Here is a 72,089-nt window from a genome sequence, read left to right on the forward strand (position 1 = left end):
GACCAGGGGTTCAACTTGGATTGGTGGAACTATCTCCAGATAAATTCCAGATTTCAAAAAGATAGAGATAAATTTGGTATTGAAGCGAAACACGGACATTTTGATAAAATTATTTGGGGAACAGACAAGAAAATGCTATCGAAAATCTACAATTTCCTATTAGATGAGGACAGAGCAGAGACCATAGCAAAAAATCAGTTAAGTATCTGGGAAAAAAACTTAGGATATAGACTTAATTTCAATGACTGGGAGATGGCTTGGAATAGGAACTACAAAATAACGAAATCGGCAACATTCAGAGAAAACCACTATAAAATGTTACACAGGTGGTACCTAGCCCCAGCTAGGTTAGCGAAAATATTCCCAAATCTCCCAGTCACATGTTGGAAATGTGGAAAAACGGTCGGCACCTTCTATCATCTATGGTGGACCTGTCCTGAGACCAAAAAGTTCTGGTTAAAGATCCGACTCTGGCTCTCTGAAATAACGGGACAGGAGATAGTCCTAGCCCCAGAATCTTTCCTCTTGGGTATGACTGAAGATGGCCTCAACAATAACAAAACGCAACTCATAATTCAGATTACAACCGCGGCTAGACTAGCCTTTGCAAAACTCTGGAAAAATAAATCTACGCCCTCAGAAGAAATATTAATAAATAAAATTCTAGAGTGCGCAGAAATGGTAAAATTGACGAGCGAGTTAAAAAATGAGGAGAATTCTAAATATTATGAAGTATGGGGAAATTGGTATAACTGGTTGAAGAACAAAATAAAAGTATGATCATAGGATATGACTTGTTATGCACTTGAATTGGACTTAATTGCGTAGAACATTGTATAGTTAAGGATGGAACTTATCCAACGTATGATTCACCAAATTGTATAAACACTGTACCTCTGATCAAGATAGAGATTGTATACTATCTTTTTATTTTGGAAAAATTCAATAAAGTATTTATATATATATAAAAAAAAAAGGGTTGAGTCGAAGCCTGTTTCTCCCCATCCAGACCCGCACGGCCTCAAGGCACCGGGACATCACTTCAAGGGCATCCTTGGGGTGGTTTGTGGTGGAGATGTACAGCTGAGTGTCATCAGTGTACAGATGACATCGCACCCCAAAACCATGGATGATCTCCCCCAATGGCTTCACATAAATGTTGAACAGGAGAGGCGAGAGGACCGACCCCTGTGGCACCCCACAAGTAAGGGGCCGCGAGGTCAATCTCTGTACACCTGTCAACACTGACTGTGACCTGTCAGAGAGGTAGGACGAGAACCACTGTAATACGGTGCCTCCCACTCCCAGCCCCTCCAACTGGTGCAGCATGATACCATGATCAATGGTATCAAAAGCCGCTGAGAGATCTAATAGGACCAGGATAGAGGAACATCCCTTATCCCGAGCCCTCCAGAGATCATCTACCAACGCGACCAATGCTGTTTCTGTGCTGTATCCAGTCCTGAAGCTGGACTGGAACGAGTCTAGATAGACAGCTTCATCCAGGTACTGTGGGAGCTGTCGTGCCACCACACTTTTGAAAACCCTCGCTAAAAAGCGAAGGTTGGAGACTGGACAGTAGTTTGCTAAAATAGCCGGGTCCAGAGAGGGCTTCTTAAGGAGGGGTCTCACCACCTCCTCTTTCAAGGCGGGAGGTAAGAATCCCTCGCTCAGAGAAGCATTAATAATTCTCTGGAGCCAGCTATGTGTAACCTCCTGGGTAGCCAGCACTAGCCAGGAAGGGCACGGGTCCAATCAACATGTGGTCACATTCAGCTTCCCCAGTAACCTGTCTACGTCCTCAGAAGTCACAGTATCAAACTCATCCCAGATAATCCTCAAGATCTGCCCTTGTCATTTCATCCGAATTAACCCAGTTAGAGTCCAAGCCTTCCCGAATCTGAGCGATTTTATCATGCAGATATTGTGCAAAATCCTCAGCTCGTCCTTGCAGAGGGTCTTCCCGGGCTCTCAGCTGGAGAAGAGAGTGGGTAACCCTAAACAAGGCGGCTGGGCGATTATCTGCCGATGCAATAAGAGCGGAAAAATAGTTACATTTTGCTGCTTTTATCCCCACTAAGTAGGTCTTAATATAAGATCTCACTAGTGTTCGGTCGGATTCGGAACGGCTGGTCCTCCAACTGCTCTCTAGGCATCTTTTCTGACGTTTCATCCCCCTCAGCTCATCAGAGAACCAAGGAGCTGGGTAGATTCGAGACTGGGTCAGAGGCTGCAAAGGCACGACCTGGTCTAAAGCACCAGCGGCCATCCTATCCCAGGACACCACTAGGTCTTCAGCCGAGTCATGAGCCAGAGTCTCAGGAAATGGCCCAAGCTCCATCCGGAACCTATCAGGACCCATCAGGCGCCTGGGGTGGAACAATTTAATTGATTCTGCCTCCCTGCGGTGGGTTGTAGTGGTCAGAAGGTCAAGCTTAAGGAGAGAATGGTCTGACCATGACAAGCGTTCGATGACTATATCCCCTATATCTAGAACATTCAGCCGCTGGTCAGAGATAAATATCAAATCCAGAGTGTGTCCCCCCGTGTGAGTAGGACCATGAACTAATTGGGTCAGGTCCATGGCCGTCATGGAAGCCATAAACTCCTGAGCCCCTTCAGATGTTTCACCAATGGATGGCAGGTTGAAATCTCCCATAACCAGTAGCTTAGGAGTTTCAACTGCCACCTCAGCTATTACATTGAGGAGCTCAGGCAGGGCTGCTGATACATGGCAGGGAGCCAGGTACGCAATCCACAGGCCCATCTGTAACCCATAACCCCACTTCACAAGGAGGGACTCACATCCGGTTGTCTGTGGGACAGTGACTTCCCACAGACAACTTCAGTGAAGTCCCACAGTGACTTCCCTAGGGAACCTTCCTTTATAATGACCACCACACCTCCACCCCTGCCCCAAGTCCTTGGCTGATGGAATGCGCGGAAACCTGGTGGGCACATTTCTACTTCATTGCCCAATCAGGTCTCTGTAATACCTGCCAGGTCTGCTTTCCCCTCCTGAATTAGGTCACAAATGAGGGGGGCTTTGTTAGCCGCGGACCTGGCGTTGCATAACATCAGCCTAAGACTCGGGCTCTGAGACCTTGAGCAACCCAAGGAACGAGAAGAGCTTTGGAGGTCGGAGCACGCCACCGCTTGAAGATAGTGGGTGCATACCCCCCTGACATGATGTGGCCTCCTGCTCCCACCATATCTGCCCCTCCCAACCATAACCTTGATAGAACAGCCCATTTCCATTCAGTATTAAGTCTGTCTATTCCCAGTTCCGAGTTTCCTATGATGTAATTTTGTGTTGACTTTGGCTTCACTTTTGGAAAATTATTTGCTAATCCCTCCCTCTGTGGATTGCCCCCCAAATCCACATGATCCACCCTGTTTATACCCACCCCCCTTTCAGAAGCCTTTAAATTTTTGGTTAGAAAATTAGATAAGAAAGCCCTTAATCCCCTCTTAGCACCGTGCCACCTCTCGGGATTCCAAAATCCGTCATCAAGGTAGGCCCTCGATAATGTGGAGGGCCAAATTTGTGAGAGGGGGGAATCTCGCAATGCCAAGAGTTCGGTCGCCAAATACATCTAGTAAGTCAGATGGGTATAGCATTTGGGTCTGGTCCAACAGTTTGATGTAAGAGTCTTGAGGCAGACAAGTAATAAATTCAGTGTGGGTAAGAAACTGGTCTCCCTTGCCCTCTCATGGCAGGGGGAAGGAGTTTAGTGCTATCTCAGGATGGACAGAGGATAAAAATCTAGTCATCCTCTCACAGCGGCTCATTCTGAATGAGATGGTCATAATAAATTTGTTGTTCTGTCTGCTCAATTGATGTCAGTAATTCGAAACTCCCTCAGCATCCACATTAGTAGCTGCCCAGTCAACGTATGACAAGAGGGTGGATCAGTTGGAAATAAAGCCAAACAGTGAAGGTAGAATGATAATAGCTCCATGGGGGGCGGGGGAGATGTATATAAAGAGGGAAGGTAGTCTAGGTGGTGAAAGTATAGTCTGGAGGCAGCTAGGTCAGTGTCAAATCAAGGTGGTAATGTATAAGCTGGAGGCGGCTGGGTTAGGGACTGGCCGAGGCAGAGAATTGAGAAAGGTGGGGGAGGCCTCCAAGGTGACCAGGTAGATAGTCTTTTGTCAACCTCTGGCCTCTCCTACTCTTGGCATATTGAATAATCCTCTGCATATATTGCCAGGCTCCAGACTTTAGATTATAATGATGTCTCCCAATTCCAGCAAGGGTCTAAACACCTTGCGTGATTCAGGGCAAGGCACTCCAGGGGTTAATAATTTTTAGATTCCCTCTGATGACGTTGCAAGCTGTCACAGGTCTTAGCTAAGGCCTCTCGAAGAGGTAGTCATTACCGCCCCAACAGCTATCGTCGGTGAGGGCAGCTTTAGGTTTCCCGGCAAGTCCCCAAACCAATTCAGAGCCCCCAGGGTGTCTAGGGCTTGACAGGGACTGCCATGGTGCCGTTCGTCGTCACCGCCCGCCGCCATTGTTGTTCCAACCGCCGTTGCTTTAAGAATGGAGGAACTGATGTAACTCCCATTAACGGAACTGCTAGAGTTAGCCTCCCATGGTGCCTTCACATGCCAATATCTGCCCAGCTCCAATGATCCAGACGGTGAGAGAACCTCGTTGAGCTGGGAAAAGGCTCCCCTAGTTGGTGCTGGGGCTGAAGGGAGTTAAATCAGCCCGGGTGGACCTCCAAACGACCCAAAGCCGCCCCATCATCAGACGGAGATTAGGTGAGAGGTGCCATATTGGGGCATGCGTATGCATGATTTACAGTACTAAATGTCGCTACCTCACAAAAATGTCTACGCCTTCCACCTATGGAATTGCTTCCGAACTCAAGATGGCAGGAGCAATATTCCCTGATGAGTTTGAGTCACCAACCACCACTGAGCCAATGGATTGTGAACCAAATTTCCCCTACATAGTGTCCCATAGAGTCCCAAATCACTTCTTAAACTGACCTCCTCTGTTCAGACAAATCTGTTCCTTCTACTGTAATACCAGTTAGAAGGAAAAGGCTGTCTTTTTGCTGCCTGGAAGTACAACGGATGCTTCAAAATGATGTCTTTTGGAGCCAGAGAGGTGAAGGAGGGAAATTTTATGCCAACATTCAAAGTTCAGGGGCAGGTCTACCACAGGACAGGGAGTTTCATGGCAGGGCTTCAGCAGCAGCCTTCATTTCTCCAGATATACTTTGTTGGTGATGATTACAATGAGAGTCTGTCAAGACCATGGGGATGCTACAATGGTCATAAGTGTGAAAAATGGTCATAAGTAGTGAAGCACAGGTATCCAGCTGGTATACACACACACACATACACACACACACACACACACACACACATATATATATATATATATTTGTTTTCTCAGGTTTTCGCGGGTGTTTGTATGTAGGTCTTTGGTTATTTGGGTCTTCTCCCACGTAAAATTGGAAGTGTCTTGGCGACGTTTCGACGAAGTCTCATTCGTCATCTTCAGGCTGGTGTTCTCGGCTTCGTGCTTCCAGGAGCAATGTGCTCCTGGAAGCACGAAGCCGAGAACACCAGCCTGAAGATGACGAATGAGACTTCGTCGAAACGTCGCCAAGACACTTCCAATTTTACGTGGGAGAAGACCCAAATAACCAAAGACCTACATATATATATATATATATATATATATATATATATATATATATATATATATATATATATATATATATATATATGTACACATACACACACATATGTATGTATATGCATTGTATATATGTGTGTATACATATACATATACACATACACACACATAATGCACATACTGTACAACTCACCCTCAAGTTACCACTATAATAGAGCCTGTCAATTATATTCGTAACTAAAGGATCCGTTTGATTGAATCACATTAAATAAACATGATCCCTCCCTGATTTGCCCAATGCATTTGCTAATCAAATACACAGGTCGTTAAATGCACATGAGGTATCTCAGGGTGGGGAAGACCATGCAGAGCCTAGTGTTGGAAGAGGCCACCCAAAGTCTCCCCCGATACCTCATGCTCAATCCCTTGGGGTCCCCATAGTTCCTTTCCCCACACATCCTGCCCTGGGTCTCCACAGGCACTGGGTCGTCTTTGCTAGCCTCCTAGATCCACTTCCTTCCTACATCCCATTTCCCAAGGATTGCTTATTTTTTGAAGATCTCCAGAGCTACAGAAGAGGCTGGTCCGCTGGCAGAGAGGCTAAAGTGTTTTATTCAAATAATGGCAAAGCTGTAAGAATGTGAAATCTAAGGAAAACATTTTCACCAGCTTCTGGGTAAAAGACTTTGGCTTTGGGGCATGTAGCCAACAGGCCTCTGGTAGTAGAAAAGGCCTGGGCATGACCATTGGGAATTTTGAAAATTATGACTTTTGAAAAGTAAGACTTTGTCATAGAATGTGTGAGGGTTGAATCAGTGACTTTTAAACATTTTGAAAATTTAGTGACCAATACAAGAGATTTTTCCCCACAGAATCATAGAATAAAAAGTACAACTCCTTACACAGAGGAGGAATGGTGAGACCACTACAGACAAATTGCTGTCCAAGTTTTCCTTGAAAATATCCAGCAATGGAGCTCCAGGAGGCAGGCTGTTCCAACTCTTAATAACTCTCACAGTGAGGAATTCCTCGTTTATTTATAATCTTGAGATTGAAGTAAAAAAATTCAAAAGAAAGATATGAAGAAAACAATGAATAGGTCAAGATTCTGAGGTCACCTCAGAAAGCAGCTTTTACATGCTTTCTCTAGTGTACAAGACAGAAGAAAGAATGTTATAATATTCTTTCCTATTTTGAACTAGAGCTTGCAACTGGCAAATTGTCTTGGGTTTTTGTTTTTTTTTTAAAGGGAGGTTATTAAACTGACTTCTGCATTTCAAATGTATGAAAGAAATTCAGCCAATTAAAGAGTTTATATAGAAATATTTGAAATCAATTATATGAATGAAGACAATGAAATAATATACCAATGTTAAATAATTGCTGGGGGGGGAATATAACAAACAATATTTCAAGCCCAACATATAAAACAATCAAATAAGGAGTAATAATCTATGAGAAATTAATACCTTTGTCAGTTTAAAAAGGGCAACTTTGTAGGTTGTGTTTTGAGTCCAAGTTTGGTTGAGCCCTGCTGGATGGTGATGTAATGAAAGGGCTTAGGGATTGCTATTATGGTTCTGCCTGAAGCAGGTAGAGCTTTGTTATGTAGAATAGACTGGCTCAGGCCTTAATGGCCCATTGACAAAGGTGGGAGGGGGGGTTGAATTTCTGCCTCCCTTTTATGGGAAATATTCTTCCCTTTTAATATATCCTAAAATACCTCATGTTCCTAGGGGAGGGGTGGATGCTAACTTCCTACACTACCAATAGCTTCTCTTTTATCTTAGATCAACTATAATGTCATCAACCAGACAGCTGAGCAAAATCATCATTTTCCTTCTTCATATCGGATGACCCCAAATAAAGAACCACCTTACTCAGCAATTGTCCAACTGATCCTGCAGTTCCAATGGACGTGGATCGGCCTCCTTTCTCAGGACAATGAAAAAGGAGAAAAATTCAAAAGACGCTTGGAAGTTCTTGCTCTAAAAAATGGGATTTGCATTGTCCACTCAGGAACCGTCCCAGAAGCAAATATGCAGACAAGTGCTGGAGAAACTCACATGCAAGAAAAAAAGAAAATGTTCTACTCTCTTATGAAGAGTCAAATAAAAATTATAGTATGCCAACTGGATTTTCAGGCCTCAGTAATGTTAGCAGCAATAATACAAACGATTGATACAACTAATACATCCCTTGTGGGAAGGGTGTGGATTGCAACAACTTTGACAGCTTTAAGTGTAGGAATTTTTGACCTCTGGGTTGATCTCCAAAATAAATATGCTTTGTTTTCCTTCCTCATCCAAACAAAGAGAAGGACTCAGTATTATGACTTTAATTCTTATGCATCCATGGTCATATTGTATGGAAAGGAAGCGTTCCAATGTTCTTATTCAAGTCCTGTGTTATCTAAGAAAGTTTGGAAAAAATGCAGAGAAAAAGAGAATTGGGAATTCCCACCCCATGATGTGATTGCAAGAATCCTGTCTCAGGACTCCTCTAGTATTTCCCAAATAATTCAAATTGTGGCCTGGGTCCTCAGTGCTGCCTCTTCCTCCCAACGGAGTAAGAGGAGAATGCAAGTTGGAGACCATCAACCACCCCAGATTGTACAGCCATGGCAGGTAAGTCTTCTCCTTTGAGGTTCCATTGATTCTCCCAAGAGGTGAGCTTCTACCGCTGTGATTGGTTTTGGCAAACCGGTGTCTCCGACAATCAGCTGGGAGCAAACCAGTTCTCTCCAATGAGCAGGTCAGCCCATCCACCCGTCCCTGCGCTTTACTTACCTTTATCTTCTCAGCTGATTGGCGCAGAAGAGTGGATTGCCACACCTCAGCTGCATTACTCCCTAGTGGTAACACAAAACATTAGTATTTCTAAATCTCCACCCGCGCAGGATGAGCATGTGCATACACGAAGCACGCAATCACAGAATTGCTCGTTAAACTGGCAGGATCCCACCACTGATTCTCCCCTTCCAATTCCTCAATATTAAATTAAACGTAGAAAGGGGTGAGATATTCCAAAGAGCCTTTGCCCAGTTTGTGGTATTTCACAGTGAGTGTCAACCCTGAAACTGACCTGACCGAGGCCATTTTAATGCTTCAATGTTGCCACACTGGAGCTGAGGGATATGGATGGGGAAAATAGAGATAGCTGGGGTTTTATAGACAAGACAACATATTTTCTCCTGGGAACCAAGGACATTCCCACTGATGGCCGGAGGGAGGATGAGTGAAGTCACCAGGCAACCGAATGATTGGACCATGTGACTGATTGTTTGGAAAGAAGAGGAAAACTTTTACTTTTAATTAGGTGAAAACTGTAGGAACATTTAGAGTCAGTTTTCACCAACCTATGCCTATATGACATGTCCAGTAAAACTGATATTTGAGGAACCTGCTTGCCTCAGAGTCTTGTTTGCTATGGGTGTATTAATTGGAACCCTGATATTAAACCGACTCTAATTGGTTTTTTTTGTTTTTTTTCAAGTTTTTTATTTTTTATTTAATTTTTTACAAATATATCAATGCGTGAACAGTGTGGCATCTGAGTGACTTACATTTTGGTAGAAATAAAATAATATTCATCATATTTACTATAGTTGACAAGTTTATATAGTTCTTGTAATAGTACACATATTTTGTTGAATTATAATCTTACATTATTTGTTATTCAATATTTCAATATGTTATTTTTATGCCACTCACCATATTATTCAAACATTCTTAATACTACCATCGTTCACATTCTGATTTCCCCTCTTATTATTACTTCGCCTAATTTTGCCACTATTATATTGAAAAATATTCCCTTTTATCCACATTTTAATGAAGATTTAGAGTCAGTTTTCAGCAGCCTATGCCTAATAGATATGTCCAATAAAACTGATATTTGAGGAACCTGCTTGCCTCAGAGTCTTGTTTGCTATGGGCGTATTACTTGGAACCCTGACGGTGAGTTAGAGAGAGATGATAGAGAAAAATCTTCCAAAGTTAAACAACCTGTGCTAGTTTGGGATGCTTTTGTGACAGAAATAGCTCTATGGTGACAACATAATTTTCAAAACTAAACAAGCATCAGAATATTCCATCAATCCTCAACCCTTTATTGTGATCACAGAGTGATCTCCAAGCTAAGGAGTTCAGCTGGATTGTTTGTTCTGGATTAAGATTGAATTTTGCTGGCTAAAAGTTTTTAACATAGCAACAAGATATTAATCAAAGCATCTTCTGGGGGCAACAAAAGGTTCATCCACACATCTTCTGAACTAATGGATATGCATCTTGATCAGGATTGATGGCAAAATTGTATTCTCCATCTTCTGCCATTACAAGTTTTGTCATATCTGCAAATGGTCTTGCCTCAGATGGGGCTGTGATGGTGAAGCAGCAAAACATAAAACATAGAATAATAAGAGTTTGAAGGGATCTCAGAGGTTTTCTAGTCCAACCCACTACTTGAGCAGGAGACCCTATACCAGAGATGGTTAATCTTTTTGGTGTCGAGTGCCCAAAGCGCGCATGTGCAGGCATGAATTCATGTGCATGTGCCAGAACCCCCAAAATGCAATGCGAGTGCCCCCCACACATGTGACCCATTTTGGGCTTGGAAAGCCTCCTGCACCAATCCGGAAGCCAAAACAGGGCATGGGGGCACCGTTCGAGGCACCCCCGCATCCTATTTTGAGCATAGAAAGCCTCCTGCACCAACCTGCACCCCTTCATGCATGCACCCCACCCACCCTGCACACGCATCCCCCGCATGCACCCTACCCCCCCACATGCACGGCAGACACCCAAAGACCCAAGCGGGAGGTGTACGTGTATTCACAGTGGAGCTGGGCTGGGGCGACAGTTGGCCTGCCCACAGAGAGGACTCTGCATGCCACCTGTGGCACATGTGCCAAAGGTTTGCCATCACTGCCCTATACAAAATCAGACAAATGATTGCCCAGGTCTCTTTTTGAAAGCCTCCAGTGATGGAGCACTCACAACTTTTGAAGGCAAGCTATTCCATTGGTTGATTTCTTTCACCGTTAGGAAATATCTCCTTAGTTTTAAGTTGCTTCTCTCCTTCATTAATTCCCAACCATTATTTCTTGTCTTGCCTATCGGTGCCGAGTCTTAATGGTAGAACTAAAATTGGAAATAAAAACAATATTGTTAGTACTTATTTACGCTCCAAATGGAAACCAATTAGATTTTTACAAAAAATTACATGACAAACTAAAGGAGTTGGACTACGAAAATGTATGCATTGTCGGCGACTTTAACGCGATAGTAAATTTACGAGAAGATTACCACAGCACTAGGAAGAATAAAATTAAAAGGAAGACATTGCCACAAACATTCAAAGATTTAGTACAAGAAATGAGCCTACACGACACCTGGCGAGAACTAAATACCAAAACAAAACAATATACATATTTCTCGGGCCCTCATCAATCGTGGTCCAGGCTGGATATGGCTTGGATGACACCTCAACTAAGTAAAGAAACACACGAAGTAGAAATTATGTCTAGTATATGGGCCGATCACAATCCTATCAAAATAGTCTGGAAAGGTTTCCGAAAACAGAAGAGATGGAAAATGGACACAAGTATAATAAAGGAAAAAGAATATCAGCAAATGATAGAAAAGGAAATCAAGATATTTCTACAAATAAATACAAAAGATACAACATCGTTACAAAACCTATGGGATACCACGAAAGCCTATATTAGAGGCCTAACTATTGCATATGTGGCAAGAAAGAAAAAGGAGAAACAAAGAATTAGAAATGAATTATTGGAAGAAATTAAGACAGAGGAAATTAAATTACAACAACAGCCCAACAACACGATTGTGCTACAAAAGCTAAATTTGGCCAAACACAAACTGAATCTAACCACAAAAACCGAATTGGCACAGAAAATAAGAATGGTAAAACAAAATAATTTTGAACATGCTAACAAAACTGGATGCTGGTTAGCATATAAGCTAAAAAAGCAAACAGAAAAAAGAATTATACACCAACTCCAAGACGAATCAGGAACTCTTTACCACACACATCTGGAGAAGAAAAACATAGCTAAATTTTTTTTTCAAAAACTTTATCGCCAGGAAGAGGTCCCGGAAGACCAAATCAAAAAATACCTCCAAAAAACCGATCTCACGCACTTCACAGAAGATCACAGAGAGATGTTAAACCGACCCATAACAATGCTGGAACTAATGGAAGCCCGCAAAAAACAAAAGAACAATAAGACTCCAGGACTGGATGGAATTCCTACTGAATTCTATAAACTTTGTCAACAATCGATAGATACTGTTACAAGTTTCTAACGAAGCACTATTGATAGCAGAAATTCCAAAATCTTGGACAAAAACTATTATTACATTAATACACAAAGAAGACTCAGATCCGACGCAAATTAAAAATTACAGACCAATTTCATTACTCAACGTGGACTATAAGCTATTCATGTCAATACTAGCTCAGAGACTCAAAGCAATAATACATAACTATATACACCCAGACCAAAACGGTTTCATACCTAAAAGACAAATTAAGAATAATTTGAGAATGATTATAAATATTCTGGAATACTATGATCAGAAGATAGACAGAGAAATGGCCATAATCTCCCTTGATGCCCAGAAGGCCTTCGACAATTTAAATTGGTCTTTTTTCATAAAACAACTTGAACTAATGAACTGTGGAGAGAAATTTCATAACCTGATTAAAAACATTTATTCCCAACAAACAGCAAAAATCTCAATAAACGGTGACATGACACAAATTTTTGATATTCAGAAAGGAGTACGACAAGGATGTCCCATGTCACCACTAATATTTATAATAGCATTGGAGGTATTATTAAATGAAATGAGGAATGAAGAAGAAATCAAAGGACTCAAGATCGGGGAGAGGAGTACAAATTGCTCGCCTTTGCAGACGACGTAATTTTCAATTTGGAAAATCCAAGACGATCTGGACCCAGACTGATGTCGATGATAGAACAATGCGGGGAAGTCGCGGGCCTCAAAATAAACAAACAAAAAACAAAAATAATGATGAAAAATATGACCCAGACTCAGAGATCAGAATTAGAAGAAGAATTAGGAATCCAATTAGTAAAGAAGATAAAATATTTAGGTATTTGGCTGACGGCAAAAGCAACCACGATCAAAGAAGACAATTACACGAAATTACTAAAAGAAATTTAAAAAGACCTGGAAATCTGGAACAGGCTACAATTGTCATTGATGGGCAGAATCAGTTCAATTAAAATGAATATATTACCGAGAGTACTATATCTATACCAGGTAATACCATTACATCCAGGAAGGGACTTCTTCAAAAATCTCAACAAAATTACAATGACCTACATATGGCAGGGAAAGAAGGCTAGAATTAAGATTAAAGCGCTACAAGACACACGAGACAGAGGAGGCCTCGTAGTACCAGACTGGGAGCTATATTATAAAGCAGCTGGATTGACCTGGATCAAAGAATGGATGAGATTAGAAGACAAAAGAACTTTATATCTAGAAGGCTTTGATCTCATACGAGGATGGCACACGTTCCTATGGGATGGACCAGACAAACAACACATGTACTTCCAAAGACACATAATTCGGGCCTCACTCTTCAAGATTTGGCAGGGAATTAAGAAAACTTATTATACTAAAATACCAAAATGGTGGTCCCCGATGGAGGCATTGATATTTCCAAATACTCTTGAAATCGGAAAGATGATGAGATACCAAGATTTACTGAATCATGAAGGAGAACTTACTCCAAGACATCAACTCCAAAATGGCGATATAAATATTGATTGGTGGCACTACACTCAAATATACTCAAGATACAATGCGGATAAAATCAAATATGGAATTGCAAAAGATCTGAATGAACTGGACAGAATTTTATTAGGAGCAGACCAGAAAATGATTACTAAAACATATAACTACCTTTTGAGAGACAAATTAATAGAAGAAACAGTTAAACATAACATGACAATGTGGGCCAGGGACATAGGACATAATATTCAATTGGCAGATTGGGAGAAATTATGGAAGCAGAACATTAAAATGACAAGAGCCACATCTTACAAGGAGAACCTCATTAAAATGTTTTATAGATGGCACTTACCAGCAGTCCGACTTGCCAAAATATACCCAAACACTTCGGCATTGTGTTGGAAATGTAAATCAAAAAAGGGGACATATTACCACACTTGGTGGAAATGTAGGAAAGCCCAACACTATTGGCAAAATATAAAAATATTATTGAAGAAATAACGAACATTCAAATAGAAAATAGTCCAGAATTCTTTTTATTTGGCATGATAATGGCACAACATCTTAAGGAAACGAAATATCTTATCATACATATCTTGACAGCAGCAAGACTACTGTTCGCTCAAAACTGGAAATTAGACCATCTCCCATCCAAAGACAAAATCGTTGCAAAGATAACAGAGTGTGCTGAAATGGACAGATTGACGCTGGAACTCCAGGAAAAGGAAGAAAGCGAATACTATCTTGTATGGCATCAATGGTATCAATGGCTGGAAAGGAAAATCAGCGAAAATATAGAGGACAGAAATTAGGGTAAAGACTTGCATAAGGAGATGAACTCATAAGAAATGTAAATTTGTAGTTAAGGTTATAACATTGGAATTAGACATTTAATAATTACTCTTTATTAAACTATATACGCTCAATGACATATATTCTGTTGATGACAAAAACGTATATGTAAAATGTTAGGTGGGTTTGTAGGTGGTGGGTTTTTTGTTTGTCTTTGTATTGTATTGTATTGTATTGTCTTTATATCTGTGTTTATATTTTAATAATAAAAAAAATTAAAAAAAAAAAAAGAGAAATGTTTTGACCCTCTCATCTTTTTAGGAGCCTGTCAAATATTATAAAAGTGATATCATTTTTCCCCAGTCCTTCTTTTACTTTAGACCAGACATATCAAATTCCTGTAACTATTCTTGGTATGTTTTAGCCTCCAACCCCCTAAACAATTTTTGCTCATCTCTACAGTCTTTCCAAAATTTCAATACATTTCATATCATTTTGTTAGGTAGGGGCCCATGTTCAATTTGTCAAGATCTTTTTGGATCTTGAGCTTGTCTTCTGGGGTGTTGGCTATTCATGCCAGCCTAGTGTCATCTGCAAATTTGATGAGTTCCCCTTCAATTCCCTTGCCTAGATCTTTTTTGAACATATTGAAGAGTGCTGGGCCTAAAATGGAAGCTTGAGGTTCCCCATTGCTTCCTTCCCTCCATGTGGATGAGGTTCCCCAGAGGATTACACGTTGAATATAATTTGTCAGCCAGTTACAAAGCCACCTGATGGTGGTGTTATCTATAACATGTTTCCAAGAATGTGAGATAAATATCATATTTTTCCCACTATAAGATACACCTGACTATAAGACACAACTAAATTTAGAAGGGGAAAACAATAAAAAAAAGTTGTTGGCCTCTGCGCACTCCATTTTTGGCCCTTTTCTAGCCCTTTTTTGGCCCATTATTGAGGCTTCTTTTTGGCCTGGTTTTGGGGCTTTTCTTGGCCCATTTTTTAGGCGTTTTGAGCCCAAAAAAATCCTTGAAAACACGACAAGAAAAGCCTCAAAAACAGGTTGAAAAAAGCTCCAAAAATGGGCCAAAAAAGGACTGAAAAAAGCCAAAAAAGGCCTGAAAATGGGGTGTCCAGAGACCAAAAAACGGCCGGTGGATGGCCAAGGCTTCAACAATATTCAGTCTATAAGACGCAGAGACATTTCACCCCTTTTGGGAGACAAAAAAGTGTGTTTTATAATCCGAAAAATTCAATATTTGAAAAAGAGCTGTAAATTCCTGGAGAATAATTGAAAGAAGCTTCCCATGAAATGCTGACTCAATCTGCTTCAGACTGCAGTGGTGATTTGAAGAGGTTGAATTATTCAGAGAACCTCCAATCCAGAATAATAGCAAGAAAAAAAACATTGAATAAAGGCTCAAATTGGAATGTCTTTTTTCCTATGTTTCTGCAGCTTCATAGGTTCCTGAGAAACTTCCAACATCACAATATTTCCAGAGATGGGATTTCTTTTGATGAAAATGGAGTTCCTGTTGATGACTTTGATATCATGCAGTGGACATCAGTTTTGAACAAATCACATGTGGGGGTGAAAATTGGGACTGTAGAAAGACAAGCCTCCTCGGAAGTCAAGATTTCTGTCAATTAAAGTGCTGTCCAATGGCCAACTTTATTTAACAAAGTAGTTGAGGCTGCTTGAATTTTGCTCATCTTTTTATCACCATATGTGGAAATTTTTCTGCTCAGAAATAATTCTTATTGAGGCCAGTTGAGATAACTTCCAAATAAGAGAACTTAAAGCCTCATTAATTCATTAGATATCATTTTACTTTAGAAGTTTTACAATAATCTATCACACAATGGAACCTGCTGCATTGTATTGAGAGATTTGCAATCTACATTATTAAATTTGGATATGTTGCCATAATTTATAGTACATCAAATTATCTTGTTTTCAGTAAGAGAAAATCCAGAATGTCTATGGAGAATCTCAGTCATCCAGGTCACGGTTGTGCCAAAGGTGCTTTTTCAAAAGGCACCTGGACTTTGTTTTCCCTTGAAGATGTTTCACTTCTCATCCAAGAAGTTTCTTCAGTTCTGACTGAATGTTGGAGGATGGAAAGATTTGGAACTGCTGAAAAGACTGTGTTGTAAACAGGATATAGATTCAGCAATTGCAGGAAGATTCCACACCCATTTGCACTATTCAGGTGACCCTGAGGGCACAGATAAATTCCGAGTGGCCTCAACAACTTTCAGAAAGACTGCTAATGACCATATGACTGTAAGAAATATAAATCCTTCCATACTTCACCATTCAGTCAGAACTGAAGAAGCTTCTAGAATGAGAAGAGAAACATCTTCAAGGGAAAACAAAGAGGTGTTGTCTTTTGAAAAAGCACCTTTGGGAGAAAATCTAGAATATGTGGTGAAGGAAATGTGGGCAGCTAAAAAAGTCATTTACATATGATGATACAATGATCAGTTGTAGGAGAAAAAGATAGGGACTCTAGAGAAATCTAGATGTTGGAGGTTTCCTGAGAAAGTAAAGATGGAGAAAAAATATATACCGTATTTTCCAGAGTATAAAACGCTCCTGAGTATAAGACACACCTTAGTTTTGGGGGAGGAAAATAAGAAAAAAAAATCTGCCTCTGCCTACCAGCATCCATCAGTATTCATCTGGCTAGCGTCCTGTCAGTGTGTGAGAGAGTTGAGGGCTTTTTGGAAACTGAAACAGTATTTGCTGTGTGAGCAACAAGGAAGGAGACAGCAAGGAGCCTGGGCGTGGTTTAAGTCAATTGTTGTAAAGCTGCATGCTGTGCTAATCTCTGAAACTAAAACTGAAACTAAAACTCCTCTCCTCTGCTTGTTTTTTCCTTGCTGCTCTGTGCCTCACGTTTCTGGCTACATTCGGTTATAAGACACATTCAAATTTTCACCCTCTTTTGGGTGAGGGGGGGGAGTGCGTCTTATACTCTGAAAAATATGGTAAGTTATAGCATTCTTATACATGCCCTAAGGAGAAACACCTTTTGCAATGGAACTACTTTCCTTTGGAAAAAAGAATGAGGCAATGAGTCTGTTTTGGGATCTACAATGTAGACTGATAGAGAAAGAGAATGACCTTTCATTTGCCCCTTGCAAGTAGAGTAATTAAAGTTCATGCCACTATTTCTTGACTGATTTTGCTCAATGTGCTCCTGAGCTTCTGGAAGCCACTTGATTTCAGTAAATCCTTGTAATTCATATATCAAACTGATTAATCTTTCTGTTTATGTTTAGATGGTGCCTTATTCAAGATGTACAGAAAGTTGCTCCCCAGGTTATGCCAAGCTTGAGAGAGAGGGAGCCCCAGTTTGCTGCTATGACTGTTCTCTGTGTATGGAAGGAACATTCTCTGGGCAAGAAGGTACAGTAGGTGGCTCCAAAAATAACCCAAAAAATTCAAGATACAATCAATATTCTATCTTGTTTTTTGTGGGGGGGAGTATTTGATCAAGAAGTAAGAAAAACATTAAATTTCTTGAAGGCATCCACGAACTTCAAAGATTGGGCACTATCGCCAAATTTGGATGGTGATGTGAGCATTAAAATAAATAATTAAAGGTTGCTAATTTCTATTGAGTTGTTACTTTCTTGCTTTGTTTTAGGAAAGAAGTTTTGAGAACTAATCATCACATTCATCTTCAGCCTTTAAAAAGAGTGCTAACTAATGTTGTGTCATATAGATATCCATGGGAGAAATATTATATTATTCCTTGAAAATGGAGTAATTGATTTCTGATGCAGTTTTTATGCTTCTACAGCTGCAGAAACAGATTCATGCTAACCATTTTTTTTTCTCAGATGCAGCCCATTGTGAAAAGTGTCCAGTTGACCAGTATTCCAATAAGAAGCGAGATCAGTGTGTCCCCAAAAATATAAGCTTTTTATCCTATCAAGAATTGTTGGGACTCATCCTGGCTTTCTTTGCCATCGCTTTGTCCCTAACCACCGCCTTTATTCTGGGAATCTTCATGAAATACCGAGACACTCCCATAGTCAAAGCCAACAACTGTGAACTCACCTACATCCTCCTGGTTTCACTCCTGCTTTCTTTCTTGACCTCCCTTCTATTCATCGGTCGCCCCGTGAAAATAACCTGTCTCCTTCGACAAACCATTTTCAGCATTGTTTTCTCAGTTGCTGTGTCTTCCTTGCTGGCCAAGACTGTCATGGTGGTGGTGGCCTTTCTGGCCACAAAGCCAGGCAGCAGCATGAGGAAATGGCTGGGGAAGAGTCTGGCCAACTCTATTGTTTTATCCTGCTCTGGTATTCAAGTAGGCCTCTGTATGATGTGGCTGGGAGTCTTTCCCCCATTCCCAGATTCTGACTTTCATTCCCAACCAGAACTCATCCTGCTGCAGTGCAATGAAGGCTCTGTCACCATGTTCTACTCTGCTCTTGGCTACATGGGTTTTTTGGCTGCCATCTGTTTCTTGGTGGCATTTCTGGCTCGAAATCTGCCAGGGGCTTTTAACGAAGCCAAACTGATCACCTTCAGCCTGTTGGTTTTTTGTAGCGTTTGGATCTCCTTTGTTCCCACATATCTGAGCACCAAGGGGAAATACATGGTAGCCGTGCAGATCTTCTCCATCCTGGCCTCTGGCCTGGGTTTACTGGGCTGCATCTTTATCCCCAAATGCTACATTATTATCCTCAGACCTGACATGAACACCAAAGAACATCTGATGATAAAAAATCATTAAGGTTCCTTGTGTTGGTGTTTATTTTTGTACAGTTTACATGCAGCATAAAATCACATACTTTGAAGTAATGTTTCATGTGTTGTTGCTTATCTTTCTTCATTCCATGCGAAATTTTTATTATAATAATTGAGTAGTAAAGTTGCTAAAACAACTCAAACTATTTGAAATAATCATATCCTTCAATTGTCATAATCTGAGTTCATATTATGACATTAATAAAATTTCTGAAACCAAGCCAGTTAAACTGTGACCAGAGATGTTCTGATATGGTTTTAGATTAAATTAAAGACTATAGCTATTTTTTAAAAAAGTTTTTTTTTAATTTTTTACACAAACACACATACAAACATACAATGTATTTTTTCTGAACAGAGTATTTGGCCAGTTGACAAATTTAAACAGTTTTTAGTCATTTCAACTAAATTACAATTTCTATACTTCCTTTTTGCCATAATATTTATTCTCTCTATTTTTTTAAAAAAAAATATTACCCTTCATCCTAACCTCTAATCTTAACCAAGTTTTAATTTTTCCCTTCCATTCTATATTGTACTCCTCAAATTTAAGATCTCACCTAATATGATTCCTAGTATTTCCTTATATTCCTTTATTATAATTACTGATGTTTTCCATTGTCATCTATTTCAATATCCATCACCTTACTACAAATTAATTAATTATGTGGTGTTACAATCATTCATTTCTTATAAGAATAATAAACCCAATTGTTTTGTAGCATACAAATCTTAATAAAAGTCATTTAGTTATATAACTAATTAACTTTTCTCTTTATATGGTAATCATAACTTTCCCCATATACTTCTTTGTATAAATTCCAGAAATATAGACATGAATATCCCAATTATTACAATTTCCATACAATCCAGCTTCTTAAGAAGTCAGTTAATTATGTAGTCATCTTTTCTTTTTACATGATGATAATAAACCAAACAGCTTTCGCCATATATTCCTCAAAACCACAACTTAATCGTTTCTGCTTTCACCACAATATACCATTAAAAGTATTTCAATTATTACAATTTCCCTAACTGGATTTGAAAATAATCTAGCTGTTATCCTCTAATTTATTAAAGTTATTCATATTTCTAAAAACCTATCATTATCTAAATTCCAGAAATGCATATAAAAATGTTCCAATTGTTATTCAATTCATTTATACATTCATATGATTTTCCATTATTTCTTACTTCAATTCATATTTCAATTCTAAATATATATAGCATATTCCTCTTTCATTTCTTTCTCCTTTTCTCCCTTTCTATTTTTATTTTTGCCTTTTTCTTTCCCCTTTTTTTTCTTTTGTGCTTTAAAATCTTGAACTCTCCTGTTTTGCCCTATATTTCCCATTATTTCCCATCTCTTTTCCCTTTTTCTTATTTTCCCACTGTTAATCCCAGTGTAATCATTCTGTATTTCAAAGTCCTGGACTATTCTATTTTGCCCTGTATTTCCTGCTGTTTTCCACCCCTTTTCTCTCTTTTTTGTCTTTCCACTGTTAATCCCAATGTAATCATTTAATTTTTTTATATTCTTTCTATTCCACCCTTCTTTCCTTCTTTGTCTCTGTCTACCCTCTCTGTTTTTTCCATTGTTAATCCCAATGTAATCTCTAAAATCCTCCTTTTTATTGTTACTATCCACGTAATCATTTAATTTTCCATAGTCAATCTTCTTGTCTTTATCTTCTTCTTTATTTTCAGTCTCTGTGTCTTGCTTCTCCGTCGTTATTTCCTTGTCAGCTTGAGTTTGTTTTGTCACAATTTTTGGATCCTCAGGTTTCGATTCTCCATGTAATATTATAATTATTTCCCTTATTTCCGTTTTCCATGACGAGTACTTCATTTTTATTATTTCTCTAATTTCCTGCGCCATTTTATTCTTTCCAGGTTGGTATTGTTCCAATTTAAAAATTTTGTTGTATTCCTCTTTTTTTTTTTTTTGTTCAAAGTCAAGCCGCTTGCAGACAAAGAAATCCTCCCCAAAAGTTCTCATGGCTGTTATTACTAATAATGTTCAGAGTTTTCCAAAACAAAAGTTCCAAATTGCAATGTTCTTATTTCTCCTGAAGATGTCTCTCTACAATCCACAATTCCAATCAGCAGTCTGACAAAGTATCCATTTTGTTTCAATAAGTCTTTACTAGTTTCTCTTTCTTCTTTTTAACTTTGAAGATGCCAAATCAGTTTTAGAGTCCAGTCCAAATTAAACAATACTTTCTCCCCCACCCCTTTTTTTTTTTTTTTTTTTTAGTATAGCACTTCTATTGCAGGGCTTATTTTCCTATTTCTCTTTTGTTTTTCTTAATGTTAAAAAAAGGATCTACTTATTTTCTTTCCAATGCTTTAGCCAATTTTGGGGTTATTTCTTCTAATTTTTAAAGTTCTCCAAATAATTTTATTCGAAAGTCAATTTTCTCTTCAGAGAAAATATTTGATTGATCTCTTCTGGCTTGATAATGTAAGATCCTTGATAGTTAGATAAATGAGATAGAAAGAGAGAGGGGGGTGAGAGAGAGAGAGAGAGAGAGAGAGAGAGAGAGAGAGAGAGATGTATGGGGGAGATCAAGAAAGAGAAAAACAGAGAGATAGATAACATTCTGTATATTAAGAATAGATAAAATATCAACATGAACATTGGAGCAACTTTACTTTTTTTCTCTGTCCCTTTGAATAAATTAATGAGACAAATTATTATTTTTGACAGCCTTCAATCAAAAGAAAAATGTGTACAACCCTGAATGATTTGGGGGTGGGAATCATGTAGACATGATGTGACAAGGAAGATGTGCTTATGAGTATTAAAATTGATTCCTGTTTTTTATCCATGTCCATATCCATATCAATATCCATTTCCATTTCCATATACTGTATATACAGTGTCCGTTTGTCTCTCTTTTTTGTCCTGCCAACCTAGCAATTCAAAAGCATATAAATGCAAGTAGATAAATAGGTACCACTTCAGTGGGAAAGTAACAAGGTTCCATGCATCTTCAGTGCATAGTCTTGCCAGCCACATGACCATGGAAGCATCTTCAAATAAAGGCTCTTCATTTGAGAGTTTACATTGCCCCCAACAATCTGGGTCCACATTTTACTGACCTCGGAGGGATGGAAGGCTGAGTCAACCTTTAGACTGGTGAGATTCGATCTGCCAAATTGCTGGCAGCCAGTGATCAGCAGAAGTAGCCTGCAGTACTGCACTTAACCACTGCATCACCATGGCTCATCATCAACAATAATAATAGGTGGTTCAATATGTCATGATCTGGAGTTAACTCATTCTGGAGTATCAAACCTTCACTGAAGAAGATGGCCTCATCCACACCAGACAAATTAAGAAGGAATTATAATGGCCCACTGCCTACTTCAAGAGTGTTGAACTGTTTTTCCATATTTTAATCTTTACAATCTCAAGAATAAGTTTGGAAACTAAAAAACAATCAAACTTCTCTGGATTGTTCCTTTCTCAACTCTCAAATTAGGATTATTCTCCTGAGTCAAACAAAACTCTTTTCTCCAACGGAACTTTTATGGCCAAGGCTCATTCCCAATTCCCCTTCTAATTATTCAAATCATGATTATTTAATCTCCTTTGAACAAGGTTTATGGGATTTCCACCACCACAATTAGTGACCAATCTATGTGACAACAAATGGGATAGACAGCATGTGATAATCTGATTTGTAACAGCCTCCTGTGATGAGATCAGAGTTTTGGGTAAAGCTGGGCAAATACTCTAGCAGTCTGAAATTGCAGATAACTCTTCCAAATCTGGGGGCAAACTGGACCTTCTTCACTGTAGTTGTGGTCTTTTTGTGATCTCTGAAATTTAGCTCTGTGCTGAAGAAAGAACTCTAGGAAGGATCTCCTGCAGTATACTGTATGTCAAATGTTGCTGCTGCTGCATATACAGCTTTTTCTGCTTCAGTTTCTGTCTCAAATTCCCTGTGCCAGTACGTTGATGAAATGTCCATTTAAGGTGATAATAGAAGAAAAGGAGTGGTTCCATTACTACAAGCCAGGAGACTACTGGATTACTGGAATAATGTCTGGAGTCTTTGCTCGATTATATCAATTTTCGTTTTCCAAGCCTCCAACCCACCAACTGAAAAGGTAATTAGCTTGTCCAAGGATTCTGGTGATTGATTTTACCTGCTCCAATGTCTTTTCTATACACACACACACACACACACACACATAATTTTTAAATTTTTCTTTTAATACAAAAATTCCCTCTTTCAGTAAACAGTGTGTCATCAGAGTACGTATTTTTTTGTCATGACAATTAATATTTACCACCATATTCATTATTTGTATCTATTCTTATATTACTACTAATATTTAACATACCTATTATTATAACATTTCTCTTCTTAATTTCATATTTATTCTCTAACCATTGATAGAATAACTCCCATATATTGTAATAATGAGATTCTTCCTTTCCTTTGATTGCAAGTGTTAATCTATTCATTTCTGTACATTCTAATATTTTCTTAATCATATTTTCATCTGTGAGGATCTTTTCACTTTTCTAATTTTGTGCAAATACCCTGTTTCCCACAAAATAAGACATTCCCTGATAATAAGCCCAGTCGGGCTTTTGAGCTCATGGCAATAAGGCCAAGCACTTATTTCAGGATTAAAAAAATATAAGACAGGGTCTTATTTTGGGGGAAACATGGTACAAATCTAGCTGCAGTTATTAAATGAATGATCAAGTATACATTTTCTTTACTATAAGCTTCTGGTAGAATCCCCAACAGGAATAGTTCAGGTTTTAAACTGATATGTTGCTGTGTCATCTTCTCCAACCACATACCTCCAATGTCTTTTTAGGAATGATTTCCTTTCCCCTATTCCTCACCTTGAGAAAGGCAAGTCACTATTGCTCATCCTAATTTGCTTTAAAGGAAAGGCTCCTAGGGAACCTGATGATTTTGTAAAACCTGAGTTTGCAAAGTTTCTTTTTAAGTTGAATGAATCTTGCCTGGATGGGGTTCTGCCTCCTTTCAAAATGACTACCTTGGAACTGTGGAGAGTCAGCAACTTATTTATTCATATCTATTTCACTTATTTATTAAGAATAGTTAAACAGAAACTCCCAATAAAGTGATTGAATGATACCTTAGAACAGAGTGAGATCTCTTGAATTTTCTCCCCAATGTTTCTTCCCCTTCCTTACATTTACTCTATAATTCCTACCACCCTCTCCATTCTTTCTTTCCACCCTTTAACACTTTTGCCACTTTAGTGGCTTCCCTGTTCCTTTTGGTTTAAATAAAAGGGATACTTTTTAAAAACCAAATTCAAGGAGGGGAGAGACTTTATATGATAAGTTAATCTTTAGTTGCAGAGGAATCACATTAACTGTAGTTAACTGTAGAATATAGGACAATAACTCTAAAGCCGTGAATGTTGTTGTTGTTAGTTATGAAATCATGTCCAACCTATTGCAACCCCATGGACAAGGTTCCTCCAGACCTTCCTGTCCTCTACCATCCCCCAGAGTCCATTTAAGCTTACGCCTACTGCTTCAGTGATTCCATCCAGCCACCTCGTTCTCTGTCGTCCCCTTCTTCTTTTGCTCTCAATCGTTCCCAGCATTAGGCTCTTCTCCAGTGAGTTCTTCCTTCTCATTAGGTGGCCAAAGTATTTGAGTTTCATCTTCAGGATCAGGTCTTTTAAAGAGCAGTCAGGGTTGATCTCCTCTAGGACTGAACGGTTTGATCACCTTGCAGTCCAAGGGACTTGCAGGAATCTTCTCCAGCACCATAGTTCAAAGTATAGTAGCTCATTATCTTTTTGGCATTGCACTATATAGATATAAAGCTATAGTAAATATGATATGCTTTCATGAAAATCCAAACTGAAGATAATGAAATTTCTTATGTTGCAGTGAGAACACCACCTCTCACCTTCTGCCCTACTTGTTGGCTGTTCATGAAGTCAACCAGAATTCAAGGCTGTTACCCAACATCACCCTGGGCTACAACATCTATCAGAACTTTTTCAGTGCAAGAATGACATATGAGGCCGTGCTGGATGTGCTGTCTACAGGACAGGAGAACATCCCAAACTACAGATGTGGAAAAGAAAAGAACCTGCTGGCGATTCTTGAAGAGATGGATTCTGAACTCTTTGATCATATTTCCAATGTCCTGAGCATCTATAAATTTCCACAGGTATAAAGCCAAATGAAATTTATTCCGTGTTGTAAATTGTTCAAATTTGCCTAGAAGGCAGCACTTGTATATATTTCTCCAAACAAATTCAACGTCAGAGAGTAAATATTAGAAGAGCTGAAAGAATTTTTAATTCACAAAGTATGTGTGTGTGTGTGTATACATACATATGTGTAGATAGATAGATAGATATAAATATAGATATACACATATACATACACACATATATATACATACATATATATATATACACATACACATGTATGTATATGCTATACACACACACACACACACATATATAATTGAAAACCACTCACACCGCGATCACGCCGTAAAGCCTACAAACTTGAAATTTGGCACATATGTTCCTCTTGGCTTCTAAGTGCTCACTAAGAAAGGATTTTTCAAAATGACCATCAGATCATTAGTATTTTATATACAGTATATTCATATATAGTATATTAACACTCTCTGATGCTAAGGAGTTAGATGTTCTACTCCCCCTCCCCACCTGAAAAGCTTCAACTGCCACTTGCCTCACATTCCGTTACCTCAGTTCAAACTGGCAGACGTTCCAATCCTTCACTCAGGAGCGGTCTGGGGTTTATTATTATTATTATTAGTTAATCTTTAGTGAGATTCACAGCCTTTGAGGCTGGTTAATAGCTCAGCAGCACGAGTCCTAACTAAGGACCTAGGAACTGTTAAGGTATCATCGGAGGATGTAAGCTGTTCCGAGTAAGGTGGTTTTTTGTAGAGTCAAAATGTTCAGGTCCGGCAAATTTAGAATTTCTAAATAGCGGGGTAGCCCTTTGGGTATTGCTCCAAGGGCTCCAATTACAATTGGGACAACACACGTTTTCTTTTTCCACAGTCGCTCAACTTCAATTTGCAAATCCCGGTACTTTGTGATTTTTTCTTGCTGCTTATCTTCAATCCGTGCATCACCAGGTATTGCAATGTCAATGAACCATACTTTTTTCTTTTCAACTATTGTTATGTCAGGTGTGTTGTGGACCAAGTGCCTGTCAGTCTGAATCCTAAAGTCCCACAAGATCTTGAGTTTCTCATTCTCTAAAACTTTCTCAACCTGATGTTCCCAGTGGTTTTTGCTGTACTCAAATCCAAACTTCTGGCACAATTTCCAATGAATGATCTTAGCAACACGGTCATGGCGTTGTAGGTAGTCAGTTTGTGAAATTTTGCTGCACCCACTGATCAGGTGGTTGACTGTCTCATCTTTCTCATTGCAGAGGCGGCATTTGCCGTTGGTGGTAACATGTTGAATTTTTGCCTTCATGCAGTTTGTGGCTAGGGCTTGTTCTTGAGCTGCCAAAATAAAGCTTTCTGTTTCTTTTTTCAGTACTCCTGATCTTAACCAGTTCCAAATTAGTTTCTGGTCAGCTTTGCCTTCAATACTTTTCAAGTATTGGCCATGCAGAGCTTTGTGTTTCCAATTTTCAGCTTGCTGCTCAATTACTTCTTTCTTATATTCTGCTTTTGTTTTAGTTGTCATTATTATTATTATTATTATTATTATTATTATTATTATTATTATTATTATTATTATTATTATTATTTGAATTTCTATACCGCCCTCCTCCCGAAGGACTCAGGGCGGTGAACAGAATAAAATTTCATATACATATAATATATATATATGTTTTCTCAGGTTTTCGCGGGTGTTTGTATGTAGGTCTTTGGTTATTCGGGTCTTCTCCCACGTAAAATTGGAAGTGTCTTGGCGACGTTTCGACGAAGTCTCATTCGTCATCTTCAGGCTGGTGTTCTCGGCTTTGCTCCTGGAAGCACGAAGCCGAGAACACCACCCTGAAGATGACGAATGAGACTTCGTCGAAACGTCGCCAAGACACTTCCAATTTTACGTGGGAGAAGACCCGAATAACCAAAGACCTACATATATATATATATAAGTCTCATTCGTCATCTTCAGGCTGGTGTTCTCGGCTTCGTGCTTCCAGGAGCAAAGCGAGAACACCAGCCTGAAGATGACGAATGAGACTTCATCGAAACGTCGCCAAGACACTTCCAATTTTACGTGGGAGAAGACCCGAATAACCAAAGACCTACATACAAACACCCGCGAAAACCTGAGAAAACATATATATATATATATATATATATATATATATATATATATATATATATATATATATATATATATATATATATATATATATATATATATATATATATATATATATATATATATATATATATATATATATATATGTTTTTCTTCTAGCCAGGTTTTCCCTACGTAGCCAAGGTTTTTTTGTAGCTCCAGCTCAGTAGAATCACATCTACTTGGTTCTGGGCTTTTTTCTTTTCTAACACCTAGCAAGCTCTCACTGCTAGGTGGGAGACCTAAATAGATCCATTTCTAGCTCGTTAGCTGTCATCAGTAGGCCACACCCATATCCTCCCTGTAAAGGCACAGTATCAATTTTCTTACTTCTTCGTAGGGTTTATGTGTGTTTTTCTTCTAGCCAGGTTTTCCCTACATAGCCAAGGTTTTTTTGTAGCTCCAGCTCAGTAGAATCACATCTACTCGGTTCTGGGCTTTTTTCTTTTCTAACACCTAGCAAGCTCTCACTGCTAGGTGGGAGACTTAAATAGATCCATTTCTAGCTCGTTAGCTGTCATCAGTAGGCCACACCCATATCCTCCCTGTAAAGGCACAGTATCAATTTTCTTACTTCTTCGTAGGGTTTATGTGTGTTTTTCTTCTATGTATATATATTTTATAAACAGTAAATAATAAATTGAGTCAATTTAGTGTATCTGCTAAGACCTTGGCATAGAATTTAGATGTTTATACTAGCCCTGCTTGTTGAAACAGAAAGGTCTTCAGGGCACATCGGAAAGTGCGAAGATCTGGGATTATTCGTATTCCAGAGGGTATTTTGTTCCAAGGAGTAGGTGCCCCCACAGAGAAGGCTGTGGTACTCCCTTGGAACTACTAGATGACATTGTTTTAATGATGGTACTATGAGTAGGCCTACTCTGTGAGAGCGTATTGGTTGGTGGGAGGTTATTGGTTGCAGCAGGTGGTCTCGTAAGTACTCAGGTCCTAAGCCATGGAGCACTTTAAAGGTAAGAACCAACACCTTGAAGCGCACTCGGAAGGCCACCGGAAGCCAGTGCAGCTCGCGTAGAAGAGGTGTTACATGTGAGCGCCATGTTGCTCCCATAATTACTTGCGCGGCTGCATTCTGGACCAGTTGGAGCTTCTGGGTGTACTTCAAGGGGAGCCCCATGTAGAGAGCATTGCAGTAGTCAAGTCAGGAAATGATGAGGGCTTGAGTGACTGTGCGTAATGAGTCCAGGTCTAGAAAGGGACGCAATTGGCGAGTCAGGTGAACCTGATAGAAAGCTCCTCTGGCCATGGCTCTTATATGATCTTCTAAAGACAATTGTGCATCCAGGAGGATGCCTAAATTTCGAGCTTTCTCTGCGGGGATCAATGACTCATCTCCAATAGTTAGTGATGGGACTAACTGACTGTACCAGGATGCCGGCAGCCACAGCCACTCAGTCTTAGAAGGGTTGAGTCGAAGCCTGTTTCTCCCCATCCAGACCCGCACGGCCTCAAGGCACCAGGACATCACTTCAAGGGCATCATTGGAGTGGTTTGTGGTGGAGATGTACAGCTGAGTGTCATCAGCGTACAGATGACATTGCACCCCAAAACCACGGATGATCTCCCCCAACGGCTTCACATAAATGTTGAACAGGAGAGGTGAGAGGACCAACCCCTGTGGCACCCCGCAGGTAAGGGGCCTCGAGGTCAATCTCTGTCCACCTGTCAACACTGACTGCGACCTGTCAGAGAGGTAGGACAAGAACCACCGTAATACGGTGCCTCCCACTCCCAGCCCCTCCAACTGGTGCAGCATGATACCATGATCGAATCTCTCCAAGGCTCAAGGTTGACTCAGCCTTCCATCCTTTCTAAGGTAGGTGAAATGAGGACCCAGTTTGTGGGGGCAATAAGCTGACTTTGTATAAAATATACAAAAGAATGAAGGCTATTGCTTAACGCATTGTAAGCCACCCTGAGTCTCCGGAGAAGGGCGGCATATAAATCAAATTAAAAAAAAAAAAGCCGCTGAGAGATCTAATAGGACCAGGATAAAGGAACATCCCTTATCCCGAGCCCTCCAGAGATCATCAACCAACGCGACCAATGCTGTTTCTGTGCTGTATCCAGGCCTGAAGCCAGACTGGAACGAGTCTAGATAGACAGCTTCATCCAGGTACTGTGGGAGCTGTCGTGCCACCACACTTTCGACAACCTTTGCTAAAAAGCGAAGGTTGGAGACTGGACGGTATTTTGTTAAAATAGCCAGATCCAGAAAGGGCTTCTTAAGGAGGGGTTTCACCACCGCCTCTTTCAAGGTGGGAGGTAAGAATCCCTCACTCAGAGACACGTTAATAATTCTCTGGAGCCAGCTACGTGTAACCTCCCGAGTAGCCAGCACTGATCTGTCCCCGTCCACACACACACACAAACACAGCCAGTCGAGGGTTAAGAAAGTACTTGGCACGCACACAGGTCGTTATCTCAAACTTGGCAGCAATATAATCACCGTCTGCCAAGAGCTTTTACTGCAACAGATAACATAAAATTGCATACGCAAATAGTCCAGCAAAACAATATTTCTTTCGACAGCTTCAGAAGTTGTTCAAGTGACTAGCCAAAGTTCGTTTTTGTTTTACCAGCCACCACCCTCTCTTATATAGTCTCTGGGGTGTGGTTCAGTGACTCAGTTCTAATCCCTAGCACGCCTCCTTAACTGCTGCAACCGTTTATCTTGCCTTCGTTGGCGTGCATCCAGGAATGACGGCTCTCCTTCACTCTCATCTGAGACACCTGGCTCCTGGCTAATCTCCTCTCCCTCGGCCGGCACCTGAGACAGTGCCAGAGGGGAGGGGCCTGGAGAGGCAGGCCTGGCTGACTCCTCTTCCTCATGTTCGGAGCTTTCTTCCTCCGATGAGATAGGCTCAGAGGGCGGGGCCACAACAAGCACTAGCCAGGAAGGGCATGGGTCCAATAAACATGTGGTCACATTCAGCTTCCCCAGTAACCTGTCCACATCCTCAGGAGTCACAGTATCAAACTCATCCCAGATAATGTCCTCAATATCTGCCCTCGTCATTTCATCCGAATTAACCCAGTTAGAGTCCAAGCCTTCCCGAATCTGAGCAATTTTATCGTGCAGATATTGTGCATAATCCTCAGATCATCCTTGCAGAGAGTCTTCCCGGGCTCTCAGCTGGAGTAGAGAGCGGGTAATCCTAAACAAGGCGGCTGGGCGATTATCTGCCGATGCAATAAGAGTGGAAAAATAGTTACATTTTGCCGCTTTTATCGCCACTAAGTAGGTCTTAATATAAGATCTCACTAGTGTTCGGTCGGATTCGGAACGGCTGGTCCTCCAACTGCTCTCTAGGCATCTTTTCTGACGTTTCATCCCCCTCAGCTCATCAGAGAACCAAGGAGCTGGGTAGATTCGAGACTGGGTCAGAGGCTGCAAAGGCACGACCTGGTCTAAAGCACCAGCGGCCATCCTATCCCAGGACACCACTAGGTCTTCAGCCGAGTCATGAGCCAGAGTCTCAGGAAATGGCCCAAGCTCCATCCGGAACCTATCAGGATCCATCAGGCGCCTGGGGTGGAACCATTTAATTGATTCTGCCTCCCTGCAGTGGGTTGTAGTGGTCAGAAGGTCAAGCTTAAGGAGAGAATGGTCTGACCATGACAAGCGTTCGATGACTATATCCCCTATATCTAGATCATTCAGCCACTGGTCAGAGATAAAGATCAGAGTGTCACTGGTCAGAGATAAATCCAGAGTGTGTCCCCCTGTGTGAGTAGGACCATGAACTAATTGGGTCAGGTCCATGGCCATCATGGAAGCCATAAACTCCTGAGCCCCTTCAGATGTTTCACCAATGGATGGCAGGTTGAAATCTCCCATAACCAGTAGTTTAGGAGTCTCAACTGCCACCTCGGCTATTACGCTGAGGAGCTCAGGCAGGGCTGCTGACACGTGGCAGGGAGCCAGGTATGCAATAAACAGGCCCATCTGTAACCCATAACCCCACTTCACAAGGAGGGACTCACATCCAGTTGTCTGTGGGACAGTGACTTCCCTAGGGTAAAGACCTTCCTTTATAATGACCGCCACACCTCCACCCCTGCCCCGAGTCCTTGGCTGATGGAATGCACGGAAACCTGGTGGGCACATTTCTACAAGGGGGACCCCCCCTTCATTGTCCAACCAGGTCTCTGTAATACCTGCCAGGTCCGCTTTCCCCTCCTGAATTAGGTCACAAATGAGGGGGGCTTTGTTAGCCGCGGACCTGGCATTGCATAACATCAGCCTAAGACTCGGGCTCTGAGATCTTGAGCAACCCAAGGAACGAGAAGAGCTTTGGAGGTCGGAGCACACCATCGCTTGAAGATAGTGGGTGCGTAGCTCCCTGACATGATGTGGTTTCCTGCTCCCACCATCTCTGCCCCTCCCAACCATAACCTTGATGGAACAGCCCATTTCCATGCCAGTATTAAGTCTGCCTATTCCCAGTTCTGAGTTTCCTATGATGTAGTTTTGTGTTGACTTTGGCTTCACTTTTGGAAAATTATTTGCTAATCCCTCCCTCTGTGGATTGCCCCCCAAATCCACATGATCCACCCTTTTTATACCCACCCCCCTTTCAGAAGCCATTAAAATTTTGGTTAGAAAATTAGATAAGAAAGCCCTTAATCCCCTCTTAGCACCGTGCCACCTCTCAGGATTCCAAAATCCGTCATCAAGGTAGGCCCTCGATAATGTGGAGGGCCAAATTTGTGAGAGGGGGGAATCTCGCAATGCCAAGAGTTCGGTTGCCAAATACATCTAGTAAGTCAGATGGGTATAGCAGTTGGGTCTGGTCCAACAGTCTGATGTAAGAGTCTTGAGGCAGACAAGTAATAAATTCAGTGTGGGTAAGAAACTGGTCTCCCTTGCCCTCTCATGGCAGGGGGAAGGAGTTTAGTGCTATCTCAGGATGGACAGAGGATAAAAATCTAGTCATCCTCTCACAGCGGCTCGTTCTGAATGAGATGGTCATAATAAATTTGTTGTTCTGTCTGCTCAAATGATGTCAGTAATTCGAAACTCCCTCAGCATCCACATTAGTAGATGCCCAGACAACGTATGACAAGAGGGTGGATCAGTTGGAAATAAAGCCAAACAGTGAAGGTAGAATGATAATAGCTCCATGGGGGGGGTAGATGTATATAAAGAGGGAAGGTAGTCTAGGTGGTGAAAGTATAGTCTAGAGGCAGCTAAGTCAGTGTCAAATCAAGGTGGTAATGTATAAGCTGGAGGCGGCTGGGTTAGGGACTGGCCGAGGCAGAAAATTGAGAAAGGTTGGGGAGGCCTCCAAAGTGACCAGGTAGATAGTCTTTTGTCAACCTCTGGCCTCTCCTACTCTCGGCATATTGAATAATCCTCTGCATATATTGCCAGGCTCCAGACTTTAGATTATAATGATGTCTCCCAATTCCAGCAAGGGTCTAAACACCTTGCGGGGTTCAGGGCACTCAAGGCACTCCAGGGTTAATAGTTTTTAGATTCCCTCTGATGACATTGCAAGCTGTCACTGGCCTTAGGTAAGGCCTCTTGAAGAGGTAGTCATTACCGCCCCAACAGCTATCGTCGGTGAGGGCAGCTTCAGGTTTCCCGGCAAGTCCCCAAACCAATTCAGAGCCCCCAGGGTGTCGAGGGCTCGACAGGGACTGCCATGGTGCCATTTGTCGCCGCCGCCCACCGCCATTGTCGTTTCAACTGCCATTGCTTTAAGAATGTAGGAACTGATGTAACTGCCATTAATGGAACTGCTAGAGTTAGCCTCCCATGGTGCCTTCACATGCCAATATCTGCCCAGCTCCGATGATCCAGACGGTGAGAGAAACCTCGCTGAGCTGGGAAAAGGCTCCCCTAGTTGGTGCTGGGGCTGAAGGGAGTTAAATCAGCCCTGGTGGACCTCCAAACGACCCAAAGCTGCCCCATCATCAGACGGAGCTTAGGTGAGAGGTGCCATATTGGGGCATGTGCATGCATGATTTACAATACTAAATGTCGCTACCTCACCAAAATGTCTACGCCTTCCACCTATGGAATTGCTTCCGAACTCAAGGTGGCAGGAGCAATATTCCCTGATGAGTTTCAGTCACCGACCACCACTGAGCCAATGGATTGTGAACCAAATTTCTCCTACATAGTGTCCCATAGAGTCCCAAATCACTTCTTAAACTGACCTCCTCTGTTCAGACGAATCTGTTCCTTCTACTGTAATACCAGTTAAAAGGAAAAGGCTGTCTTTTTGCTGCCTGGAAGTACAATGGATGCTTCAAAATGACGTCTTTTGGAGCCAGAGAGGTGAAGGAGGGAAATTTTATGCCAACATTCAAAGTTCAGGGGCAGGTCTACCACAGGACAGGGAGTATCATGGCAGGGCTTCAGCAGCAGCCTTCATTTCTCCAGATATACTTAGTTGGGGATGATGACAATGAGAGTCTGTCAAGACCATGGGGATGCTACAATGGTCATCAGTGTGAAAAATGGTCATAAGTAGTGAAGCACAGGTATCCAGCTAATAAATATATATATATATATATACACACACATACACACACATATGTATGTATATGCATGTATATGTATATGTGTATATATGTGTGTGTACACACACACACACATAAGCATATGCATTGTATATATGTGTGTATACATATACATATACACATACACACACATAATGCACATACTGTACAACTCACCCTCAAGTTACCAATATAATAAGAGCCTTGGTAGTACAGTGGTTTAAAAGACCCCGTTATTAACACAGCTGCCTGCAATTACTGCAGGTTCGAATCTTACCAGGCTCAAGGTTGACTCACCCTTCCATCCTTTCTAAGGTAGATTGAGGACCCAGTTTGTGGGGGCAATAAGCTGACTTTGTATAAATATATACATATTTATATATATATAAATCAAATTAAAAAAAAATAATAACAATAGAGCCTGCCAATTATATTCGTAACTCGAGGATCCGTTTGATTGAATCACATTAAATAAACATGATCCCTCCCTGATTTGCCCAATGCATTTGCTAATCAAATACACAGGTCGTTAAATGCACATGAGGTATCTCAGGGTGGGGAAGACCATGCAGAGCCTAGTGTTGGAAGAGGCCACCCGATACCTCATGCTCAATCCCTTGGGGTCCCCATAGTTCCTTTCCCCACACATCCTGCCCTGGGTCTCCACAGGCACTGGGTCGTCTTTGCTAGCCTCCTAGATCCACTTCCTTCCTACATCCCATTTCCCAAGGATTGCTTATTTTTTGAAGATCTCCAGAGCTACAGAAGAGGCTGGTCCGCTGGCAGAGAGGCTAAAGTGTTTTATTCAAATGATGGCAAAGCTGTAAGAATGTGAAATCTAAGGAAAACATTTTCACCAGCTTCTGGGTAAAAGACTTTGGCTTCGGGGCATGTAGCCAACAGGCCTCTGGTAGTAGAAAAGGCCTGGGCATGACCATTGGGAATTTTGAAAATTATGACTTTTGAAAAGTAAGACTTTGTCATAGAATGTGTGAGGGTTGAATCAGTGACTTTTAAACATTTTGAAAATTTAGTGACCAATGCAAAAGAGATTTTTTTCCATAGAATCACAGAAAAAAAAGTACATCTCCTTACACAGAGGAGGAATGGTCAGACCACTACAGACAAATTGCTGTCCAAGTTTTCCTTGAAAATATCCAGCAGTGGAGCTCCAGGAGGCAGGCTGTTCCAACTCTTAATAACTCTCACAGTGAGGAATTCCTCGTTTTTTTATAATCTTGAGATTGAAGTAAAAAAATTCAAAAGAAAGATATGAAGAAAACAATGAATAGGTCAAGATTCTGAGGTCACCTCAGAAAGCAGCTTTTACATGCTTTCTCTAGTGTACAAGACAGAAGAAAGAATGTTATAATATTCTTTCCTATTTTGAACTAGAGCTTGCAACTGGCAAATTGTCTTGGGTTTTTGTTTTTTTTTTAAAGGGAGGTTATTAAACTGACTTCTGCATTTCAAATGTATGAAAGAAATTCAGCCAATTAAAGAGTTTATATAGAAATATTTGAAATCAATTATATGAATGAAGACAATGAAATAATATACCAATGTTAAATAATTGCTGGGGGGGGGAATATAACAAACAATATTTCAAGCCCAACATATAAAACAATCAAATAAGCAGTAATAATCTATGAGAAATTAATATCATTGTCAGTTTAAAAAGGGTAACTCTGTAGGTTGTGTTTTGAGTCCAAGTTTGGTTGAGCCCTGCTGGATGGTGATGTAATGAAAGGGCTTAGGGATTGCTATTATGGTTCTGCCTGAAGCAGGTAGAGCTTTGTTATGTAGAATAGACTGGCTCAGGCCTTAATGGCCCATTGACAAAGGTGGGAGGGGGGGGTTGAGTTTCTGCCTCCCTTTTATGGGAAATATTCTTCCCTTTTAATATATCCTAAAATACCTCATGTTCCTAGGGGAGGGGTAGATGCTAACTTCCTACACTACCAATACCTTCTCTTTTATCTTAGATCAACTATAATGTCATCAACCAGACGGCTGAGCAAAATCATCATTTTCCTTCTTCATATCGGATGACCCCAAATAAAGAACCTCCTTACTCAGCAATTGTCCAGCTGCTCCTGCAGTTCCAATGGACGTGGATCAGCCTCCTTTCTCAGGACAATGAAAAAGGAGAAAAATTCAAAAGACGCTTTGAAGTTCTTGCTCTAAAAAATGGGATTTGCATTGTCCAGTCAGGAACCGTCCCAGAAGCAAATATGCAGATAAGTGCTGGAGCAACTCTCATGCAAGAAAAAAGGAAAATGTTCCTTTCTCTTATTAAGAGTCAAATAAAAATTATAGTATGCCAACTGGATTTTCAGGCCTCAGTAACATTAGCAGCAATAATACAAACAATGGATACATCCATTGTGGGAAGAGTGTGGATTGCAACAACTTTGACAGCTTTAAGTGTAGGTATTTTTGACCTCTGGGTTGATCTCCAAAATAAATATGCTTTGTTTTCCTTCCTCATCCAAACAAAGAGAAGGACTCAGTATTATGACTTTAATTCTTATGCATCCATGGTCATATTGTATGGAAAGGAAGCATTCCAATGTTCTTATTCAAGTCCTGTGTTATCTAAGAAAGTTTGGAAAAAATGCAGAGAAAAAGAGAATTGGGAATTCCCACCCCATGATGTGATTGCAAGAATCCTGTCTCAGGATTCCTCCAGTATTTCCCAAATAATTCAAATTGTGGCCTGGGTCCTCAGTGCTGCCTCCTCCTCGCAACGGAGTAAGAGGAGAATGCAAGTTGGAGACCATCAACCACCCCAGATTGTACAGCCATGGCAGGTAAGTCTTCTCCTTTGAGGTTCCATTGATTCTCCCAAGAGATGAGCTTCTACTTCTCCGACAATCAGCTGGGAGCAAACCGGTTCGCTCCAATGAGCAGGTCAGCCCCTTCCACCCATCCATGTGCTTTACTTACCTTTATCTTCTCAGCTGATTGGTGCAGAAGAGTGGATTGCCACACCTCAGCTGCATTACTCCCTAGTGGTAACACAAAAGGTTAGTATTTCTAAACCTCCACCCGCGCAGGATGAACATGTGCGTACACGAAGCACGCAATCACAGAATTGCTCGTTAAACTGGCAGGATCCCACCACTGATTCTCCCCTTCCAATTCCTCAATATTAAATTAAACGTAGAAAGGGGTGAGATATTCCAAAGAGCAGTTGCCCAGTCTGTAGTATTTGAGAGTGAGTGTCAACCCTGAAACTGACCTGACCGAGGCCATTTTAATGCTTCAATGTTGCCACACTGGAGCTGAGGGATATGGATGGGGAAAATAGAGATAGCTGGGGTTTTATAGACAAAACAACATATTTTCTCCTGGGAACCAAGGACATTCCCACTGATGGCCGGAGGGAGGATGAGTGAAGTCACCAGGCAACCGAATGATTGGACCATGTGACTGATTGTTTGGAAAGAAGAGGAAAACTTTTACTTTTAATTAGGTGAAAATTGCGGGAACATTTAGAGTCAGTTTTCACCAACCTATGCCTATATGACAGGTCCAATAAAACTGATATTTGAGGAACCTGCTTGTCTTGTTTGCTATGGGTGTATTAATTGGAACCCTGACATTAAACCGACTCTAATTGGGTTTTTTTTTTCAAGTTGTTTATTTTTTATTTAATTATTTACAAATATATCAATGCGTGAACAGTGTGGCACCTGAGTGACTTACATTTTGGTAGAAATAAAATAATATTCATCATATTTACTATAGTTGACAAGTTTATATAGTTCTTGTAATAGTACACATATTTTGTTGAATTATAATCTTACATTATTTGTTATTCAATATTTCAATATGTTATTTTTATGCCACTCACCATATTATTCAAACATTCTTAATACTACCATCGTTCACATTCTGATTTCCCCTCTTATTATTACTTCGCCTAATTTTGCCACTATTATAATGAAAAATATTCCCTTTTATCCACATTTTAATGAAGATTTAGAGTCAGTTTTCAGCAGCCTAGGCCTAATAGATATGTCCAATAAAACTGATATTTGAGGAACCTGCTTGCCTCAGAGTCCTGTTTGCTATGGGTGTATTACTTGGAACCCTGACGGTGAGTTAGAGAGAGATGATAGAGAAAAATCTTCCAAAGTTAAACAATCTGTGCTAGTTTGGGATGCTTTTGTGATAGAAATAGATCTATGGCGACAACGTAATTTTCAAAACTAAACAAGCATCAGAATATTCCATCAATCCTCAACCCTTTATTGTGATCACAGAGTGATCTCCAAGCTAAGGAGTTCAGCTGGATTGTTTGTTCTGGATTAAGATTGAACTTTGCTGGCTAAAAGTTTCTAACATAGCAACAAGATATTAATCAAAGCATCTTCTCAGGGGAAACAAAAGGTTCATCCACACATCTCCTGAACTAATGGATATGCATCTTGATCAGGATTGATGGCAAAATTGTATTCTCCATCTTCTACCATTACAAGTTTTCCCATATCTGCAAATGGTCTTGCCTCAGATGGGGCTGTGAAGCAGCAAAACATAAAACATAGAATAATAAAAGTTTGAAGGGATCTCAGAGGTTTTCTAGTCCAACCCACTACTTGAGCAGGAGACCCTATACCAGAGATGGTTAACCTTTTTGGTGCCGAGTGCCCAAAGCGCGCATGTGCATGCATGAATGCACGTGCATGTGCCAGAGCCCCCAAAATGCAATGCGAGTGCCACATGCGACCCATTTTGGGCTTGGAAAGCCTCCTGCACCAATCTAGAAGCCAAAACAGGGCATGGGGGCACCGTTTGAGGCACCCCCGCATCCTATTTTGGGCATAGAAAGCCTCCTGCACCAACCTGCACCCCTTCATGCATGCACCCACCCACCCTGCACATGCACGGCAGACACCCAAAGACCCAAGCGGGAGGTGCACGTGTATGCACAGTGGAGCTGGGCTGGGGCGACAGCTGGCCTGTCCGCAGAGAGGACTCTGCATGCCACCTGGGGCACATGTGCCAAAGGTTTGCCATTACGGCCGTATACCATTTCAGACAAATGATTGCCCAGGTCTCTTTTTGAAAGCCTCCAGTGATGGAGCACTCACAACTTTTGAAGGCAAGCTATTCCATTGGTTGATTTCTTTCACCGTTAGGAAATATCTCCTTCGTTTTAAGTTGCTTCTCTCCTTCATTAATTCCCAACCATTATTTCTTGTCTTGCCTATTGGTGCTTTGAGAAATGTTTTGACCCTCTCATCTTTTTAGGAGCCTGTCAAATATTATAAAAGTGATATCATTTTTCCCCAGTCCTTCTTTTACTTAGACCAGACATACCAAATTCCTGTAACTGTTCTTGGTATGTTTTAGCCTCCAACCCCTAAACAATTTTTGCTCATCTCTACAGTCTTTCCAAAGTTTCAATACATTTCATATCATTTTGTTAGGTAGGGGCCCATGTTCAATTTGTCAAGATCTTTTTGGAGCTTGAGCTAGTCTTCTGGGGTGTTGGCTATTCCTGCCAGCCTAGTGTCATCTGCAAATTTGATGAGTTCCCCTTCAATTCCCTTGCCTAGATCTTTTTTGAAGATATTGAAGAGTGCTGGGCCTAAAATGGAAGCCTGGGGTACCCCATTGCTTACTTCTCTCCATGTGGATGAGGTTCCCCAGAGGATTACACGTTGAATATAATTTGTCAGCCAGTTACAAAGCCACCTGATGGTGGTGTTATCTATAACATGTTTCCAAGAATGTGAGATAAATATCATATTTTTCCGATTATAAGATACACCTGTCTATAAGACACAACTAAATTTAGAAGGGGAAAACAATAAAAAAAAGTTGTTGGCCTCTGCACACTCCATTTTTGGCCCTTTTCTAGCCCTTTTTAGGCCCATTTTGAGGCTTCTTTTTGGCCCAGTTTTGGGGCTTTTCTTGGCCCATTTCTTAGGTGTTTTCAGCCCAAAAATATCCTTGAAAACACGACAAGAAAAGCCTCAAAAACAGGTTGAAAAAAGCTCCAAAAATGGGCCAAAAAAGCCCTGAAAATGGGGTGTCCAGAGACCAAAAAACCACCGGTGGATGGCCGAGGCTTCAACAATATTCGGTCTATAAGACGCAGAAACATTTCACCCCCTTTTGGAAGACAAAAAAGTGTGTCTTATAATCCGAAAAATTCAATATTTGAAAAAGAGCTGTAAATTCCTGGAGACTGACTGAAAGAAGCATCCCATGAAATGCTGACTCAATCTGCTTCAGACTGCAGTGGTGATTTGAAGAGGTTGAATTATTCAGAGAACCTCCAATCCAGAATAATAGCAAGAAAAAAAAACATTGAATAAAGGCTCAAATTGGAATGTCTTTTTTCCTATCTTTCCGCAGCTTCATAGGTTCCTGAGAAACTTCCAACATCACAATATTTCCAGAGATGGGATTTCTTTTGATGAAAATGGAGCTCCTGTTGGTGACTTTGATATCATGCAGTGGACATCAGTTTTGAACAAATCAGATGTGGGGGTGAAAATTGGGACTGTAGAAAGACAAGCCTCCTCGGAAGTCAAGATTTCTGTCAATCAAAGTGCTGTCCAATGGCCAACTTTATTTAACAAAGTAGTTGAGGCTGCTTGGATTTTGTTCATCTTTTTATCACCATATGTGGAAATTTTTCTGCTCAGAAATAATTCTTATTGAGGCCAGTTGAGATAACTTCCAAATAAGAGAACTTAAAGCCTCATTAATTCATTAGATATCATTTTACTTTAGAGGTTTTACAATAATCTATCACACAATGGAACCTGCTGCATTGTATTGAGGGATTTGCAATCTACATTATTAAATTTGGATATGTTGCCATAATTTATAGTACATCAAATTATCTTGTTTTCAGTAAGAGAAAATCCAGAATGTCTATGGTGATTCTCAGTCATCCAGGTCACGGTTGTGCCAAAGGTGCTTTTTCAAAAGGCACCTGGACTTTGTTTTCCCTTGAAGATGTTTCACTTCTCATCCAAGAAGCTTCTTCAGTTCTGACTGAATGTTGGAGGATGGAAAGATTTGGAAATGCTGAAAAGACTGTGTTGTAAATAGGATATAGATTCAGCAATTGCAGGAAGGTTCCACACCCATTTGCACTATTCAGGTGACCCTGAGGGCACAGATAAATTCCAAGTGGCCTCAACAACTTTCAGAAAGACTGCTAACGACCAGATGACTGTAAGAAATATAAATCCTTCCATACTTCACCATTCAGTCAGAACTGAAGAAGCTTCTAGAATGAGAAGAGAAACATCTTCAAGGGAAAACAAAGAGGTGTTGTCTTTTGAAAAAGCACCTTTGGGAGAAAATCTAGAATATGAAGGGTTTAGTCCACTGAATTGCATAAGAGAAAGATATCACTAAGAATGTGGTGAAGGAAATGTGGGCAACTAAAAAAGTCATTTACATATGACAATACAATGATCAGTTGTAGGAGAAAAAGATAGGGACTCTAGAGAAATCTAGATGTTGGAGGTTTCCTGAGAAAGTAAAGATGGAGAAAAAATATATACCGTATTTTCCAGAGTATAAAACGCTCCTGAGTATAAGACACACCTTAGTTTTGGGGGAGGAAAATAAGAAAAAAAAATCTGCCTCTGCCTACCAGCATCCATCAGTATTCATCTGGCTAGCGTCCTGTCAGTGTGTGAGAGAGTTGAGGGCTTTTTGGAAACTGAAATAGTATTTGCTGTGTGAGCAACAAGGAAGGAGACAGCAAGGAGCCTGGGCGTGGTTTAAATCAATTGTTGTAAAGCTGCATGCTGTGCTAATCTCTGAAACTAAAACTGAAACTAAAACTCCTCTCCTCTGCTTGTTTTTTCCTTGCTGCTCTGTGCCTCACATTTCTGGCTACATTCGATTATAAGACACATTCAAATTTTCACCCTCTTTTGGGTGAGGGGGGGGAGTGCGTCTTATACTCTGAAAAATATGGTAAGTTATAGCATTCTTATACATGCCCTAAGGAGAAACACCTTTTGCAATGGAACTACTTTCCTTTGGAAAAAAGAATGAGGCAATGAGTCTGTTTTGGGATATACAATGTAGACTGATAGAGAAAGAGAATGACCTTTCATTTGCCCCTTGCAAGTAGAGTAATTAAAGTTCATGCCACTATTTCTTGACTGATTTTGCTCAATGTGCTCCTGAGCTTCTGGAAGCCACTTGATTTCAGTAAATCCTTGTAATTCATATATCAAACTGATTAATCTTTCTGTTTATGTTTAGATGGTGCCTTATTCAAGATGTACAGAAAGTTGCTCCCCAGGTTATGCCAAGCTTGAGAGAGAGGGAGCCCCAGTTTGCTGCTATGACTGTTCTCTGTGTATGGAAGGAACATTCTCTGGGCAAGAAGGTACAGTAGGTGGCTCCAAAAATAACCCAAAAAATTCAAGATACAATCAAGATTCTATCTTGTTTTTTGTGGGGGGGAGTATTTGATCAAGAAGTAAGAAAAACATTAAATTTCTTGAAGGCATCCACGAACTTCAAAGATTGGGCACTATCGCCAAATTTGGATGGTGATGTGAGCATTAAAATAAATAATGAAAGGTTGCTAATTTCTATTGAGTTGTTACTTTCTTGCTTTGTTTTAGGAAAGAAGTTTTGAGAACTAATCATCACATTCATCTTCAGCCTTTAAAAAGAGTGCTAACTAATGTTGTGTCATATAGATATCCATGGGAGAAATATTATATTATTCCTTGAAAATGGAGTAATTGATTTCTGATGGAGTTTTTCTGCTCCTACAGCTGCAGAAACAGATTCATGCTAACCATTTTTTTTCTCAGATGCAGCCCATTGTGAAAAGTGTCCAGTTGACCAGTATTCCAATAAGAAGCGAGATCAGTGTGTCCCCAAAAATATAAGCTTTTTATCCTATCAAGAATTGTTGGGACTCATCCTGGCTTTCTTTGCCATTGCTTTGTCCCTAACCACCGCCTTTATTCTGGGAATCTTCATGAAATACCGAGACACTCCCATAGTCAAAGCCAACAACTGTGAACTCACCTACATCCTCCTGGTTTCACTCCTGCTTTCTTTCTTGACCTCCCTTCTATTCATCGGTCGCCCCATGAAAATGACCTGTCTCCTTCGACAAACCATTTTCAGTATTGTTTTCTCAGTTGCTGTGTCTTCCTTGCTGGCCAAGACTGTCATGGTGGTGGTGGCCTTTCTGGCCACAAAGCCAGGCAGCAACATGAGGAAATGGCTGGGGAAGAGTCTGGCCAACTCTATTGTTTTATTCTGCTCTGGTATTCAAGTAGGCCTCTGTACGATGTGGCTGGGAGTCTTTCCCCCATTCCCAGATTCTGACTTTCATTCCCAACCAGAACACATCCTGCTGCAGTGCAATGAAGGCTCTGTCACCATGTTCTACTCTGCTCTTGGCTACATGGGTTTCTTGGCTGCCATCTGTTTCTTGGTGGCATTTCTGGCTCGAAATCTGCCAGGGGCTTTTAATGAAGCCAAACTGATCACCTTCAGCATGTTGGTTTTTTGTAGCGTTTGGATCTCCTTTGTTCCCACCTATCTGAGCACCAAGGGGAAATACATGGTAGCCGTGCAGATCTTCTCCATCCTGGCCTCTGGCCTGGGTTTACTGGGCTGCATCTTTATCCCCAAATGCTACATTATTATCCTGAGACCTGACATGAACACCAAAGAACATCTGATGATAAAAAATAATTAAGTCTCCTTGAGTTGGTGTTTATTTTTCTACAGTTTACATGCAGCATAAAATCACATACTTCAAAGTAATGTTTTCTGTGTTGTCGCTTATCTTTCTTCATTCCATGTGAATTTTGAATTATAATAATTGAGTAGTAAAGTTGCTAAAACAACTCAAAATATCTGAAATAATCATATCCTTCAATTGTCATAATCTGAGTTCATATTATGACATTAATAAAATTTCTGAAACCAAGCCAGTTAAACTGTGACCAGAGATGTTCTGATATGGTTTTAGATTAAATTAAAGACTATAGCTATTTTTTTAAAAAGTTTTTTTTTAATTTTTTACACAAACACACATACAAACATACAATGTATTTTTTCTGAACAGAGTATTTGGCCAGTTGACAAATTTAAACAGTTTTTAGTCGTTTCAACTAAATTACAATTTCTATACTTCCTTTTTGCCATAATATTTATTCTCTCTATTTTTTTTTAAAAAAAATATTACCCTTCATCCTAACCTCTAATCTTAACCAAGTTTCAATTTTTCCCTTCCATTCTATATTGTACTCCTCAAATTTAAGATCTCACCTAATATGATTCCTAGTATTTCCTTATATTCCTTTATTATAATTACTGATGTTTTCCATTGCCATCTATTTCAATATCCATCACCTTACTACAAATTAATTAATTATGTGGTGTTACAATCATTCATTTCTTATAAGAATAATAAACCCAATTGTTTTGTAGCATACATTTTCTTAAATAATACAATCCAAAATCTTAATAAAAGTCACTTAGTTATATAACTAATTAACTTTTCTCTTTATATGGTAATCATAAACTCAATAACTTTCCCCATATACTTCTTTGTATAAATTCCAGAAATATAGACATGAATATTCCAATTATTACAATTTCCATACAATCCAGCTTCTTAAGAAGTCAGTTAATTATGTAGCCATCTTTTCTTTTTACATGATGATAATAAACCAAACAGCTTTCGCCATATATTCCTCAAAACCACAACTTAATCGTTTCTGCTTTCACCACAATATACCATTAAAAGTACTTCAATTATTACAATTTCCCTAACTGGATTTGAAAATAATCTAGCTTTTATCCTCTAATTTATTAAAGTTATTCATATTTCTAAAAACCTATCATTATCTAAATTCCAGAAATGCAGATAAAAATGTTCCAATTGTTATTCAATTCATTTATACATTCATATGATTTTCCATTATTTCTTACTTCAATTCATATTTCAATTCTAAATATATATAGCAATTCTAAATATATATTCCTCTTTCATTTCTTTCTCCTTTTCTCCCTTTCTATTTTTATTTTTGCCTTTTTCTTTCCCCTTTTTTTTCTTTTGTGCTTTAAAATCTTGAACTCTTCTGTTTTGCCCTATATTTCGCATTATTTCCCATCTCTTTTCTCTTTTTCTTATTTTCCCACTGTTAATCCCAGTATAATTATTCTGTATTTCAAAGTCCTGGACTCTTCTATTTTGCCCTGTATTTCCTGCTGTTTTCCACCCTTTTTCTCTCTTTTTTGTCTTTCCACTGTTAATCCCAGTGTAATCATTTAAATTTTTTATATTCTTTCTATTCCACCCTTCTTTCCTTCTTTGTCTCTGTCTACCCTCTCTGTTTTTTTCTATTGTTAATCCCAATGTAATCTCTAAAAGCCTCCTTTTTATTGTTACTATCCACGTAATCATTTAATTTTCCATAGTCAATCTTCTTGTCTTTATCTTCTTCTTTATTTTCAGTCTCTGTGTCTTGCTTCTCCGTCGTTATTTCCTTGTCAGCTTGAGTTTGTTCTGTCACAATTTTTGGATCCTCAGGTTTCGATTCTCCATGTAATATTATAATTATTTCCCTTATTTCCGTTTTCCATGACGAGTATTTCATTTTTATTATTTCTCTAATTTCCTGTGCCATTTTATTCTTTCCAGGTTGGTATTGTTCCAATTTAAAAGTTTTGTTGTATTCCTTTTTTTTTTTTTGTTCAAGTCAAAGTCAAGCCACTTGCAGACAAAGAAATCCTCCCCAAAAGTTCTCATGGCTGTTATTACTAATAAAGTTTAGAGTTTTCCAAAACAGAAGTTCCAAATTGCAATGTTCTTATTTCTCCTGAAGATGTCTCTCTACAATCCACAATTCCAATCAGCAGTCTGACAAAGTATCCATTTTGTTTCAATAAGTCTTTACTAGTTTCTCTTTCTTCTTTTTAACTTTGAAGATGCCAAATCAGTTTTAGAGTCCAGTCCAAATTAAACAATACTTTCTCCCCCCCCCTTTTTTTTTTTTAGTATAGCACTTCTATTGCAGGGCTTATTTTCCTATTTCTCTTTTGTTTTTCTTAATGTTAAAAAAAAGGATCTACTTATTTTCTTTCCAATCCTTTAGCCAATTTTGGGGTTATTTCTTCTAATTTTTAAAGTTCTCCAAATAATTTTATTCAAAAGTCAATTTTCTTTTCAGGTTTTTGTCCATTTAAATTCCACTTCAAACATCCTCTTTTATTTCCCCCGCCCCCCCATGCCCATTAGCCACTATTATCATGCTGGGGGTCTTTCAAATTTAAAAATCTTTTTTTGTTATTTCGCCTATGAGTTGACTGTCACTCACCCAGCTTCTAAACTCTGTTCCAGTCACTGCTCCTACTCAATACTTGGCCTGGTTGCCCCAGATTCTTGGCAGCCACAATGGCCGCCACCCCCGCTGCCAAGTCAGAGAGAGTTTCCTCTGACCTTCGAGTAACTTGCCTGTTCTTCTTGGTCTTCTGAGGTGCCTCTCCTGTATATATTTGGTTGATCTCTTCTGGCTCCATAATGTAAGATCCTTGTTAGATAAATGAGATAGATAGATAGATAGATAGATAGATAGATAGATAGATAGATAGATAGATAGATAGATAGATAGATAGATAGATAGATGATAGATAGGGAGGGGGGTGAGTGAGAAAGAGAGAGAGAGAGAGAGAGAGAGAGAGAGAGAGATGGATGGGGGATATCAAGAAAGAGAAAAACAGAGAGATAGATAACATTCTGTATATTAAGAATAGATAAAATATCAACATGAACGTTGGAGCAACTTTACTTTTTTTCTCTGTCCCTTTGAATAAATCAATGAGACAAATTATTATTTTTGACAGCCTTCAATCAAAAGAAAAATATGTACAACTCTGAATGATTTGGGGGTGGGAATCATGTAGACATGATGTGACAAGGAAGATGTGCTTATGAGTATTAAAATTGATTCCTGTTTTTTATCCATGTCCATAAAGTGGCCAGGGGGGCTTTTTATCAGGTTCGCCTAATATGCCAGTTGTGCCCCTTTCTGGACCAGGACTCCCTACGCACGGTCACTCAAGCACTCGTCACCTCTCATCTGGACTATTGTAACGTTCTCTACATGGGGCTCCCCTTGGGGTACACCCAGAGGCTCCAACTGGTACAGAATGTGGCCGCGCGGGGGATTATGGGAGCGACGGGGCGCTCCCATGTGACTCCTCTCCTGCACGAGCTGCATTGGCTTCCGGTGGACTTCCGGGTGCGCTTCAAGGTGTTGGTGATCACCTTTAAAGCGCTCCATGGCTTAGGGCCGGGGTACTTACGGGACCGCCTTCTGCCATCAATAGCCTCCCACCAGCCAGTTCGCTCCCACAGAGAGGGCCTCCTCAGGGTGCCGTCGGCCAGACAATGCCGGCTGGCGACCCCCAGGAAGAGAGCCTTCTCTGTGATGGCACCTACCTTTGGAACAATCTACCCCCAGAGATATGAGTCATCTCCGACCTCCGGACTTTTCGTCGGGCCCTAAAAACTTATTTTTTTCAGTTAGCCGGTCTGTCTTGATTTTATGGTTGGTTTTAAAATTTGATACGGAATTTAAATTGACAAGTTTTAAATTACGGGCCAAATTTATTTAATTATTTTAAATCTATTTTTAACTGTAACTTTATGTATAAATGTTTTTATTTTGGCTGTTCACCGCCCTGAATCCAAAAGGAGAAGGGCGGTATAGAAGTTTGAATAATAAATAAATAAATAAATAAATAAATAAATAAATAAATAAATAAATAAATAAATAAATAAATAAATAAATATCAATATCCATTTCCATTTCCATTTCCATTTCCATATACTGTATATACAGTGTCCGTTTGTCTCTCTGTGTGTCCTGCCAACCTAGCAATTCAAAAGCATATAAATGCAAGTAGATAAATAGGTACCACTTCAGTGGGAAAGTAACAATGTTCCATGCATCTTCAGTGCATAGTCTTGCCAGCCACATGACCATGGAAGCATCTTCAAATAAAGGCTCTTCATTTGAGAGTTTACATTGCCCGCAACAATCTGAGTCCACATTTTACTGACCTCGGAGGGATGGAAGGCTGAGTCAACCTTTAGCTTGCAGTCCTGCACTTAACCACTGCATCACCATGGCTCATCATCAACAATAATAATAGGTGGTTCAATATGTCATGATCTGGAGTTAACTCATTCTGGAGTATCAAACCTTCATTGAAGAAGATGGCCTCATCCACACCAGACAAAATAAGAAGGAATTATAATGGCCCACTGCCTAGTTCAAAAGTGTTGAACTGTTTTTCCACATTTTAATCTTTACAATCTCAAGAATAAGTTTGGAGACTAAAAAACAATCAAATTTCCCTGAATTGTTCCTTTCTCAACTCTCAAATTAGGATTATTCTCCTGAGTCAAAGAAAACTCTTTTCTCCAATGGCACACTTTTATGGCCAAGTCTCGTTCCCAATTCCCCTTCTAATTATTCAAATCATGATTATTTAATCTCCTTTGAACAAGATTTATGGGATTTCCACCACCACAATTAGTTGCTAATCTATGTGACAACAAATGAGATAGACAGCATGTGATAATCTGATTTGTAACAGCCTCCTGTGATGAGATCAGAGTTTCGGGTAAAGCTGGGCAAATACTCTAGCAGTCTGAAATTGCAGATAACTCTTCCAAATCTGGGGGCAAACTGGACCTTCTTCACTGTAGTTGTGGTCTTTTTGTGATCTCTGAGATTTAGCTCTGTTCCGAAGAAAGAACTCTAGGAAGGATCTCCTGCAGTATACTGTATGTCAAATGTTGCTGCTGCTGCATATACAGCTTTTTCTGCTTCAGTTTCTGTCTCAAATTCCCTGTGCCAGTACGCTGATGAAATGTCCATTTAAGGTGATCATAGAAGAAAAGGAGTGGTTCCATTACTACAAGCCTGGAGACTACTGGATTACGGGAATAATGTCTGGAATTTTAGCTCGATTACACCCACTTTCATTCTCCGAGCCTCCAACCCACCAACTGAAAAGGTAATTGGAAGCGCATCCAAGGATTCTGATGATTGATTTTATTACTTGCTCCAATGCCTTTTGTGTGTGTGTGTGTGTGTGTGTGTGTGTGTGTGTGTGTGTATTTCTCTTTAGCCAGGTTCTTCCTACGTAAACCAAGATTTTTATGCAGCCCTAGTTCAGTGAAATCACAATCCACTAGTTTCTAGGCTTTTTTCAGACAGACAGCAAGCACCCTGCTGCCCATTGGGAGACTAAGGAGACTAAGATAAGTCTGAAATAGATCTATCTTAGATCTATCCCAAAAAGCAGCACAGAGTTTGCTGTCTGTCAGCAAGAAACAAAAAGCCCAGAAACTTGTGAATGAGATTTCACAGAACCAGGGCTGCATAACATTATAGTTTACGTAGGTAAAACCTGGCTAGAAAGAATATGCATATGCTATATATATATATATATATATAGTGTTTTTCTATACACACACACACTCATATATATAATTTTTTAAATTTTCTTTTAATACAAACATTCCCTCTTTCAGTAAACAGTGTGTCATCTGAGTACATATTTTTGTGTCATGACAATTAAAATTTACCACCATATTCATTATTTGGATCTATTCTTATATTACTACTAATATTTAACATAACTACTATTATAACATTTCTCTTCTTACTTTATTTGCCTTTATAATACATTGCTTTCATATTTATTCTCCAACCTTTGATAGAATAACTCCCATATATTATAATAATCAGATTCTTCCTTTCCTTTGATTGCAATTTTTAATCTATTCAATTCTGCTCATTCTAATATTTTCTTAATCATACTTTCATCCGTAGGGATCTCTTCACTTTTCCAATTTTGTGCAAATACAATTCTAGCTGCAGTTATTACATGAATAATCAAGTATCCATTTTCTTTTTTTATATATATAAAAAAAAATATTTTTCAAAAACAAAACAGAACATAAAAAAACATTATCATTCCATACAATCAAAGACAGTGTTTCAGTTGGTGGCATTTTTGTGCTCCTCCTCTCTTCAATTTATCACTAAACATGCTAGTTTATTTCCAAAGATTTCAACATCCATTTATATCATAATTATTTCCAATTCTTAATCTCTATCCGTTGGTAAAATAAATCCCATATCAAATAATATTGTCTATCTTCCTGCTCTCTTATTTCAAATATCAATTTACTCATCTCAGCACATTCCATCATTTTCTTAATAATTTCTTCATCATTAGGTAACTTTTCTCCTTTCCAATTTTTAGCAAATACAATTCTGGCTGCTGTCAAAAGATTCACAATTAAGAATTGCAGTTCTTTATTATACGTCTCCGGTATAATCCCTAATAAAAATATTTCTGGTTTAAAGTCAATATGTCTCTTTATCATTTTTTCCAACCACGTGTGTATCTTAGTCTAATATCTCCTTGCTTCTACGCATGTCCACCACATGTGGTAATAGCATCCTGGGGTCTGATGACATTTCCAACATTTCTCCGATTTATTCTGGAACATTCTGGCTATTCTCGACGGGGATAGATGCCACCTGTAAAACATCTTATACAAATTCTCCTTATATGCTGTAGACATTGTCATTTTATAGTTATGTGACCACAATTTTTGCCATTTCTCTAAATCAATACCATAACCAAAATTCTTCCCCCATGCTATCATTGATTCTTTAACTTGTTCTTCTTCCAGTTTAACCTCTAGCAAATAACCATATAGCTTTTTAATTACATGATCATTAGAACCCATCAAAATCTTATCTAAATTAGTCAATACATTATAGAAACCTTCTTGTTTAAAATCTTCTCAATATCTAGAGAGTATTTGCATATATGAAAACCAATCCATCTTATACCCCTGATCTTCTATATCTTGCTTTAATTTAAGTTCACCCTTTTCATCAAATAATTCCTTATATCTTATAATTTGTTTCCCTTTAAACGTCACTGGATACAAAAATGCTTCAATTGTGGATACCCAGACTGGTATCTTCAAGTAGTGATCTTTTTTTTTTTTTTGTCTTCTCCCAATTCAACCATAAAGCTTCACATATTTTATGTCTTCTAAAATACCCCTGTATTTTAGTTCCTTTATACCACAAAAAATCATGCCATCCCAACAACAAATCATGTCCCTCCAAATTTAACAATCTGGTATTTCTTAATGATATCCATTCTTTAATCAACATTAAACTAGCTGCTTGATAATAAAGTTCAAAGTTAGGTAAACCAAAACCACCCCTCATTTTAGCATCTTGTAACAACTTCATTTTTATTCTTGCCTTTTCCCCCTGCCAAATATATTTCAATATCATTTTATTCAAATCTATAAAAAATTCCTTATCCAACTTTATCAGAAACGTTTGGAATAAATATAAAATTCTAGGCAAAATATTCATCTTAATAGTTGCAATTCTCCCAATTAAAGATAGTTGCAAATTTCCCCATTTTTCCAAATCTTGTCCTATCTGTCGCTTAACTTTATTGTAATATTTTCCTTGAGAGAACTACATCTTGCTGTCAATTGTATTCCCAAATATTTTACCTTATTCGTAATCTGCATATTTGAAATCTCCATCATTTTTTCTTTTTGCTTTTTCAACATATTTTTAGTCATTATCTTTGTCTTTTCTTTATTGATTTTTAGACCAACCACTTCTCCGAATTCTCCAATGTTTTCTAACAATTTATTTATTGATGTTAATAATAAAAAACCAGGTCATCTGCAAAGACTTGCAACTTATATTCTTCTTTCCGAATTTTCATACCTTTTATCTCCTTTTCTTCTCTGATATTTCTGTTTAAAACTTCCAATGTCAATATAAACAACAATGGGGACAATGGACATCCTTATCTAGTGCCTTTTTCTATTTCAATATATTCAGACAATTCTCCATTTATCATTACCTTGGCCTTTTGTTTTGAGTATATAGCTTCAATTTCCTGAAGAAATTTGTTTCCAAAACCCATCTCTTCCATTTGTAACATCATAAATCGCCAATTAACATTGTCAAAGGCTTTTTGTGCATCTAAAAATATCAAAGCAATCTCCTTTTCAGGATGCGCTTCATAATATTCTAAAGTGTCCAAGATTATTCTTATATTGTCTCAAATTTGTCTTTTGGGTAAGAATCCATTTTGGTCGGAGTGTATAAAATTATTCAAATATCTCTTAAGTCCTTCTGCCAATATCATAGCAAAGATTTTATAATCTGCGTTTAGCAGGGATATAGGCCTATAGTTTTTGATTTGTTGTGGGTCTGTCTCTTCTTTATGAATCAAAGTAATATATGCCTCAGTCCATGTTTTGGGTATTTATTTTTTTATCATTACTTCATTCATAATCTCCAGCATTGGAATCGATAGTGATTCTTGTAAAGTCCTATAATATTCGGCTGGCAGTCCATCTGGACCTGGTGCCTTTCCATTCTTCTGTTTCTTAATTGCCTCAGTTAGTTCCATCATTGTTATATTTCCATCCAATAACTCCTCAACCTCTTTGGGGATTTGTGGTAGTTTAGCTTTTTGTAGATACCTTGCCACTTTATCTTCTTCTATCACATCTTTCTTATACAATTGTGTATAATATTCCTGTATGATTTTCCCCATCTCTTTATTTCCAAATCTATTTTGTCCTTGATGACCAATTAATTGTGTTATTTTCCTTGATTCTTTCTTTTTTCAATTTATATGCTAACCATCTGCCAGGTTTATTTGCATTTTCAAAATAGTTCTGTTTAGCAGTTCTTATTTTTTGTGCTAATTCTTCCTTCTCCAGTAGATCCATTTTATGCTTTATAGTATCCATTTTAATTTTTACATCTTTCTTATATGGATCTTTCTGGAGTTCTTTTTCAAGTCTTTTATGATCATCTCTCAATACTTTAAGGGTTTGTCTTTTCTTCCCATTTCTTTTCCGTGTATAATCAATAATTAATCCTCTGGCAAAGGCTTTCATTGTATCCCAACGGTTTGGTATTGATGTTTCTTTCTTATTCTCCTTGAAAAAAAAGTCCAATTCTCAATACATTTTCTGTGCAAAGTCTTTCTCTTTTAATATTGTATTGTTCAATGTCCATCTAGATCTGCCTTTTCGCCCTTTCCAAATAACAATCACTGGGTTATGATCCGCCCATGTGTTAGTATCTATATTCACTTGTTCAATATTTAAAGTCAATTCCATTGTTGTCTATATCACATACAATCTGGACCAAGATAAATGTCTATCAGAGTAGAAAGTATATTGTCTATTTTTCCCATTTCTCTCCCTCCAAATGTCTTTCAGGTTTATTTCCTCTATCATTTTGAAGAAAGTCCTCAGCAATATCTTTCTACTATGTCTTGTTGTTCTACTTGTTTTATAATCCAGTTTTTCATCTACAATTCCATTAAAATCCCCTATCATGCAAACATTTTCATACTCCATTTCAATTATCTTATTATGTAATTTTGTGTAAAAATCTCTCTGATTATTGTTGGGGCCGTATATTGCTACTAAGAGCAATTTTGTATTGTTATCAATTAATTCCACCATCAAAATTCTGCCTTCTGTGTCAGCATACTTCTGCTTAGCCATTAATGTATTTCTGATATACAGATCAACTCCTCTTTTTTTACTTTGCGCCAATGATAAAAAAGCTTTGCCAAGTTTTGGTTGGCAATCAGTAATTGTTCATATTGTTTTTTAATATGTACTTCCTTTAAGCAAATTATATCAAATTTTAGTTTTTCTAATTTGTGAAAAACTGTTCTTCTTTTATTGGCTGAATTAAGTCCATTTATATTTATTGAAATTAATTTCCTTTCTTCCATATTCATACCATTTTCTTTACTATAAGCTTCTGGTAGAATCCCCAACAGGAATAGTCTAGGTTTTAAATTGATATGTTGCTGCGTCATCTTCTCCAACCACATACCTCCAATGTCTTTTCTAGGAATGATTTCCTTTCCCCTATTCCTCACCTTGAGAAAGGCAAGTCATTATTGTTCATCCCAATTGCTTTAGAGGAAAGGCTCCTGGGGAACCTGATGATGTTGTAAAACCTGAGTTTTAGCATTTAGCATTCTTGAGGACTGGGAAGATACGGATCTTGTATAGTTCTTCTGTGTAATTTTACCACCTCTTCTTAATCTCTTCTGCCTCTGTTAGTTCCCTGCCATTTTGCTCCTTTATCATGCCCATCTTTGCATGAAACGTTTCCTTCATATCTCCAATATTCTTGAAGAGATCTCTGGTCTTTTCTTCTATTTCTTTGCACTGTTCATTTAAGAAGGTATTCTTATCTCTTCTAGCTATTCTCTGGAATTCTGCATTTAGTTTGGTGTATCTTTCTCTTTCTCCCTTGCCTTTTGCTTCCTTTCTTTCCTCAGCTATTTGCAAAGCTTCCTCTGACAGCCATTTTGCTTTCTTGAATTACTTTTTGGTTTGGGACTGTTTTAGTTGCTACCCCTTGTGCAATGTTGCGAACCTCCGTCTGTAGTTCATCAGGCACTCTATCTATCAGATCTATAATTTTCCTCATTTTTTCCTCCCAAGTCATAATGTGGACAAAATGATAGGCAGAATCATTTCTGGTGATTTTGATAGGATTCCTTTGATCTTGACATAACAAATTCAAATCAACTGAATAATTGAACTGAAATGTCAACTCGCAAAGCATCCCTGGCCTGCTCTCGAGTTGCCAAAGGCAAGGGGGATGGGAAACTGACAAAACAGCATGACAGCCAAAGACAGATGCACATTCCAGACTTATCTCTCTCTTGGCTGTATCCCAGGATTATCACAGCAGCCGGAGAGGAGTGATCTCTACAACCTGCGAATGTGGCTCCGTTGGCGAATGTGATTGATGACACACCCTGTGGGGAGGGAGGAAACAGGGTCATAATTGGGGAATAAATTATGTGGGTTCCAATTTGGCTTCACTTGGGAACATGCCAACATGAAGCTCCTAATAAATAACTGGATTTCTTTTGAAGCTTGGCTCAAGGCTCATGATTTAATTAGGGCATCAGTCAGATCCCTGACATGTGAATAATGAGAAGTTGATTATCTTTTTGGCATTGCACTATATAGATATAAAGCTAAATATGATATGCTTTCATGAAAATCCAAACTGAAGATTTATTTATTTCTTTATTGGAATTTGTTATAGAAAAATGAGAACAAGAATAAGAGAATAAAAATACAATGACAGGGATGATAGCAGTGGCAAAATTTAATTTTTTTTTACTATCAGTCTGTGGGCGTTGCTTGGTGGGCATTGGCTGGTGGGTGTGGCAGGGGAATGATGCTGCAAAATCTCCATTCCCACCCCACTCAAGGGGAAGGATACTGCAAAATGCCCATTCCCACTCAACTTTGGGGCCAGCCAGAGGTGGTAATTGCCAGTTTTCCAAACTACTCAGAATTTCCACTACCAGTTCTCCAGAACTTGTCAAAACCTGCTGAATTCCCCCTGGATGATAGGCACATTAGTGTACTTACACATGCTTCCTCTACTGACCATTTAAATATGAAGTAAGACCCACAATTTCTGACTGAAACTGTGATAATTTGTAGCTGAGACAACTGGATCAGGTAGAGCATTCCAGATTTTGACAAGTCTATTAGAGAAATTTTTTAGCAATGCTGTTACAGTGAGCTTTGGAGCATAAATCATCAGAGATAAATACACCTAGGTCCTTAATAAGTTGAAGATCATCTGCTAGATCAATGCCACCTAGTTTATACTTGACATTCTGATTACGTTTACCAATATGTAAGACAAAGCATTTATGAATCGAAATTTGAAGTTGCCAAATAGATAACCATTCAGACATATAGTCGAGATCACTTTGCAAAACAACAGAATTATCTGTAGAATTGAATAATTTTATGTCATCGGCAAAAAGAACACAATTTCTTTTAAGTTGATCACATAAACGTTGATATAGAGCAAAAAAAAAAAGATGATGAAATGACTTATGTTGCAGTGAGGACACCTTCTACAACATTCTACCCTTCTTATTGGCTGTCCATGAAGTCAACCAGAATTCAAGGCTCTTACCCAACATCACACTGGGCTACAACATCTATGAGAATTTTTTCAGTGCAAGAATGACATATGAGGCCATGCTGGATGTACTGTCTACAGGACAGGAGAACATCCCAAACTACAGATGTGGAAGACAAAAGAACCTGTTGGCGATTCTTGAAGAGATGGATTCTGAACTCTTTGATCATATTTCCAATGTCTTGAGCATCTATAAATTTCCACAGGTATAAAGCCAAATGAAATTAATTCTGTGTTGTAAAATGTTCAGATTTGCCTAGAAGTTAGCAGTTGTATATATTTCTCCAAATAAATTGAAAGTCAGAGAGTAAATATTAGAAGAGCTGAAAGAATTTTTAATTCACAAAGTATGTGTGTGTGTGTGTATATACATTGTGTGTGTGTGTGTGTGTGTGTGTGTGTGTGTGTGTGTCTATATACATACAGTATTGGGCTAGTGCTGGTTCAGCCTGGTTCTAGCAAACCGGTAGTTCCGGCGGTCAGTTTTCCCTGTCCACCCACCCCCATCCTATCCTGTCCTATATTTCTGCGTTTTTCACCTCAACTGATTTGCGTGGCATGGTGGATTTCCATGCTTCACCTGTTTCACTTACTGGGGCTGCCCTAGAAGATAAACTATGGAGCTTGAAATTGGTGTATTTTGAATTCTACGCACAAAGCACGTGCTCACAGAAACACATACACATATGTGGTTGAACTAGAAGAGTTTCCAGCTCTATTCTGATTGACTAATTGACTGAGCGGATGGGTAACCCACAGGGTTCTGATGTGGACAGAAGCATTTGCTCTATGAGGACCACCAATGAACATCACCCACAGATAATTCAGAGCTCCCTGGTTTCAAAGGGAGGATGCAAGACAACAGGACAGAACATCAAGGGAACTAGCAAAATTCATGCAGTTATCATTTAAAACGTCTCTCAGCAGTGTGGAAAGGTCCTTAGATTTACCATCTGAATTTTATCATTAAAACTGGCACAAACTACTGTTGGAAGAAATATCCTTCTGGGTTCAACTCCAAGTGGGGAAAAAGACACTGGATTCATGAAAGTTGCTTGGAAAGATGGTTTTAATGGTGGACAGGATCACATGGATGAAGAAAAAAGGGAAGAGATACTGAGAGTGCCTGAGTTTTATGCCCTCTCTGGGCTTTTGAATTCGAGCTTGTATTCTTTTTTTTTTGTTGTTGTTGAAAAAAATTTTTTTTTAAACATAACAAAACATAAAAACAACCATCATTCAATACAATCACAGAAAGTGTGTCGATCAGTTAAGATTCTTTTGTGCTTAGTCCCAAATCCAAGATTACAAATCATTTAATTTCTCTTTTTTGACAATTTTCTTCATACCTTTTGTCATTACCTTAATTTCATATTTCATACTTCATGCTTTATTATCTAGCCATTGATAAAACAAATCCCATATTAAATAGTATTGTTTGTCTTCCTGTTCTCTAATTTCAAATGTCAGTTTACTCATTTCAGCACATTCCATAATTTTCTTAAAAACTTCATCATCAGTAAGTATTTTCTCTTTTTTCCAATTTTTAGCAAATACAATTCTAGCCGCTGTTAAAACATTCACAATTAAATATCTCAATTCTTTATTATAAATTTTTGGTAAAATCCCTAATAAAAATATCTCTGGTTTAAAGTCAATGTGTTTCTTTGTCATTTTTTCTAACCATGTGTGGATTTTAGTCCAATATCTTTTAGCTTCTGCACATGTCCACCACATATGGTAATATGATCCTGGAGTCTGATGACATTTCCAACATTTCTCCGATTTATTCTTGAACATTCTGGCTATTCTCGCCGGGGGTAGATGCCACTTGTAAAACATCTTATACAAATTCTCCTTATATGCTGTAGACATTGTCATGTTACAATTTTGCAACCACAATTTTTGCCATTTCTCTAAATCTATCCCATGACCAAAGTTTTTCCCCCATGCTATCATTGTTTCTTTGACTTGTTCTTCTTCCAGTTTTACCTCTGATAAATAACCATATAATTTTTTAATTACATAGTCAACAGAACCCATTAAGATCTTATCTAAATTAGTCATAACATCATAAAAACCTTCTTGTTTAAAATCTTCTTCATATCTAGAATGTATTTGCAAATAAGAAAACCAATCCATCTTAAAACCTTGTTCTTCCAATTCTTGCTTCGATTTAAGTTCACCCTTTTCATCCATTAATTCACTATATCTAACAATTTGTTCCCTTCTAAATATTACTGAATATGAAAATGCTTCAATCATTGATAACCAGACTGGAATTTTCAAATAGTGTTGTTTTTTAATCTTCTCCCAGTTTAATAATAAAGCCTCACGTATATGATGTCTTCTAAAATACCCCTGTACTTTTGTTCCTTTATACCATAAAAAAGCATGCCACCCCATTAACAAATCATGACCTTCTAAATTCAATAATCTAGTATTTCTTAATGTTATCCATTCTTTGATCCACATCAAACTTGTCGCTTGAAAAAAAGTTCCCAATTAGGTAAACCAAACCCCCCTCTCATTCTAGCATCTTGTAATAACTTTAATTTTATCCTCGCAATGTTAAATGTATTTTAACACCATTTTATTCAATTCTTCAAAAAAGTTTTTCCCCAATCTAATTGGAATTGTCAGGAACAAATATAAAATTCTTGGCAAAATATTCATCTTAATAGTTGATATCCTTCCAATCAATGAAAGCTATAAGTTTTCCCATTTTGCCAAATCTGTCCCTATCTGTTTAAGTTTATTATAATTATTTTCTTTAAGTGTACTACATCTTGCTGTCAAATATATCCCCAAATATTTGACTTTATTTGTGACTTGCATCTTTGATATATCCGCCAATTCTTCTTTTTGCTTTATCAACATATTTTTAGTCAAAATCTTTGTTTTATCTTTGTTGATTTTCAAGTCAGCTACTTTCCCAAATTCTCCAATTTTGTCTATCAGTGTAATTATTGATGTTAATGGATCTTCAAGAATAAAGACCAGGTTATCTGCAAATGCTTGCAATTTGTATTCTTCTTTTCAAATTTTCATTCCTTTTATGTCTTGTTCTTCTCTGATACTTCTATTTAGCACTTCTAGTGTTAATATAAACAACAGAGGGAACAATGGACAACCTTGTCTGGTACCTTTTTTTATCTCGATAGAGTCTGTCAATTCTCCATTTATCATTACTTTTGCCGTTTGTTTATGATATATTACTTCAATTGATTGGGTAAATTTTTTACCAAAGCCCATCTGCTCCATTTGCATCTAAGAATATCAGAGCCATTTGCTTTGCAGGATGGGCTTCATAGTATTCCAAAGTGTCCAGAATTATTCTCATGTTATCTCTAATTTGTCTTTTTGGCAGAAACTCATTTTGATCTGAATGTATAAAATCATTTAAATATCTTTTATTTAAAGTATTGTAGCAAAAATTTATTGCCAGTATTGTAGCAAAAATTTTTATAATCTGAATTTAGTAGGGATATAGGTCTATAGTTTTTGATTTGTTGTGGGCCAGTGTCATCCTTGGGAATCAATGTAATATATGCCTCTGACCATGACTTGGGTATTTCCTTCTTTGTCATCACTTCATTCATAACTTCTAAAAGTGGGAGACTCAAGGAATCTGCAATGTCCTATAATATTCCACTGGCAATCCATCTGGCCCTGGTGCCTTCCCATTCATTTGTTTTTTAATTGCTTCAGTTAGTTCCATCATCATTATGTTTCCCTTTAGCATCTCCTCAATATCTTCAGGTATCCTAGGTAAATTTGCATTTTGAAGATATTGTCTCACATATTCCTCCTCTATCTTTTCTTTCTCATATAATTGTCTGTAATAGTCCTGTATATTTTTTTTCTTCTCTTTATTTCCAAATTTACTTTGTCCTTGGTCATCAATTAGTTGTATTATTTTTCTTGATTCTCTCTCTTTTTTCAATTTAGATGCTAACCATCTTCCTGGTTTATTTGCATTCTCAAAATAATTCTGCTTAGTACTTCTGATTTTTGGGGCTAGTTTTTCTTTCTCCAGTAACTCCATTTTATGTTTAATTGTATCCTTTTTTATTTTGACATCTTTTTTATGTGGACATTTCTGGAAGTCTTTTTCAAATCTCTTATAATCTTCTTCCAATACTTTATATGTTTGTCTTTTCTTAATATTTCTCTTCCTTGTATAGTCTATTATCAAACCTCTGGCATAGGCCTTCAGCTTGTATTCTGATTTGTTATCAGGTTCCCATGGGGCCATGCAGGGGCAACTCTGTAGGCTGTGTTTTGAGTCCAGGTTTGGTTGAGCCCTGGTGGATGGTAATGTAATGAAAGGGCTTAGGGATTTCTATTATGGCTGTGCCTGAAGCAGGTAGATCTTTGTTATGTAGAATAGACTGGCTCAGGCCTTAATGGCCCATTGACAAAGGGGGTGGGGGCTGAGTTTTTGCCTCCCTTTTAGGGGAAATATTCTGCCCTCATAATATTTCCTAAAATATCTAAATGGGATGTGGTGGTTCAGTGGCTAAGATGCTGAGTTTTCGATCAAAAGGTCGGCAGTTCTGCAGTTCAAATCCCTAGTGCTGCATAATACGGTGACTTGTCCCAGCTTCTCCCAACCTAGCAGTCCAAAACCATGTAAAAATGCAAGTAGAAAAATAGGGACCAACTTTGGTGGGAAGGTAACAGTGTTCCGTGTGCCATTGGCATTTAGTCATGCTGGCCACATGACCATGGAGACGTCTTCAGACAGTGCTGGCTCTTCGGCTTTGAAACGGAGATGAGTACCGCCCCCTAAAGTTGGGAACGACTAGCACATATGTGTGAGGGTAAACTATATTGTTACCTAAATTATCTCATTTTCCTAGGAGGGGGTGGGTGCTAACTTCCTACACTACCAATACCTTCTCTTTTATCTTAGATCAACTATAGTGTCATCAACCAGGTGGCTGAGAAAAATCATCATTTTCCTTTTTCATATCGGATGACCCCAAACCAAGAACCTCCTTACTCAGCTATTGTCCAGCTGCTCCTGCAGTTCCAATGGACGTGGATTGGCCTCCTTTCTCAGGACAATGAAAAAGGAGAAAAATTCAAAAGACGCTTGGAAGTTCTTGCTCTAAAAAATGGGATTTGCATTGTCCTCTCAGGATCTGTCCCAGAAGCAAATATGAAGACAAGTGCTGGAGAAACTCACATGCAAGAAAAATGGAAAATGTTCTTTTCTCTTATCAAGAGTCAAATAAAAATTATAGTATGCCAACTGGATTTTCAGGCCTTGGGAATGTTATTAGCAATAATACAAAGGATTGATACATCCATTGTGGGAAGGGTGTGGATTGCAACAACTTTGACAGCTTTAGGTGTAGATATTTTTGATACCTTGCTTGATCTCCAAAATAAATATGCTTTGTTTTCCTTCCTCATCCAGACAAAGAGAAGGACTCAGTATTATGACTTTAATTCTCATGCATCTATGGTCACATTGTATAGAAAGGAAGCGTTCCAATGTTCTTATTCAAGTCCTGTGTTATCTAAGAAAGTTTGGAAAAAATGCAGAGAAAAAGAGAATTGGGAATTCCCATCCCATGATGTGATTGCAAGAATCCTGTCTCAGGATTCTTCCAGTATTTCCCAGATAATTCAAATTGTGGCCTGGGTCCTCAGTGCTGCCTCTTCCTCCCAACGGAGTAAGAAGAGAATGCAAGTTGGAGACCATCAACCACCCCAGATTATACAGCCATGGCAGGTAAGTCTTCTCCTTTGAGGTTCCATTGATTCTCCCCTTCCAATTCCTCAATATTAAGTTAGATGTAGAAAGAGGTGAGATATTTCAAAGAGCAATTTGTCCAGTTTGTGGCATTTGAGACTCTGTGTCAGTTTCAGAGTATCAACCATGAAACTGACCTGACCGAGGCCATTCTGATGCTTCAGTGTTGCCACACTGGACCTGAGGGATAGAGAGGGAGGGGAGGAATAGAGATAGCTGGAGTTTTTTAGCCAAAACAAAATATTTTCTCCTGGGAACCAAGGATGTTCCCACTGATGGCTGGAGGGAGTATAAGTGAAGTCACCAGGCAACCGGATGACACCTTCATTGACCATGTGACTGATTGTTTGGAAAGAGGAGGAAAACTTTTACTTTTAATTAGGTGAAAACTGTGGGAATATTTAGAGTCAGTTTTCACCAGCCTATGCTTCTATGATATGTCCAATAAAACTGATATTTGAGGAAGCTGCTTGCCTCGGAGTCTTGTTTGCCACAGATAGATTATTCAGAACACTGACATTAAACTGTTTCTAAACGAGTTTTTTCTTTTTTTCAAGTTTTTTTTAAAAATTTTTTACAAACATATCAATGCGTGAACATTGTGGCACCTGAGTGACTTACATTTTGGTACAAATAAAATAATATTCATCATTTACTACAGTTGACAAGCTTATATAGTTCTGTAAAAGTACTCATATTTTGTTGAATTATAATCTTACATTATTAGTTATTCCATATTTCAATATGTTATTTTTATGCCAATCACCATATTCTAAGAGTCATTCCTTTTACTACAAATAAAATATTAATAATCATATTTGTTACATTTAACAGGTTTATATGGTTCTAAGAGTAATACACGTATTTATGTTAAATTATAATCTTCCATTATTTAATTATTCGATATTCCAATGTTATTTTTATGCCAATCACCATATTATTCAAACATTCTTAATAGTATCATCGTTCATGTTCTGATTTCCTCTCTTATTATTACTTCACCTTATTATATAAAGATGTGTATTCCGTTAATCCTCCTCTCTCTAGTTTCCGTCCCCTTTCTAGCTTTTAATTTTGCCACTTATTATCTTGAAAAATATTCCCTTTCTATCCACATTTTAGTGAAGATTTAGAGTCAGTTTTCACCAGCCTATGCCTATATGATATGTCCAAAAAAACCTGATATTTGAGCAACCTGCTTGCCTCAGACTCCTGTTTGCTATGGGCGTATTACTTGAAACCCTGACAGTGAGTTAGAGAGAGATAATAGAGAAAAATCATCCAAAGTTAAACAACCTGTGCTAGTTTGGGATGCTTTTGTGACAGAAATTGCTCTATGGTGACAACATAATTTTCAAAACTAAACAAGCATCAGAATATCCCAGCAATCCTCCACCTTTTATTGTGATTACAAGTGATCTAGTCTCCGCTAACTTCTTCTCCCATTACAAGTTTTCCCATATCTGCAAATGGTCTTGCCTCAGATGGGGCTGTGATGGTGAAGCAGGAAAACATAAAACCCATTAATCGGACAGGAGACCCTATGCCATTTCAGACAAATGGTTGCCCAGGTCTCTTTTTGAAAGCCTCCAATGATGGAGCACACCCAACTTCTGAAGGCTACCTATTCTATTGGTTGATTGCTCTCACTGTAACAAAAATTCTCTTTAGTTTTAGATTGCTTGTCTCCTTTGTTAGTTTCCAAGCATTGTTTCTTGTCTTGCCTATTGGTGCTTTGGGAAATGATATGATCTTGATTCTATCCCTATATTAACGCAGACTAGGATTGCATTGGCATTTTTGACTGCTGCCACACATTTTGTTGGCTCATATTTAAGTGATTGTCTACTAGGAGTACAAGATCCTTCTCACAGTTACTGACAATAAGCCAAGTTTCACATAGTCTGTACCTATACTGTTGGTTTTCCTTGCCTAAGTGTAAAACCTTACTTTTATCTATGACACCTTCATTGACCATGTGACTGATTGTTTGGAAAGAGGAGGAAAACTTTTACTTTTAATTAGGTGAAAACTGTGGGAACATTTAGAGTCAGTTTTCACCAGCCTATGCCTCTATGATATGTCCAATAAAACTGATATTTGAGGAAGCTGCTTGCCTTGGAGTCTTGTTTGCCACAGATAGATTATTCAGAACACTGACATTAAACTGTTTCTAAACAAGTTTTTTCTTTTTTTCAAGGTTTTTTTTTTTTTTGAATTTTTTACAAACATATCAATGCGTGAACATTTTGGCCTGTTTTTTAGGCTTTTTTCCACCGATTTTTGAGGCTTTTTTGCACCAATTTTTGAGGCTTTCATAGCCCATTTTTTAGGGTTTTCTCAGCCCATTTTGGGGCCTTTTTGGCCCATTTTTGTGGCATTTTGGTCCATTTTTGAGGCATTTTTGGCCCATTTTAGAGGCTTTTTTTGGCCCATTTTCTAGGAATTTCTCAGTCTGTTTTCTCAACCCATTTTCTCAGCGTGTTTTCTAGTCTTTTTTTTGCCTGTTTTTGAGAATTTTTTCAGCCCATTTTCTAGGCTTTGTGTTGGATCGGGCGATGGAAGAGACAGGACTCAGTTCTAACAGTAACAACAGCTCTTTGTTAGTAGATCAGTGCAACCCAGAAGCCTGCTTAACCTTTTATAGGGAGCTGTCAGACAGGTCGGCCAATGGGGTTTGACTATTTTCCCGCTAGATTGGCAGACCCGAGTGAAGCCTATGCTCACTCCAATTCAATATGCAACACTTTCTTTGGCCATGGTTTTTTTTTTGGAAAAAATGGGCCGAAAAAATCCTCAAAAACAGGCCCCAAAATCCTCAAAAATGGGCCAAAAAAGCCTCAAAAATGGGCTGAACAAAGCTCCAAAAATGGGCCAAAAAAGACCTGAAAAAGGCCAAATAAAGGCCAAAAAATGGGGTCTGAGGAGGCTAAAAAACAGCTGGTGGGTGGGCAGGGCTTCAGCAATATTCGGTCTATAAGACGCACATACATTTTCACCCCCTTTTGGGAGACAAGAAAGTGCGTCTTATAGTCCGAAATATTTGAAAAAGAGCTGTAAATTCCTGGAGAATGACTGAAAGAAGCTTCCCTTGAAATGTTGAACCAATCTGCTTCAGACTGCAGCGGTGATTTGAAGAAGTTGAATTATTCAGAGTACCTCCAATCCAGAATAATAGCAAGAAAAAAAAACATAGAATAAAGGCCCAAACCGTAATGTTTTTTCTATATTTCTGCAGCTTCATAGGTTCCTGAGAAACTTCCAACATCACAATATTTCCAGAGATGGGATTTCTTTTGATGAAAATGGAGTTCCTGTTGGTGACTTTGATATCATGCAGTGGACATCAGTTTTGAACAAATCAGATGTGGGGGTGAAAATTGGGACTGTAGAAAGACAAGCCTCCTCAGAAGTCAAGATTTCTGTCAATCAAACTGCCGTCCAATGGCCAACTTTATTTAACAAAGTAGTTGAGGCTGCTTGGATTTTGCTTTTCTATTTATCTCCATCTGCTCAGAAATAATTCTTATTGAGGCCAATTGAGATAACTTCCAAATAAGAGAATTTAAAGCCTCATTAATTTATTAGATATCATTTTACTTGAGAGATTTTACAATAATCTATCACACCGTAGCACCTGCTGCATTGTATTGCAGGATTTGCAATCTACATTATTAAACTGGAATATATTGCCACAATTTATAGTACATCACATTATCTTGTTTTCAGAAAGAGAAAATCCAGAAGGCCTATGGAGATTCTCAGTCATCCAGGTCACGATTGTGCCAAAGGTGCTTTTTCAAAAGGCACCTTGACTTTGTTTTCCCTTGAAGATGTCTCACTTCTCATCCAAGAAGCTTCTTCGGTTCTGATTGAATGGTGGAGGATGAAAAGATTTGGAACTGCTGAAAAGACTGTGTTGTAGACTGGATATAGATTCAGCAATTGCAGGAAGATTCCACACCCATTTGCCCTATTGACGTGACCCTGAGGGCACAGATAAATTCCAAGTGGCCTCAACTACTTTCAGAATGACTGCTAACGACCAGATGACAGCAAGGAATATAAATTCTTCCATACTTCACCATTCAGTCACATCTGAAGAAGCTTCTGGAATGAGAAGTGGAATGTCTTCAAGGGAAAAGAAAGATCAGTTGTCTTTTGAAAAAGCACCTTTGGGAGAAAATCCAGAATATGAAGGTTTAGCCCACTGAATTGCATAAGAGAAAGATATCACTAAGAATGTGGTGAAGGAAATGTTGGTAGCTAAAAAAGTCATTTACATATGATGATACAACGATCAGTTGTAGGAGAGAAAGATAGGGACTCTAAACAAATCTAGATGTTGGAGGTTTCCTGAGAAAGCAAAGATGGAGAAAAATACATATACATATACTGTACTTTTCAGAGTATAAGACACACACCCCTAATCAGTGTGTTTTTGCCCTCCCCAGACCCCTAGGAGCAATCTGCAGGCCTCCCAAACCCTCTGCACATCCTTTTTTTTACAAAAAACAGGCCCATTTTTTGCAAAAACGGGATGTGCAGGGATTTGGGAGGCCTGAAGAGTGCTCCTAGGGGTCTGGGGAGGGCAAAAACTTTTTTTCTTGTTTTCTTCTTCAAAATCTTGGTGCGTTTTATACGGTACATTATAGCATTCTCATACATGCCGTAAGTAGAAACACCTTTTGCAATGGAACTACTTTCCTTTGGGAAAAAAAATAATAAGGCAATGAGTCTGTTTTGGGAGACTGATAGAGAAAGAAAACGATCTTTCATTTGCCCCTTGCAAGTAGAGTAATTAAAGTTCATGCCACTACTTCTTGACTGATTTTGCTCAAAGTGACCATGAGCTTTTAGAAGCCACTTGATTTCAGTAAATCCTTCTAATTCATATATCACCCTGACTAATCTTTCTGTTTATGTTTAGATGGTGCCTTATTCAAGATGTACAGAAAGTTGCTCCCCAGGTAATGCCAAGCTTGTGAGAGAGGGAGCCCCAGTTTGCTGCTATGACTGTTCTCTGTGTATGGAAGGAACATTCTCTGGGCAAGAAGGTACAGTAGGTGGCTTCAAAAAAAAAAAAACTCAAAAAATAAATAAATCAAGATACAATCAATATTCTATCTTGTTTTTTTGGGGGGGGGTATTTGATCAAGAAGCAAGAAAAACATTAAATTTCTTGAAGGCATCGACAAACTTCAAAGATTGGGCACTATTGCCAAATTTGGATGATGATATGAGCATTAAAATATATAATGAAAGATTGCTGATTTGTATTGAGTTGTTACTTTCTTGCTTTGTTTTGGGAAAGGAGATTTGAGAACTGATCATCACATTTATCTTCAGCCTTTAAAAAGAGTGCTAACTAATGTTGTGTCATATAGATATCCCAGGGACAAATATATTATTCCTTGAAAATGGAGTAATTGATTTCTGATGCAATTTTTATGCTCCTACAGCTGCAGAAACAGATTCATGCTAACCATTTTTTTTCTCAGATGCAGCCCATTGTAAAAAGTGTCCAGTTGACCAGTATTCCAATAAGAAGCGAGATCAGTGTGTCCCCAAAAATATAAGCTTCTTATCCTATCAAGAATTGTTGGGACTCATCCTGGCTTTCTTTGCCATTGCTTTGTCCCTAACTACCGCCTTTATTCTGGGAATCTTCATGAAATACCGAGACAGTCCCATAGTCAAAGCCAACAACTGTGAACTCACCTACATCCTCCTGGTTTCACTCCTGCTTTCTTTCTTGACCTCCCTTCTATTCATCGGTCGCCCCGTGAAAATGACCTGTCTCCTCCGACAAACCATTTTCAGTGTTGTTTTCTCAGTTGCTGTGTCTTCCTTGCTGGCCAAGACTGTCATGGTGGTGGTGGCCTTTCTGGCCACAAAGCCAGGCAGCAACATGAGGAAATGGCTGGGGAAGAGTCTGGCCAACTCTATTGTTTTATCCTGCTCTGGTGTTCAAGTAGGCCTCTGTACGATGTGGCTGGGAGTCTTTCCCCCATTCCCAGATTCTGACTTTCATTCCCAACCAGAACATATCCTGCTGCAGTGCAATGAAGGCTCTGTCACCATGTTCTACTCTGCTCTTGGCTACATGGGTCTTTTGGCTGCCATCTGTTTCTTGGTGGCATTTCTGGCTCGAAATCTGCCAGGGGCCTTTAATGAAGCCAAACTGATCACCTTCAGCATGTTGGTTTTTTGTAGCGTTTGGATCTCCTTTGTTCCCACTTATCTGAGCACCAAGGGGAAATACATGGTAGCTGTGCAGATCTTCTCCATCCTGGCCTCTGGCCTGGGTTTACTGGGCTGCATCTTTATCCCCAAATGCTACATTATTATCCTGAGACCTGAAATGAACACCAAAGAACATCTGATGATAAAAAATCATTAAGTCTCCTTTTGCTGGTGTTTATTTTTGTATAGTTTACATGCAGCATAAAATCACATACTTCAAAGTAATGTTTTCTGTGTTGTCGCTTATCTTTCTTCATTCCATGTGAATTTTGAATTATAATAATTGAGTAGTAAAATTGCTAAAACTACTCAAACTATTTGAAATAATCATATCCTTCAATTGTCCTAATCTGAATTCATATTATGACATTAACAAAATTTCTGAAACCAGGCCAGATAAACTGTTACTAGAGATATTCTGAAATGGTTTTAGATTAAATTAAAGACTGTGGCTAATGATGATGTGTGTGGGGGTTTTTTTTTTTGTTTTGTTTTTTTTTTTACTATATAGGTCAGTCTGCTGGTATTATATTTTATTTTCTGGGGTGATGTTCTGACTTTGTTTAAAAAATAGTTAATTTCAAATATGTATATATTTGATTGAACTCTTCTTGCTCGACAACGTAAGATCATTCATAGTTAGAAAAATGAGATAGATAAATGAGATAGAGAGAGAGAGAGAGGGAGAGAGAGAGGGAGAGAGAGAGAGAGGACATAAGTACCATTTTTTTCCCTGAACACCATCACTCTGCTAAACAAATAATTCCCTCAACACTGTCAAACTATTTACTAAGTCTGCACTACTATTAATCTTCTCATCGTTCCCACCACCCATCTCCTTCAACTTATGACTGTATGACTATAATTTTGTTGCTTGTATCATTTGTACCCTACGATTATCATTAAGTATGATTCTTGATTAACGTTTCTTTTCTTTTATGTACACTGAGAGCATATGCACCAAGGCAAATTCTTTGTGTGTCCAATCACACTTGGCCAATAAAAAATTCTATTCTATTCTATTCTATTCTGTTCTATTCTATTCTATTCTATTCTATTCTATTCTATTCTATTCTATTCTATTCTATTCTATTCTATTCTATTCTATTCTATTCTATTCTATTCTGTATCCAATCTGTGCCAAAATTCCTTCTGGTATCAACCATTTAAAACCCACTCCTTTTTTAATCAAGCGTTTCATCAAAAATTGGTATTCTTTTCTTAAATCTCTCACTCTTCTTGGAACTTGTTTCAATGCCACTATATCTCTACCTTTATATTTTATCATTGTGTTCCTCATAAATTGCAAAATCTCTGTTCTCAGCATTTTTTTGGTGAATCTAACATGTATTTCTCTAGGTAGATTATTTCTCATTGCATATCTTGTATACACTCATTATTCATTATCATTTCTGAGCTCTCTTTCATAACTTCCGCTAATATTTCAGCAATTTTTTCTAGTAAGTTCTCTCCTTTTTCTTCCTCTTTATTTTGAAATCTTAAGTAAAAGTCAGCCTTATCCATTTCCAACTATATAATTGTCTTTTTCTGGCTTTTATCTATAGTTGTAAGTTTATAGTCCATCTCCTCCACCTTTTTCTCTGTTGCTTCTGCTTTCTCCTTCACGGTTATCAATCTTTGTTCATTTTTTCCCATTATCTCTTTCATCTTCTTTACTTCTACTTCCACTTTACCTATTCGTTATTTGAGCTCATCGTGCATTGCCTGTATCATATTTTTTAATTCCATGTTAGTTTTGTCTTGTTGTGTTATTTCTGCTCCTTTTTGTGCTGCGGAGCTTGGTGCTGCTGTTATTGATGGTGATGATAGATGTCGTGATAGCTTCTTCATCTTGATCTTTAATTTCAAACCACCCAATTTGTAATCCAAATATTATAAATAAATAATTATAATCCACATTTATCATCCTGGTCACCACAAGTCTCCAGGTTCTTGTTAGCCTAATCCATATGTTTGAAAAACGATGTTAACAAAACCAAACTCAAATGTTCCTCATAAAGGGAAACTAAAATAAGAGAAAAAATAAAAACAGTGGGAGAAAAAAGGAATCACAAACCACCAAAAATTGTAGAAATCAAGAGAAGAAAAAAGGAAAATAATTAAAAAGGAAAGAAAAACCAAGCACCCAAAAACCAGCCAAAAAAATATAAAAAACAAACATATATAAAAAATAAAAATGTAGGACTTCTGGCGGCAATGTCACACAGTGTGGGTGAGGGTGACTTTGACAACTCCCATAAACGCAGCTAATTCCTGAATAGGAGCCCCATAAGGGCAGTTCCAGACCCAGAGGGTCCAGAATATTAAAGGTGAAGGCTTCAAGCTTTGGACAAGATGCTAGCGTCCTGGAGAGTGAAAGCCGGACCCCTTAAATCCAGCAGAGAAAAATCTGCCTTTAAGGCAGATCGAAAGGGATGGCATCCGCTTCAGAGAGGAAGCAAAGAGTGATCTCAGCTGCAGCGGTTATTTGAAAGTGGAGGAAAGAAGAAGAAAAATAGTGACTTAAAATAAAAAACAGGCTTGGAAAAGAGAGTCACGTAGAGTATTAAAAGAGGCGATTAAGAGGAGAGCGCTCAGCAGGAGACGATCGAAAGAAGGCAACTTCTTCGGAAATAGACAGCAGAATCAACAAAGAAGATACAAAGTAGCAACCTGGACTTTCTGGATCAATGCGGAGGAAATACAGCAGAGAAGAGAGAGAGAAAAAAGAGTAATTTAATTTAAAATGGTGACTTTGGATTTAAGATTAAAAAGTAAGAAGCTCCCTGTCTTTAGTTGGCAATTTGACTGGGTGATTTTTGAAAGGAGATTTGTGGACAGAGAAGTAAGTACAATCGACTGAACATTGTGGATTTATAAATATTAAGAAGGACAATAAAGTGTAAGACTGTGTAAGACTGGAAATGGGGAAGAACTGAACGGTGGTGTGAACAATGAAAAAAATTCTGAACTGGACAATCTGGACAATCTGATGCAATAAGGAGCAGAAGGAGCGGAAGAAGGCATCTTAAAAAAACCCACCTCCTGAGTTGAACTTGATTTAAGTATTATTTCTGAAAGGAATTTGCAATTGGGAAAGAGGGGGTTCTGTTTTGCTGATTGTATGAATAAGTGTTATAGGTTATATAGAAAGGAGTAAGCATTAAAGGAGAATAGATAGTGGTGAAAAGGGGATTGTTTAAATAGTACAGTGTAAAGAGGTGGGAGAAAGAGGGTACAATAGTTGATTATTGTTGTTGGAAAGTCATATTTGTGAGGGGTATTATTATTATTCTTTTAATTGGGATATAACATGGTAAAGTAAAGTAATCCTAAACGTTTATGATATTGTGGAGGAATTGGACCAAAAATTTAACAATGTCAACAACAACAACAATAGCAAAAATTGGGGGAAAAAAACCTACAGTAACTCCAACTGTGATGGCCTCACCTACAACACAGCATTCGATTGAGACCATGCTAGGAAAAGAAAAGGATAAGATGGAGCCGACAATGAGCAGCATGCAAAATATGATACAAACAATCCAAGAGACCTTGCTGAAATCACAAGAAAAAATGGCAGACCACCAAGAGGAAGCTAGAAGATATCACTAAGAAATTAAAGATGAAATAGGAGAATTAAAGGATGATCTGAAAAGTATGAAAGAGAAGATGGAGAACATTCAATATACAGCAGTAGAGAATGAGCAGAAAGTAAAAAAAAATAGAATCTAAGGTAGATCAATTGGATTTAAAGTTAGAAATGGCAGAACAGAAAACACGACAATTAAACAAAGAACTGTCTGACTCCATTACTTTTTTGGAAATGGAGAAAGCTTCTTTCTTCCTGTGTTCTCAGAACATCACCGAAGAGAAAAAAAATTTGGAAGAAAAAATGAGTGATATAATAGCAGAATTAGTATAGAGAGACAAAATGGAAGTAAAAGAGCCTTGGTGGCGCAGCAGACTAAAGCACTGTTAAGTAACACAGCTGCCTGCAAATACTGCAAGTTCAAATCTCACCAGGCTCAAGGTTGACTCAGCCTTCCATCCTTTCGAGGTAGGTAAAATGAGGACCTGGATTGTGGGG

The 72,089-nt window shown here is 38.7% G+C and overlaps 2 protein-coding genes and 1 long non-coding RNA gene across 3 annotated transcripts; 2 read left to right on the forward strand and 1 right to left on the reverse strand.

Annotated features, from left to right (window-relative positions):
• The first annotated feature begins 16,669 nt into the window (after positions 1-16,669).
• LOC132711827 (vomeronasal type-2 receptor 26-like) lies at positions 16,670-19,060 on the forward strand. The gene has a single exon (XM_087888144.1). The coding sequence runs from the start codon at positions 18,042-18,044 to the stop codon at positions 18,993-18,995; it is 954 nt and encodes a 317-aa protein (XP_087744270.1). The 5' UTR covers positions 16,670-18,041; the 3' UTR covers positions 18,996-19,060.
• Positions 19,061-30,467: 11,407 nt separating this feature from the next.
• LOC148115638 (uncharacterized) lies at positions 30,468-31,607 on the reverse strand. Its single transcript, XM_087885195.1, has one exon. It carries the CDS (start codon positions 31,605-31,607, stop codon positions 30,468-30,470), a length of 1,140 nt encoding a protein of 379 aa, XP_087741321.1.
• An 8,732-nt stretch (positions 31,608-40,339) lies between these two features.
• LOC117656219 (uncharacterized) lies at positions 40,340-61,324 on the forward strand. Its single transcript, XR_015732714.1, has 3 exons — positions 40,340-40,477; positions 42,131-42,257; positions 60,905-61,324. It is a non-coding gene; the product is annotated as an uncharacterized LOC117656219 (long non-coding RNA).
• The last annotated feature ends 10,765 nt before the right edge of the window (positions 61,325-72,089 follow it).

Source organism: Pantherophis guttatus, chromosome 2 (assembly GCF_059756535.1).
Source record: "Pantherophis guttatus breed Tessera chromosome 2, ASM5975653v1, whole genome shotgun sequence".
Lineage (NCBI taxonomy): Eukaryota > Metazoa > Chordata > Lepidosauria > Squamata > Colubridae > Pantherophis > Pantherophis guttatus.

Coding starts and splice junctions, on each gene's coding strand:
- LOC132711827 (XM_087888144.1), top strand. CDS start 18,042: ATGCTTCTACAGCTGCAGAAACAGATTCATGCTAACCATTTTTTTTTC.
- LOC148115638 (XM_087885195.1), bottom strand. CDS start 31,607: ATGTTATGCAATGCCAGGTCCGCGGCTAACAAAGCCCCCCTCATTTGT.